Source organism: Seriola dumerili, unplaced genomic scaffold (assembly GCF_002260705.1).
Source record: "Seriola dumerili isolate Sdu_G_001 unplaced genomic scaffold, Sdu_1.0 BDQW01000024.1, whole genome shotgun sequence".
NCBI classification, from domain to species: Eukaryota; Metazoa; Chordata; class Actinopteri; order Carangiformes; family Carangidae; genus Seriola; species Seriola dumerili.
Genome location: NW_019174279.1, coordinates 1,210,369 through 1,281,477, shown reverse-complemented (window position 1 = coordinate 1,281,477; position 71,109 = coordinate 1,210,369). Strand labels below are relative to the sequence as shown.

The 71,109-nt window shown below is 39.8% G+C and overlaps 4 protein-coding genes across 5 annotated transcripts in view; all 4 read left to right on the top strand.

Annotated features, from left to right (window-relative positions):
- The window catches only part of LOC111235042 (collagen alpha-3(IX) chain-like), a 7,438-nt gene extending 630 nt beyond the window's left edge, over positions 1-6,808 (top strand). The window contains exons 5-20 of the mRNA XM_022763345.1: positions 24-77; positions 157-210; positions 627-680; positions 789-833; positions 933-986; positions 1,074-1,127; positions 1,219-1,272; positions 1,415-1,486; positions 1,572-1,607; positions 2,485-2,529; positions 2,624-2,656; positions 3,161-3,307; positions 3,794-3,970; positions 4,758-4,848; positions 6,026-6,103; positions 6,410-6,808. Coding sequence (XP_022619066.1) covers positions 24-77; positions 157-210; positions 627-680; positions 789-833; positions 933-986; positions 1,074-1,127; positions 1,219-1,272; positions 1,415-1,486; positions 1,572-1,607; positions 2,485-2,529; positions 2,624-2,656; positions 3,161-3,307; positions 3,794-3,970; positions 4,758-4,848; positions 6,026-6,103; positions 6,410-6,612 — 1,251 coding nt within the window. The 3' untranslated portion in view covers positions 6,613-6,808. The remainder of the gene's footprint in view (positions 1-23; positions 78-156; positions 211-626; positions 681-788; positions 834-932; positions 987-1,073; positions 1,128-1,218; positions 1,273-1,414; positions 1,487-1,571; positions 1,608-2,484; positions 2,530-2,623; positions 2,657-3,160; positions 3,308-3,793; positions 3,971-4,757; positions 4,849-6,025; positions 6,104-6,409) is intronic.
- Positions 6,809-11,855: 5,047 nt separating this feature from the next.
- Positions 11,856-37,604, top strand: LOC111235035 (collagen alpha-1(XXI) chain-like). Its single transcript, XM_022763332.1, has 29 exons — positions 11,856-12,002; positions 17,480-17,607; positions 17,810-18,370; positions 18,569-18,734; positions 18,834-19,062; positions 19,839-20,009; positions 21,430-21,507; positions 22,746-22,829; positions 24,001-24,063; positions 24,492-24,545; positions 24,634-24,687; positions 24,798-24,851; positions 28,874-28,927; positions 29,032-29,085; positions 29,163-29,216; positions 29,585-29,638; positions 31,268-31,312; positions 31,412-31,465; positions 31,555-31,608; positions 32,799-32,852; positions 33,064-33,135; positions 33,553-33,588; positions 34,313-34,357; positions 35,395-35,427; positions 35,517-35,663; positions 35,803-35,857; positions 35,953-36,144; positions 36,225-36,302; positions 36,470-37,604. Exons 2-29 carry the CDS (start codon positions 17,511-17,513, stop codon positions 36,655-36,657), a joined length of 2,880 nt encoding a protein of 959 aa, XP_022619053.1. The 5' UTR covers positions 11,856-12,002; positions 17,480-17,510; the 3' UTR covers positions 36,658-37,604.
- Positions 37,605-39,357: 1,753 nt separating this feature from the next.
- bmp5 (bone morphogenetic protein 5) lies at positions 39,358-48,233 on the top strand. The gene is made up of 7 exons (XM_022762266.1): positions 39,358-39,874; positions 42,422-42,614; positions 46,050-46,198; positions 46,555-46,752; positions 47,610-47,686; positions 47,830-47,940; positions 48,084-48,233. The coding sequence occupies exons 1-7, from the start codon at positions 39,358-39,360 to the stop codon at positions 48,231-48,233; spliced, it is 1,395 nt and encodes a 464-aa protein (XP_022617987.1).
- An 8,589-nt stretch (positions 48,234-56,822) lies between these two features.
- Positions 56,823-70,611, top strand: hmgcll1 (3-hydroxymethyl-3-methylglutaryl-CoA lyase like 1). 2 transcript variants are annotated; one of them, XM_022762988.1, is made up of 9 exons: positions 56,823-57,081; positions 58,351-58,428; positions 58,955-59,062; positions 59,464-59,559; positions 59,755-59,903; positions 60,801-60,864; positions 61,475-61,663; positions 68,952-69,077; positions 69,463-70,611. In XM_022762988.1, the coding sequence occupies exons 1-9, from the start codon at positions 56,986-56,988 to the stop codon at positions 69,565-69,567; spliced, it is 1,011 nt and encodes a 336-aa protein (XP_022618709.1). In that variant the 5' UTR covers positions 56,823-56,985; the 3' UTR covers positions 69,568-70,611. The 2 variants fall into 2 exon arrangements, with proteins under 2 accessions (XP_022618709.1, XP_022618710.1); XM_022762989.1 differs by lacking the exon at positions 56,823-57,081 and having other exon boundaries at positions 58,365-58,428; positions 58,939-59,062.
- The last annotated feature ends 498 nt before the right edge of the window (positions 70,612-71,109 follow it).

Below are 71,109 nucleotides of genomic sequence, written 5' to 3'. Positions count from 1 at the left end.
CTAACATGTTGGCCTCCTTGAAGGGCGTTAAAGGTGAAAAAGGATATGAAGGGATTCCTGGGTTTCAAGGAGTTAAGGTACTCGTATTTCCTCCTTTGTCTGTCCTTTTTTATCTATTGATATTGTGATTGAACTCCATCATGCTTGTCTTTTTAGGGAGAAAGGGGGACTACTGGTGCAATAGGGCGTTCTGGGCCTAGAGGAAAGCAGGTGGGTTGTTGTGGGATTCCCGTTCAATAATCTGTAATAAGCCTTCCTTAATTCTGTGACTGCTATCTTCAAAACCCCCTCATTTGAGCGCAGAGAGTCAGTAAATCATTTTTAATGTGGTAAAACAGTGGAATACAGCTATGTCTTTGGCTTATGTGCTGTCTCCATAAACAACGTTAGTTCATGTGGCTGGATTTTAGCTGAGATCTGAGGGCCTGAACTATATCAACATAAGCTGGTGAGTCACTGAAAGAAGCGCCTCAACCGCAATGATAACCTACTCATGAGGGATGGATTATACATGAAGGAAGGCTCATTTGTTCAACTTGTTGCCAACTGACTCAAAATGTGTTGCATAAAATGTAAAATCTTAACTTCTCCTAAAATTTCTTCTTCTTCAAATGTTAATTTGGCAGGGTATTGTGGGAGATCCTGGAGAGAGGGGAACTCCTGGAGAGAAGGGGACGCCTGTATGTATGACATAATCACAATGACGGGAAAATGATGTGTCCCTTTTGATTTCACAAAGATTTCAAAATGCATTATTTTGATGGGCACGTCGTTTGTCTTAAAATTAGGGGATCCGAGGACCCGTGGGCAGAGCCGGCACCATCGGGCCAAAGGTAGTTCATTGCCGACACACCCAGCGCCTCACACCTGGGTGCTCACTTACACTCCCAAAATGAATGGTCTGTTTTATAATAATGATACCATCTCCCTAGGGCATTATTGGAGATCCGGGCTTACCTGGCAGAGACGGAGATCCAGGAATAGAGGTATTACTTTCGTGATAATTATGTCTCTATGCTGAATTTTGGAAGCAGTGCACTTGTATTGTTATAACTGTCATCTGTTCCTCGCAGGCTTATCAAGGACCACAAGGTCTTGGTGGAAAAGTAGGACAAATTGGAACAAAGGTAACTCACTCATCTCATGTGGTTTTGCAAATGAATGTAAAAATGAGTTGTTTTTGGCAGATTCATTCATTGCCATTTGTGACTTTTACAGGGGGAGAAAGGCACCCTGGGGCCAGAAGGAGAAATGGGTCCCCAAGGCCGAACTGTAAGTCACTTTTCAGGCATTTCAGTCACTGAAGACAAGCACATAATACATTCTATACTTAAAGTAGTTTGCCATCTTAAAGGAAAACGATAAAGAATAAAGCAGTCCCTTAGGTCGGTTTAATAAATGTTTTATTCTCGAGGGCCCAAGAGGTTACAAGGGTTCTGCTGGGAAGCCAGGAAGACCCGGATTTATCGGCCCACCGGGACCTACTGTAAGTGCTCCAGATGAATTTTCTAAACTCTCCCAAATACTAGTTCATTTTCTTCAAGACATTAAAGCATGTCATCTCTTCACAGGGACACGTGGGTGTGCCTGGAAAACCAGGGATCAAGGTAATACATCCTCATCCATTACCCATTAGAGATATAAAATGAAGGCAAAATTACTATTTAATGGCACAATTACTGTAGCTAGTCAGGAATTATTTACAGGGTCAATGAGCCACTTAAAATTTAGGATTTACAGATGGTTTCTCTTACGAAACCAGGTTTATTCACTAGACTTTTAGAACTTTATTTTTAGGTAACAATTAAAGGTCAAATGAGGTATTAGTACTTAATGATACTGCTAAAGCCTTTCCTTTGATCGCCAAGTCATCCCCCAGCTTCATGTGAGCAAACTCATAATAAAACAGCATGAGGAGTCAGAATAAACACTTCAATAGCTCAGTTCAGAGGCTGCCCGTCAGGGCATGTTGGCTCAGTCTCTCCTGTTCTCCCCATCTGGACTGGAGGTCACATCCCATGCTGAACTCTCCCTCAGGATCTGTTCTTGGTGTTTACAGAACATCCCACGCTGATTAAAGAGGCAGATATTCCTGCAGAAACCGCTTTTCAGCTGTTTATGTTTTTGTGGCATTTTTGTGGCAAATCTGATAAAAAATAAATAAATTTAAAAAAAAAATTTGGAGTAGAAATCTGGCACTGGTCTGTTTAAAAAAAGTAAATGTCAATTCTAAAAATGGATAAAAGTCAAATCATTCAAAAGACATACAAACAGATATAAGAGACAAGTACAAACAGAAGTATTCACATTTGCCTGTTGACACATTATCAGAAAACCTTAAATTCACTTCATTTGATGGATGCTCTGGTTCACCAGTGAATGAAACATGTATCCATTGACAGAGCAGAACACCTGTGCAACCCTGATAGACCAAATATTTGCAAGCTGCTCCACACTGTTTATTTTTTCATTTGCCTTGTGCAGGGTGACACAGGAATCCAGGGAATCCAAGGAGTTAAAGGTTCACAGGTACTGGCTTAAATATTTAATCTCTGCTTGTCATTACATCTTTTTCATGTTTTTTTTTTTTTTTCTTAACATGAACTTGCTCTTTTTCTTAAAGGCAGAAAATGGAGTTAAAGGCCCAAAAGGAAAGGTGAGCTGTGATTGTGTTGGTAGAGCGTGATTTGACGAACATAAAATTTTGGTTTCTTTGTTAGACGATGGGATTACATACTACCACTCAAAAGTGTTTGTGCAAACCTGTTTACTTCACTGGAAGAATACTGTGCGTATGGCTTAAGTGAACTGACAGTTATGTAGCAGGAACAGATTCAAGGGCCCCTAACAGTCAGAACAATCATGATATCTCTCCATCAGACGACTTTTCAAACATGTTTTAGGCATCTGTAGACATGATGGTAACATTCAGATATTATATTTGAAATGCAGGTTTTGTGTATTAACACATTGACTGTCCCTATGGCCCTGTTACTTACTGCATTTTCCTATTACAATTCAAATTCATCTTAAGCTTGTTACTGCTTTCCATGAAGTTTGTGTCCGTGCAAAAGCGATTTCTCACTGTACGCTCGCTCTGATGGATGCACTGGCTGTGTCATGAATTCCGGCCTGCTGATGCTGTTAACGTGTTCTGTAGGTTGGAGGCAGGGGGGAGCAGGGTCCCCAGGGTGGACGGGGGAAGCGTGGCCCGGCAGGCCCACCTGGACGTTCAGGTCCTGTCGGAGTCAAGGGGGTTCGAGGTGAAGGAGGACCAGATGGCTTTCAGGGGCCCCCAGGTCCACCAGTAAGTGAAATACAAGCCTCTGAATCTTTGTTTTTTTTTCTTGGCTGATCCCACAAACATTATAGAGTAGTACTTGATGTAGTCACGATGAGAAGCACTGCTATTCATTCTCTGCTGTAATTGACTATAACTTCATCTATCTGTGAACGATGGCACAGAAACAGCAGAGTAATCATTTGCACTGACTGGCACACACACACACACGCACACACACGCTGTGTTTGGTAACAACTTTAGTGTCAAAAACACGTTTAAACAGTTTCTCATTAGGCTCGTAGTTAGTAGTGACTCACAGCAAGGGTTTCATTTAGTGTGGCTATAAATCCATAATGAGCTTAGGGAAATATTGTTGGCTTTGTTTGTTCTCTGCATTTCTTCAGAGAGGTAGCCACTGCTTCAGCGAGCCCCGTCCTGTAATAATCCGTATTACATGTCCCACAGTTGGGTCACCTCCAGTGATGGATGTGGTAATGATTTGTCACACAGGGCCCGACCCTCCCCGCTCAGCACGTGATCGAGGTTTGTAAGAAAGTGGTGCTGGAGCAGATGTCCACCTTTGCCAACTCAGTGAAGAGGACGTGCGCTGCAGTTTGTCCTCTTTATGGGGACGTGCCCATGGGAGCCCCCGGTCCCCCCGGACAGACGGGACCCCCCGGACCTCCTGTGAGTTTTTTGTGTTCATTGTTTAAGGTTGATCAGCCAGTTGCATCAACACTCTAGGGTGTTTTTTTTTTTTAATTATTATTATTTTTAAAATAAAATCATTATTATGTATCAGCTCACCTCCTGCAGACCTTTAGCTGAGACGCACTGCCGGAGCGCAGTAAATTCTCCATACATTGTTCGTTTTTGCCTCCCTGGCTGAGTAAAATGCAAACACATTGCAATGGTCTGGACTGGACTAAAAGAGCTGAAGTATTTGGCAGAAAACCTTGGAATGAAAACATTACGATTTTCCACGTCTCTATGAGGACAAATAAGGAGTCACAGACTAGACACTTGGTCTGTGTTGAATGGTTTTTGGAGAGTATCAAGGCTGTCCTTGGATTGGAAAGCCTTTTCCACATTATTATACAGTGTAGAACCAATTCATGTTCCACAACTTCTTTAATCAGAATAACTCTCAGGCTGATAAATACTCTTGAAGCTATTACTATATAAAAATATTCCACTATATTAGATTATGGCTGGTAAGCCTCGTGTTGTGGAGTTTGAAGCCAAACCAAGAATAGTGATGTACAATTACCGTACAATGTTTTCTCAGTTTACTCAGTATCGAACGATCACCCAGAAGAATCTTTACAGGTTTCTTTTTACAAAGCAGGTCAGAGGTGAATGGAACCTTAGTTCATGACTTGAACAGAACCTAGGAAGAAAAAAATATTGCAAGGTTTATACAGAAAACACCCAAAAGATTAATGGTGTATTTTCCTATTGATGATGTTGTCAGGGTGACCCTGGTAATGATGGTGTTGATGGAGAAGTGGGCCTACAGGGATTCTACGGAGAAGCCGGAGATCTGGGCCGAAAGGGAGAAACAGGTGCGGAAAACAAACCTGACAGAAGATATTTATGAATATGATTAACAACAAACCTATAATTCAACTGGTTATTGTTTTAGAAAGAGCCAGTGGTGGAAAAAGAATTAAACCTGCCTTGACATTTTTTTCGGCCACTTAGGGGCAGGACAACGAGTTGTAAACACATCACTAACATATTATCAGCTTCTAAAATCGATACGGCGAGCAGTTGCTTTTATACACATCTAGCAGACGTAGAGCAACATTACCATTCATTTGATGTCATCGGGGGGTTATCTGTGTTTGGACTTTACAAATTTTTAACAGACCCTCTGCAATGCAAACTGGAAGCGTGGAATTTGATGAGATAAGATGTGGGCATTTGGCAGGCAATGAGAGTCTAACAAAAGATGCTATCATGCTGAATTATAGGAAGTGTAGTTTCCTGGACTAGTGGAAGGGACTAATAGTGAGGATATGTTGGACTTTGCTGCATCAATTTGGACCATTAAATCTGAAATTAATGTCCCATTCAAAGTTTGATTTTATCCTATTTTTGTATAATGTCATAATTTTTACATGAACCGGCATTTAAATTTTCTTTATATACTGTTTAATCTTCAACATTGCCTCATATTATTTAAACTCTTCATGTTTTGCATGTAAAATCTTGATTACCAAAGAAATGAGTAAAGAGTAATATTCAAATAAATCTTGTGAAGTAAAAGTTCAATATTTCCCTCCAAAATAAAATGAAGTAAAAGTTTGAATATGTGATTAAGATACTTTCCACCGCTGGAAAGAACAAATGTGTCACCTTTAATCTGTATGAAACACGCTGAATCAAATACTGTACGGCAGCGCTGTAAAACCCGTAGGCTAACATGTACATTCTCGGCTCTAATTTATGGTTAGCAGCCTGAGCATGATGTCACACTCATGCTACATTCCCATGCCAAGCCAATGAAATCGAAGAATATTTACAAGGTGTTTTAAACATTTATTTAACAATGATCTCAGTAACACATATGGTCTTTAATCAACACGAACGGCATGTTCTTGAGTGGAGATCACTCCTGAGGGAACAGCATTTCAGCCTGTCTGCTGTCATCCCTGCTAACAGAAACCTGTGTGTGTGTGTGTGTGTGTGTGTGTGTGTGTGTGTGTGTGTGTGTGTGTGTGTGTGTCTGGCTTCCAGGTGACAGAGGAGAGCAAGGTGATAAAGGAGCCAAGGGTTATGGCCTACCTGGCTACACTGGAGATCAAGGACCAAAGGGTAATTTCATCTTCTAGAATTTAATGCTGTTTGATGATATGGCTGAAATGAGACATTAATCGACGTCCACATCTGGGCCTGAGCAACATTTTACAAACTATATTCAGCCGAGTCTGTGTTTCAGAACCCTGGAAAAGGGGGGAGGAGATGTGTTACTGTAAGAAGAGCGTGTAATCTGCCAAAAATGAAATGATTTTTCTCTGTAAATGTTCTGTTCTTGGAACCAGTGACAACTTTGTCTTGACTCAGCTAACTGAGCAGACTGCGAAGTCTGGAGCCTAAATAACACTTCTGCCTTAATCACAGGTCAGCGTGGACGTCCTGGCAGAGCCTTCAATGGCCAGCCAGGGAAGCAGGGTGAGCGGGGACATGTAGGCCAGCCTGGACTCAGGGGCCACCCAGGTCTCAGAGGACCCCCGGGTGTCTGTGTCACCTCTGGGTGTCCTCAGCTCAACGCCACCAGTGGGACACCTCAGCCGGCACCACGGAGGTCGAGGAACCGCCCGTAGAGGAAGAAAGCGTCTATGTGGACAGTGAATTGAATATTGGGCTTAAAGGAGGAAAACATGATCGATTGTTTTTGTTAATACGCGTGTGTTCAAATAAATTTCATGTAAATATGCAACTGAAACCTGAACTGAACTTCTGGGAACAAAGAAACGACCTATGTGATTTGAAAGAGAGTGGTAACAAAATATATTTGTATAAAAAGACCATCTTCATTTGATAGTTTTATTTAAACTGATTTCACAAGTCTGAGTTGTCTTTAAACACCTGCTCTTTATAATAAAAATCCAAAAATCTCTTGTGTGAAAGCCTGCTTTAGGTTCACGATCAGTTTTATCAGGCATGGCATTTGAGAGCCAGTGTCAAGTGCAGCAAAAAAAACATATAATACTAATACAACTTGATGGACATTTGTCGAGTGAAGGAAAACTTGGCAAATTATTCAAAACTGTCAGGCACAGAGCAGCTCAGAGCTGTCTGTTTTTATATTTCTCATATATTATCTTTAAAAAAGTACATAGAAAAAGTAAGTAAGTGTGTTTTAATTAAACATTTCGTCATAACTTGGACGTTACACAGTTCAGATATTGTTGTGTGTAGAAACTAATGTTATTCTTAAAGCCCATAAATGTAGGATTTTAAAACTTACAACTTGGCTGCCTCGCAGAGGCACCATAAAAAAAGACAGTAATGCATCCCGCTTCTGGGCTGTGAGAAAAATTTTATGTAGAAGTCATATTCTGTAATTTTACATGATGCACACTTGGCCAAGAAGACTTTTTTTTTCTCTCCATTTATAGTCGTTACCATTACAATGGCAGTAAAATCTGAATACATTTTACTGCGTGCCACAATGGCCCCAAAGACAAATGATGCTTCATGTTATCAGAATTAAATTCATTTAGTAAAATAAAATTCTTCTAGTAGAGCTGTATTTGTGCTTATTTTCATGCCATTCATGTGTAAAACATAAGATCTACATAATTATACATTCATGTTTCTCCCCTGTTGCAGTACCATAAAGATACAGTCACCCAATAGTGGCCCAGTCTCAGATCCCGACTGGAGACTGAGGGTGCAGTGTTGTGCTATAGTAGAATCGTAGTACTTTTATTACTTAACGGTACATTCTATGAAATAAAGTACTTTTATTTCACAGAAAGAAGAGTTCTCTGCATCTTCTCAAAGTGGAAGGTACGGAAATCTTTTCTATAACAATTTCTGGTAACATGTTTCATAGGACTACAGCGATTATGTATGAGTTTATTTTATGACCTCCAACCTGTGCTTACTTTTTTTTTTTTTCTCTGTTGCAGAAGTTGTTGTAGCGATGAGAACAAACAACGACACAAACATCAATGTTTCCCACATGGTGGCTCTGTAGATGCTGTTGTATCACTGGTGTCTCACAGCAACACAGAGCTGGTTTGATTCCTGGCCTGTGCGGACTTTCCAGCTGAAAAAATCCTTGCTGGTCAAGTGGAATGGAGAATTTAAATTGACTGAGGGTATGAGGTGCCGCGCCTGTCTATCTGCATTAGCCGTGCAATTGGCCGACGCCCAGTCTTGGGCATTTTCCTGCTTTGTGATCAACGTATGCTGGGAAAGGCTCCAGCCGGCCTGCAGCCTAGACGGGACTTAATGAGTTGAAAAAAAAATAATAATTGAGTGTTTTCCACAGCTCAGATTTAATGGAGAAACACTTCTGAAGGGAGAAACACACTGGATGCTCTGCGTGTGGCTCTTCTCAGTGTCTTTCCTGGCTCCTCTGAGAAGCCCATTGACTGTAGGTCGTCATCCTCCACCACTCTGTGACTGCAGCGTCGTGTGCCATGCTGCTCTGTTTTGTTCCATCAAAGGATGCTATGGTCACCTCTGTCATGGAAACTATTACTAATACACGATTATCCCCTGAATTTTCTTTCTGGGCTCAGCCACTTGCCTCAGACGTGCTCACTATTTATCTCTGTGGCAAACCATACAAGTGATCATGGTAAATACGGTTTAATGCATGCGAGCTGATTAAAACAACCCAGTACAGCTGAGCTTCAAAGTGGTGGCATAGAATCAGGGGTTACTAGACACGGAGGTTTTATGTTGTCTTCGGGCAGTTATTTAAAAAGTTTCAGAGCAACTGCCAGCCACTGTAAATGTTAGTTGATTCAAGTAATAATCCAAATGTGTTATTATGTTTTGTAGAAGTGAAAATGAGCAGAGTGCTAATGCTGTTAGGTCCAACTCTAGATTTCATTAACTATACTGACAACTTTTTACCACATTCACACATTTTAACATACTGGCAGAATGAGATACTGCTGGGCGGGCAGATGACATAAAGTTTTTTCTGGTTAATTTGCCTCCTCATTATTTGTACGCACAGTTTTATCATGTGTGCAAAGCGACTGCATATTCGTTTAAAGCATTTGATCCTTTTAGCTTCTTAACAGACTTCAGACTGATTTCACACTGTTGCAAAAAGGACAAGAGACTGGAATTTTTCTCTGGGGCTGAGTTTTGAACAAAAAAAAAAAAAAAAAGTCCTCTGATGATCATGAGGGAAAAAAAGTTAAAGGCCAGTACTGTTAAAAGGTCTTTATTCCTCTTGTCTGAGGCTGTGGGGCCATATCATGGGAGCAGTTGTTAACTTGCAGTTATGAATAGCCAAACAGCAAAGAGACTTTTAACTGATTTTAGAGCATCTTTGATCTGTTCGTTTTCCCACAAGATCGCCTGAAGGCGAATTTGTTATCGAAAAGAAGTGTGTAGTTATCAGTTGAGAATCTCTATAACTGACTTTACTCGTTCATGTGCACATTTTACATCTATTTTAGTGCTTGTTATGCAACCGGAGCGCATGTTTTATACATCATACAGACAGAAAAGCATATGGTGCGCACAAACTAATATGATGTTCTAAGAAAATATAGTTTTCGATCCCGGCTAGAAGTTCGGGAAAAACAAGCGGTTGGGGCCCCACACAATGGGAGCGCAAGATGAACCTTTGGGAGTCGAATAACAATTAGCTGGGTTGAAATAAAGAAAATCGAACAAAAAAAATGAAAAATTCAATCACTTTTAAAATGAAACTGCTCTACAGGGTTGGGGCCATGACTGTATTACAGGGTTCAGGAGCAACCGTAAGATCCAGACCGCCGCATCACTTTGCGATACTGAGTCAGTGTAGTGTCCACTAGCGCTGCTCAGAGGACGGATTATAACCTCTTTTCTCATAAATGTAACAGGACTGAAGCTCACAGCAAGACTGGTAAGTAAACAGCTGTTAATGCTAATGTTGCCCATGTAGCAATAGCTAAATTTACAACTAATGTTTGGATTTGATTGCACAAGATAAATATAGCTGTCTTGTTTTGCTTAAGTACTGCCTTCACTTTCATAACAATGAAAATTCAATTGCGTAATTTATCTAAACAAATGATTTCACATGTTTCCACATTAATATAATGAATCAATCATGGCTAATTAGCAAGTTGAAAACAGACTTTACCAAGGTATGAAACAGTTTAATTTACTTGAAGGTACTGTGGCAATTTACTTTAATGGCATCAGATCAATCTATGGCAGTTAAACCCAACTGGTCTTTTTCTCCTGGCATAGACCTAATCTTGCCAAACAGTATTAATCAATTGTTTATTAACAATTATGTAATCTTGATGAGCTCACTGAGCTAAATGTGAACAGTTCACAGTTACTGGACATTGATCAATGCGTAGGCCTGAGAAGACAACCAAAGTGGTTTCCTGTAGGAAAACACCATGAGCACACAGATCTTCTGCTCCGGGGGGTTTCCTCCATGTGAACATCCTGTTGGGTACAAACCAGAGACCAGTCAGTTGCTACAGAAGATTACTCAGCATTGGAAAGTCTAGTCTCACCAGCAGGTTGGCCACTCCCAGGCTCCAAACACCAAACACCAACTCAGTATTTGCCTGCATGATCCACCAGAGTGTGCTGAGGCTCAGGGTCAACCAGTCCGTCATCTGTGGGAAACCACTGCAGCTCAATCTCAGCATAGGATCACAACTCATGACATCTATAGCAGCACCTGTCACGGGATGTTCATTTTTCATCACAGGGACGTTTGATGATTTCTTGTTTTTGTTGATGATATTGTACCTAAGATCTTAATATATTAACATTAAAAGTACAAAGTAAAAATTATGTCAAAATAATATGTAACTACAGTACTTGAGTAAATTAACTTTCCACTCCTGGAATTAAGCTGCATGAAAATTTCACATTAGGAAAAACACAAATTCAAATTTGTACTGATTGAAACTAAGCAAGTGACTGTAATTTAAGGATTCAAGCTCATGTTTTTTAATGCTTATAATGAATTGGAAGTATCATAATTAATGTAATGAAAATTTAAGTTTTTTGTCATTCATCTGACTCTTTACAAACACCACTATTTTTCAAAGTTAGTTGGACTCTTGTAAATGACTTAAAACAAGAGGACCATCAATCTAATATAATCATCTGAAACGCCGTTAGAAAAACACAGAATTCTTTTTTTACTTTAAACTGAACAAAATAGTGCTGCACAGTACTGTGTTCAGTACACTGTCAGGCTTTTTGGAGCCTTCAAGAGAGCATGAAAACACTGAGGCTCTTGTTCGTTGATGCAAAGCAGGCTGCCACTGAGGACAAACATGATAAAACTTGTTAGAGTGGATCAAACCGAGATCTTCCTGCAGCACAGATAGATAGACAGCAGATTCAGTTCTGCATTTCTAATAACTCCCAGCTGTTTGTGCAGGAAAAGCACTGCAGTAGCGTTTTGCACCTTGTTCATTGCTGAACGATCTCCTGTCCATTTAGGTGATGAAATGGAATGACGGGCGAGCAGCGCAATGCACTGCTGAGCACTTCGGGTCCTGCTTGGATGTACCATAAACATTGTAGTATATGTGTTTCATTATAGTAAAACTTGTGCTTGTCCTGTATCCAGAAAACTCCATGTTCTCTGGTTATGCCCTTAGCAACCCACACACGATCCAGACCCTCAACACTTGGAAGGAGGCTGCGCTGATTACAATAATTTTCCTTTTGGACTGTCAGAGATGGGCTGTCTGCTTCACTATTTCATACTCTCCTTATCTGCTTCTCTTTCCATGGTAATTGAGGATGGCTGTAGGCCAGTAAAAGTCCGGAGTGAGTGAGGGGGTGGGGGTGGGGGGGTGGAGAGGAAGAAGGACAGAAACAGAGGAGACAGAGAGAGCTGCTGGAAAGGGCAGGCTTTCATTCAGCAGAGAAACATGTGCACTTCTCCCCATATTCAGTTTCTGTAAACCTGGGGCTGTGAACAGTATTGATCACTGGCTCTCAATGAGAGGATTAACAGGAATTCACACAAGGGCTTGGACGCTTACCGGTAACTTTTTGCTTACTTTGGGTGATTTTTGCGAGGCAACATGCTGTATTTCTGAAATTTAGAGATGCTGTTTTGCATTTTGCAGGTTTTGTTCATGCATATAGATGCAACAATCATATTTCTTCAACTAGCAGACAGCTAACTCATGTGTAACATTCCAGGAGGCTGTTTTTGATTGTTAAAGTCAACCTGTTGGGGCTGATTTTCGTGGATTTAATTTATTTTTCAGTGTGCCTTGTGTTTTGCTGTGCAGATTAGTAGCAGTTTAGCACTGTGTCAACATTTTCTTCAGTGTCCTACCCTGTGTGCTGCAGCAGTTGCATATTGAAGACATTAAGCTCAGTTATCAGTCCCTTGTTTGTGCTACTGTCATGCAAAGAATGAATGGAATCATCTCAAGAATTTTCCTGGCCATTTCACATGTCGTAAATGGATATTTCTTACATATTTCCTGCACGTTGGATAGCGCACCACAACTTTGCATGCATTGTGCTCATGCAGTTTTTGAAGATGTGAAAATTGCATGCATATGAAGAACAATAATCTTTGTGACTAGAGAAGAAAATATGAGGCATCTGAAAGTGGACATGTTGGCTAAAAAGCAATAATACCCCTGTGATTTAACATTTTACAAGACATTATTTAACTGTGTGGATTAGTTGAACAGATTGCTATGGAAGGGCTTGGCTTTCCCTTGTTGCTTGAAGAATTTGGCAGCAATAAATCCCCCCCTATCTTGGCAACTGCTGTTCACGCTGAACAGCAGTTGTTGTTTCTGGAATGGAACAACTTCCTTTTGCCAAATTCACAACAGATAACTATAGCTTTAGCAGTTCATGTGGAGTTAATGCCTGCTGTTGCATTACATAAACTACAGGTACAAAACAAATAGAAAAGTCTGTTGCATTTTTTTTCCTTCTGGGCTCAATAATTCAAGCACAAAATCTGTGGTCTGACACCGTGATTAAAATCTGTTTGATGACTCAGTGTCGCCCACCCTGAACAAGTGAAATCTTATCTGGTGAAATGTGAGATTTCATTTGTTCAGCAGCTTCTTCAACAGCACATCCAGCTGGAACTAAACTATCACGAAACTCAAAGACTCAAACGTTTAATCTTATTAACTCTGCAGAGTATTGCGACAAACAACAGGCTCAACCCCAGAATTACTGTCATGTTGTAGATATTTCCACAATAAGTTTGCACAGTTAAATATTCTACATACCAACCAAGTGTGCAAGTGTCTGTGCTGGTGCAATAAAATCACAGATCACTGGGGTCTGGTACTAACCTACAACACGAGTGCACCTGTTAATTCTACTACATTATGCATGCATTCCAACTCTGAGCATTATATCACGGCACGTGTAATGTTGCGAGTTTATTCCTGGATGGAGGCTGCTTCCCTTCATCACGACTACATGTGTTTGGTCACTATCCACAGCCGGAATTTCACTGTCTGATGGTGTAAATGAATTCCATGTGGCCCGAGCAGAGGTGTAGAAATACTCAGTTTGGGGAAAGTCAGTTGAGGGGAAAGTCATTCTGGCTGGACGCTGCCAATGAGGGGGTTTTCCAGCAACCTCCTCCAGCTCTCTAGTGGGGAAAAATTCTGGAGGAAAACGGCTTCCAGCTTAACGCCTCCTTCGACTGTGTTACTTCAACGCCGAGTTTACACGGTGGAAAAATGCAGTCATGTTAAAGAGTGTGACCCCCTCTTTGGCTGCATAGAAATAAAAGCATTCGGGAGGCCAAAGGTTACATCCTGGCCAGTGTTTTTTTGACCTTCACATGCTGCAATCAGAAACAGCTATGAATAAGGTGTATGGTCAGTTCCTTCCTATCAAATTCCTTCCACAAGTCTTGTTTCGTATACTGTATGCAGCATATCTGGTCTTCATTTGCAACTGCTTCCTTTTAGGATGTCAGCAGTTTCTTTCTTACATGTGCTGGAAAATACTGTAAAAGATAATTGAAGAGAGCAGCAACAGAAACAACATGCGATCAGATGTCTGCTGACGTGCAACTCTCTAGCTGCAAATGCAAATAAGACTCAATCTTTTCATTGCCTTCCCTGGTTCTTGATGTCCCTCTTCATCTCTGACTCCATGAGCATGACCGCAACCATCATTATACTCCACCGTAATGCTACATGTTGTTTTGCAGAACAAGGAATGATGTTAGTGTTCAGCTGTTACTGAGATAAACTTGCGAAATGCAGTAATTAGCATGTTTTGTAACATGCTATTGTTTTGTACATGACATTAATTGATGTTAAAGGACAAACTCTGCATTTTGTCACATGCATTGATGCGTTCAAATCCGAGTGGGATTTGTTTGCCATTTCTGAGTTAGTGGATATTTTAAAATTTCAAAAACAGACTGGAAAAGAACAGATTTGGTAAATGACCCTCCTGCGTTTGTGTGAACAAGACTTGATAGCGGCTCTGTGGGGCTGCTTTGAGTGAAATGCTAACATGCTGACAATGCTCATTATGAGCTGGTATAATTTTTTTTTTTTCTTTTACCACGATTGCCCCCATAGCTTGGCTTATTAGCATGCTAACATTTGTGTTTAAATCATTCAGTCCTTGGACAAATTTAAATTTTGACCTCATGATGGCGCTAGATGAAAAGTCAGAGTACCACCAAAGTCCACCAAGGCACAACATGGATATCTTCACCAACTTCCGCAGCAAAATATTATAAAACAGTGTTGAGATATATATCAGAGTTGGATAAACAAGGCCTGTGGTGTTGTCAGTGGAGCGAGGAGGTGGCATTTTGTCTCATAGCGACAGCCAATGGTAGTTTCCTTTAACTGCAATCAAGGTGTTTCAGCAGCTACATTTTGAAAAAGCAAATGATTTCTTTTTTTTTTTTTTTACTGATCGAGTGCCAGATCAGGAAAGTACCCACATGCCTTATTTTTAAGTGCCTTGACAAATTACCTGTGTGTCATTTGGGCGTGAGAACTTCAGGATAGATCAGATGTTCTGATATGATATTGCCATATTAGCTCCTGTGTTTGGAAATCTTTGTATTGAATCTCTTCAGTGTAGGTGAGGCATTTCAACAGTCAACCATACAGCACAGATGTTGTTACGCAGGTGTAGAGTGGGGAGCCTCAGGGCTGAGTACAGCGAAATCATTACAGATTGAGTCAATTAGTCAGGTAAAAAAAACAAAAAAAACATAATGGTTCTAGGGTAAAACATGAGCACAAGCATTGCTGTTTCAGCAGAACTGTCTCTGTTGATGAATTGGGTGAAAAATGGCAGCAAACCAAAAGGGATTAATCACATGTACAAACTGTTTAGCAGCTAACATCTTCCCTAAATATCAGTTTCCAATATGTTCAGACAAGCTAGTGTTTTGAAACATTTTGCTAGGGTGTAAAATAATCTTACTCCAAGAATGACACACCTGGTGACATAACAACTGGAAGTACTTCAGCAGCATGTGTCAGTAAACTGGTTAAAATTACTTCATGTGCTGATGAGAAGGAAGGTATTACAATTGGTTTTATCCATGTGGGAGGAAAAGTGTAGGAGTGAAGCTTTTCTGGGCAGGCGTATTGCTTCTGGGCCAAGGGTGGGCAGGGAGTGACAAATGGCAGCAGATTTGAGGAAACAGCTGATAATCCCACAGGAAACAGTGAGCACTGTTTTAAGGGTAGTTGTGGTCAGAGGTTCAGTGACTTGTTTATTTAGTAAAGCTGACAGTGCCATGTGAGGATGTGGTAGATGAGGCTTGAAAGGAAAATGCTTAGGTGTACTGAGGCGGCGGAGGCTGTGTAGCCAGATTGGAAAGATAGAGTGTGCAGCATGGAGGACGGATGCATGAGTTTTGAGTATAATTTAGTGGTTAGAAAGTGAATTAGGGATTTGTGTATGGCAGTGTCTGTGGAAGCAGTTGGAGGTAGGAAGTGAATATAGGGAAAAGCAAACATGGGCTAATGGGATTTGCACTTGAGAGCCGCAGTGACATGTAACCATATTCAGGTTAGGTGGCCACTGAGTAGTACTGTCTCTTTAATGGTCCTCAAATTGAATGGTGCCCTGTATGGTTTCCTCTTGTGGTTTAGTACAATAAGGAAAACAGTATGAATCATGTATTGGTGTATCATGTGATTACACATTAAGGGTGCCTGATGCCTACTTTGGAAAAGTGTCAAAACCAGAGGTCCCCACAAATAAATAGCATTTAACTTAGAATTCAAAGTTGTTTTTATACATAAAGTTAATCAAAGAACTATGTGTAATGTCACGTAATGTCAATGATGATCCAACCCTGGAGGTTGCCTCAGCTCTACAGAGCTTTTTACCGTCTTTCACCTCATAGTTTTGGCTGCAGATAGACAAAGTTAGTGATTACCTGTTGAACATGGTGTGACCTAAGAGCCAAATATTCGTCTCAGGCATGGGTACAGAGCAAAAACAGATCTAAAAAGATAGTGAATATTGGAATAACATTTGTTAAGCGGACAGTAATAGGACTCCAAATGACTAGCTACATGTACTCATTACTGTAAGCTAGTATATTGTACTCCTAATCAGAACACAAGCACTCATTTGGATAACAGTTTAGTCGGCTGGATGTTTAAATAAGCAACTGTTTGCTAACACATTTGCCGTATTAACTTTGCGAGGCGATAATGTGTCAGTGTCGTTGCACTGCCCCCAAGTGGCCAAAAAAACAAACAAAACAAATAATACAGTTTTAAGAAAGTATATGTATATTTTATACCTGTAAGTACTTAAACAATTTTGTTCTTTCTTAGATTTATTGTTTTGTATCTTTCTCCATTATTTTGACATTTAGCCGCCATTTCCCAGGACACCAGGACATGAACTGCTGAGTCAGAAAACCTAAGCCAAAAGTAATTAGTAACACTAAAAATTCATATAGAACATGTACGAGAATGAGTCATAACAATGCTTACTGTGTGGATGTGTGCACGGATTCCTGCTGTCATGCTTGAGTCATGCATATTCTTACAAAGCTTAGTGAAATCACCTTCATCTAACACTCAGTTGGACTTGACCATTGGTGCATCATCCAGAGAGACAACATGAGCTCAATGCACAAAAGCTGCTAATTTGCATGTGTATACAACGCTTGAATCATTTATTGTTTGATTTAATTCATATAATGCAGAGCCTGGCAACATAGCTAATATCTTTGTCATGTAACTCAAGGTATCACAAAACCTTTTTTTTTTTTTTGAATCACTTATGTGTGAAATTGCAGGTAGTGGGGTAGTTTTGTGTGATAGGGTTTTGAGCTTTAAGTCTATGGTGAGGTTAGGAGCCAAAACAAATGGCAATCAAACATCTCAGTAATGGAAAAACACTAGTCTGGGACATTAACTTCTGTCAATGCAAAAATAACTCCGGGACCATGTGTCACAATGCTTGCATTGTCCTTTTTCTTTTTCCCTGCAATACAAAGCATGTTTTTCCCTTTCCCCTTAGGTGCACAATTGGAACTTGGTACTGCTGCATAATGGGTTACAAAGCGACATCCATGCATTGTGTCTTAAGATGCCTGTGCTTCATGCTTCTCCATTTGTTTAGTGCAGCTCAAGATGAAGACATAAGAAGTAAGAGTGCTTCTGTCTTCATTTTCTCACACTTTGTTATGCTTGTTGTCCATACATTAAAAACTGTCAAATGCATACAAATGGCAAAGGTGATTTCATGTACCGTAAATGCATTTTATTTTAATGTATTCCGTCAAACTAGATGTGATTTACTGAAACCATTATTAGACACTGCTAATTGTTTATTTCCTGTCTGCTTCAGGTTGTAGGACCGCACCTTGTGATTTGGTCTTTATTCTAGATGGCTCATGGAGTGTTGAAGACGTCAATTTTGAATTAGTGAAGCGATGGCTTGTCAACATAACGACAAGCTTCAACATTGGACAGAAGTTTACCCAGGTTGGAGTCGTCCAGTACAGCGATGACCCTGTTTTAGAAATACCTCTGGGGAAGTACTCCTCTAACAAAGACCTCATCAAAGCGATGGAGTCCATTGAGTACATGGGGGGAAACACAAGGACAGGCACAGCCATTAAGTTTGCTACAGACAAACTGTTTGGCCTCTCTGAGCGTGGCCCACAAGGCATTTCCAGAATTGCTGTTGTCCTCACAGATGGGAAGTCTCAAGATGAGGTTTTGAAAGCAGCAGAGGCAGCAAGGAAAAAAGGAGTAATTCTGTTTGCAATTGGTGTTGGGTCAGAGACAGAAGAGGCCGAGTTGAGGGACATTGCGAACAGGCCATTTTCAACTTACGTCTTCTCTGTCGAGGACTACAAAGCTATTTCCAAGATCATACAGGTCATACGACAGAAACTGTGCGAAGGTAAGTAACTGATGGTCAGTGTCTGCAGCTGAAAGTGTTTTTCAGCTCGGGTATCAAATATCACTTTCATGACAGTATCAGTGGCATCTATTCAGCTCAGACGACTCCATTTGTCATTCTGCCTCCTATCCTTCTTTCCATTATGTGTGTTATTCCTTTTGTCACTATGTTTGTCTGTTTCCCTGTTTTCTCTTGCAGAGACTGTTTGCCCGGCAAGAATTTCTGTCGATTCCCGTGATGAGAAGGGTTTTGATATTCTGTTACATTTAAACTTGGCCAAAAAAGCAAGGAAGACACAAGGGGCATATTACGGCTCGAGGGCCTACGAAGTGACGTCTCGTGATGACTTGAGTGCAACTACACGGTAACCATCTTGCTTTTATATTTCCTTCATCATCATCGTCAGTGTATGGAAAGTTGACTTCCATTTTTAAATTTAATTTTTTTTTATTTGTTCATTCAGCACCCTGTTCCCCGATGGCCTGCCTCCATCGTACGTTTTCGTGGCCACATTGAGGTATAAAGGCTCTGTAGCGATTGAAGAGTGGGACCTGTGGAGAGTACAGACGCGTGATGGGAAACCGCAGATGGCGGTGACTCTAAATGGGATGGACAACACCGTCATGTTCACCACAACCAGTGAAGCGCCGAGTGGAACGCAAACGGTTACATTCTCACAGCAGACAGCCAGGGTAACACGGCCCCGTGCACTTTCACTTTTAAAATACTTTTAAAGGAGAAGTTTATTTTGCACACGAAGATAGTTTACGCATTGCAGGTGTGACTACACAGACTGTGTGCGAAAACATATGTATAATGTGGCTCTGTCAACAACAAAAATCACCCTGATGATGTCATCAGGATTTTCTCTGCTTGGGCTCGGGAAAGTCTGTGTTACAAAATTGCGAGTCAAATCAAAAGACACTACCAAGATGCATTATGGGAAATGTAGGATCCAAGATTTCTGGAGCTTAACTCCTACTAGAAATTAAAAGTTATAGATATCTTCGCCTTCTACTGCTTGGATTTTGACAATCCTTATTTGAACGTGTCTCTTGTGAGTCAATATTTAATTGCTGGAATACATCTTTAACAGTCTGATCGATTCTCAGCATGAATGCTCGTAACTTATCCAAGTGAAAACACACTCATACTATATGACACAGGTAATTAATGTGAAGTACATTTCTGCAGTCAAGCTCACCCTCATTGGGGTAAAACAGCCTGTTCTGTTAATTATTTTATACAACCCTGGCAGAAACAGTTTAAAATCAGCGCACCTCCAAGGTTTAGGCATTTTCTATCAGCCACACATAACGCTTGTTATGTAACCAGTACACCCTAATCGTACACACCCTTTTCCTTTCAATGTTTTCTGTTTTATTGTTTATTTTTTTCGGAACATTTCCAGGGTGTACCATTGTAATAATGACTACCATTTCCTATTGTTTCCCAATGACTACATAAGCTGTTTGACGAGAAATGGCACCAGCTGCGGCTGCTGGTCACGGAGGAGGATGTTACTCTTTATGTCGATGACCTGGAAATAGAAACCCTATCCTTGGACCCCCCTGTTGGCATTTTCATCAATGGAAAAACCCAAATTGGAAAATATGTGAAAAAGGAAACAACAGTGCCAGTAAGTTTATCAGCATAATCATAAACTGCATGTTGTTTGGTCCCCAGAGAAGTAACCCAGCAGTGCGTCAACTTGACTATAGAAGGAGGTTTAATGAGTAGCTGATATATGATTTAAAAAGCATCACACAGCATTGCACGGTTTATTGCTGCCTCCTCAGAGACATGCTAAACTCCGTGGATAATAAATCCTTGGCAAAAAAAGAGCCCTTTTTTTCCACAAGGGCTTATTAATCTTTGTTTTATTTGTCTCATTTGGCATAATTTGCGCCAAAAATGCTGTATTTGTAATAAATCATTATTGTGCTGTGGTGCAATTTGCTCTGCAGAAGGCTGTATAGTGTGAACTTCAAACATTGAAATAAATACATCCCTGCAAACATAATATAACAGTTATGTGATGGTACAGTTATGTTAAAGTTCTGCACAATACATCCTTTTAACTCTAATTGTCAGCATGATATATTATGAAACAATGAAACAATAGCACAAATTGACCCTTTAAAACACCTCAGACACATGTGCAAGCAATTAGGGAGCTTTGGCATCGTTGCATTTGTGGCATTGATGACGGTGAATGAAATACATGTAAAAATAAATTAAAATCAAAGAATGAAAGCCTTGGTTCATCTAGTGGCGGAGAGGGTCTGTGCAGAAAATCCTTTGTTTGAAAAGAAGGAAATAAAGAATATAATTCATTCATGACTGTTACATCTCCTGTGTCAGCCAGTATGTTGACACACCATTATGGCTGTGAGTATCAACATGAACACAGTTTGGCAGTGAATGTTATTGTGTGTACTGACCTGCAAAGTGAATGTACTTATGTAAGACAAACACATTTGTAACTGGAAACAGATTTTTTTGTAACTGGACCCTTAAAAGTACACTGTGATTAGACCACAAGGCAATATTAAACAACACTACATTAGTGTGAACCATCAGACCAAACCAGACATTGTTATCATGTTTAAAACAAGACACAAACTATATCCTTTTAGAATGACAATCATGCAGTCGCACTAATGTTTTCATGCGGCTGGAAATAATAAAAATCATATGTGATAGTCATCTCTTCTGCTCACGTGGTAACCGAAGTGAAATGCTCGATGTTCTGACACCATTTTACCACCAACATCAAAAAATACCAAGTATTGGATGATTGCGCAGAACACGTCCAACCACTGAGGGAGGTCTGGCAACATGTAGCTGCTCAATGCCCAGTGAGGGCACTTACAATAGCAATTTCAATTCATTAGTGGCGAAACACTGATAAAACTCAACTAAATGTTGCAAAATTACCCCATATTACAATTTGTTTGTTTTGTTAGCTTGTTTCGAGTCTCCACTGGGGGTTGTGTGTTTCACGAGATGTTCTTGTTCTTCTTCTTGTTCTTCTTCTTTTTTTAAATTTTCTTTAGTTTGAAATTCAGAAACTCCGTATCTACTGTGACCCCGAGCAGAATAACCGAGAGACTGCGTGTGAAATACCTGGAGTTGTAAGTACAAATGTCTGCTAGGCTCTTTTTTTTTTTCAGCCAAAAAGAAAAAAAGATNGCAAAATTACCCCATATTACAATTTGTTTGTTTTGTTAGCTTGTTTCGAGTCTCCACTGGGGGTTGTGTGTTTCACGAGATGTTCTTGTTCTTCTTCTTGTTCTTCTTCTTTTTTTAAATTTTCTTTAGTTTGAAATTCAGAAACTCCGTATCTACTGTGACCCCGAGCAGAATAACCGAGAGACTGCGTGTGAAATACCTGGAGTTGTAAGTACAAATGTCTGCTAGGCTCTTTTTTTTTTCAGTCCAAAAGCAACAAAGATGACTTATTCTCACCTACTTCACACCTTATCCAGCTACATCTGTTTCTGCTCTGAAACACGCTGCACTGGTGCAGCCAGTCCTTTCATCATCAGTTCCCTCCACACCTCATACTGCAGGGCATGAAATGAAGCTTTCTTGCTTTATATTTCACTAGTACAGTGTGCTGTATCATTGTGTGATGAAGGTGTAAACTCAGCATATTCGTTTTTAAGCCACATCTGTTTATGCATAAAATAATTTGTTGAGGAGGGAGGACCGCATTGGCTAAGCTTCAAACACACTTCACTCAGTGTTTTTTTCTCTGTCTGCTGGCAATAAATGTGTTTGTGAAGCAGTGGCCCATTGTTGTGTTGGCCTGGAAATTGCTCTAACCACAAATCCGGTGCCAAATTACTGTTTTTAATGTGAAGCTGTTGGATAAAAATATCAAAAGAGACAAGATGAGAAGCCTAAAATGACAAAAGCTCGCCAAGCACCGCTGCTTCTCTCCTCTCTTTGTGTGCTTTTCAATGGTTTATTTGTAATGGAATCTCCAAGTTCAGTTATCAATTTCCGTTTGAATGGAGGCTCCAACTTCTGGCAAAGACTCACAACATTTGAAAAAGATTCATTGCTCATATTCAAATACAAGTGAGTGAAGCAGGTTATATATATGAGTATAAAAATGTCCTGTTTTTCTCATTACAACTCCTAAAAATGTGTGATTTGCTGTTTACTTCTGTTTTTCTATCATTTTAAGTTGGATATCTCTGAGTTTTGAAATACTGGTTTGATAAAATAAGACATTTTGAGGCATGAAATCAGGTTTTAGAAAATTGTAATGGGCTTTTTTAATCGATTAATCAAGAAAATAATTAATCAGTAATGAAAATAATGAAAATTGTACACAATGCCCAGTTATGCTTGTTCATTACAGTGCTCCAACAGTCCTGATTACACTGAACCCACCCAAGAACCATGTGTTTGTCCTCCTGGACCCCCTGGACTTCCAGGAATGAAGGTCGGCTGATCTCTTTCCTCTCCTTATTTGTCTTGTGTCATGTTGTTCTTTCATATATCGAATAAGAAAATATTGCCACACTGAAACCCACATCACACAACACATGGATATTAGACAGTAGATCTTGTTCCTGCTTCAGCACACCCCAGTGTTCAGACAACTGGTTAAATATTTACTTTAGACAGTGGTGGTCTGTCGAGATTGAACAAGAGAAAAATTGCTTAATCTTTAACAGTGTCGGTTCGTGTGTAAACTCGGGAATGACAAAGAGACCAAATGGCTTCTGTTTTGGGAGACAGAGCACACACTCTCTCTTTCTTACAGCTTAGCTATGAGGAAAACTGTGCTGAATTCCCCAGCGATGTCTAAATCCTGCTCCCTGTGTCAGATAATTATGTGATGAGCACATGAGGTTGCACTTTACCGATAGGTCAAATCCAACTGTCATTACAGCCTGTAAACGCAGACTTCCTTCATGCCAGAAACAGCGCTGTGTGGGAGGTTTCAGAACTTTCATCTCTTAAATAAACAATTACCTGATGAAAATGTACAGTTTTACCAATTGTGCATGCACCAAATAGCCTCTTTTCTCCACTTAGGCAAATTGAGGCTTTCCATTGCGAGTGACTCACAATTAGTCTTGTAAGATCTTGTTGTACTGTACTGCTCACTGGAAACAAACCAGACCACTGCTCAAGATAAACACCGGCTAGAATGGAAAATTACCAAACTAAGGAATAAACCCTGCATCTCCGTCTTTATTGATCACAGGGCATCAACCAAATAATAGCAGCCCCGGTCATAAAAGCCTTTACACAAGGACCTCAGAGAGATATAACCTTAGCAACAAAACTCTTTGTTAATAAGTAAATAAAACCTACGTGGTTTCAGGCGTGTTTGTGTTTATAAGGTCAATGCTATGCTTTTACTACATTTACTAATAGATCCAAAATGCTGGGGCCATTGCTGGCTCGCAGATGTTCCTTATAACCCCACAGAGTGCCCGAGAGCATCTTACATGAGATGGTTTATAGATAAAATAAATCAACACTCTACGCTTGAGAAAACACGCTGTTACCAGAGATGCATTAAATTGATTAATTCATGCTGCTTTGAGTGAAAAGTTGTTTTAGTTACATGTGATTAAGTTACCTCATTGCTCTTTCTATAGGGAGAACAAGGAAACACGGGCAACCCCGGTCAGCCTGGACCTACTGGTGCTGATGGTAAGCCTGTGAGTACTACATAGTTCAATATACAAACATACAGTACATAACTGCCAACAGCACTGTCGCAGCAGCATCCACAGCGACCCATTTGAGTTAATGTAGCCATTAGGTCATGACAATTTCTGCTTGTTAATTCTATGTGGTCAGGACTGCATCAGAATGCTCAAACACAGCGGTGAATATGCCTATTTGCTTATTTTTCCAACGGGTAAATAAAAAAAACATGTCTGATTATAGCAATAGTGGCAGCACAGTGGTGATTTTGTGTGATGAAAACCAACCAAAAGTGAACCACATGTTCTATAGCTTGATCAAAAACGAAGAGAAAGAATCTGCCCCGAAGCCCAGACTCACTCAGAGAACATGCACACAGCTGGATTCAAATGTTTAACCAAGTGTTTGTTTCTCCCATCCTGTTTTGGTCCAATTTAAGGGTATCCCTGGCATTAGAGGGAGTCCAGGGTTGCCGGGTCCACCAGGAGTAGAGGTGAAGAAAATGTCACTTATTCAGTATTATTAAATTCAGCATCCAGAATAGAAAATTTAAAGCTGGTTTCTTTTGTTTCCTCTGCCAGGGGCTGCGTGGGCCAGACGGGTACAAAGGGGAGCAAGGGAGGCCCGGTGTTTCGGTAGGAACGTGAAAAACACATTCGTGGCACAATGTGTTTCATCGTCATTCTGTAGTTCTAATTTGTGACAACTTAAAACCAATTTTGTGATACAATACCTGTACTTTCAGGGGGAGAGGGGAATGCCTGGATTACCAGGACCGCATGGACAACCAGGAGAGAAGGTGGTGATATTCATTACTCAAATGTGCCTCTTCACCATTGTTACGATGATCCTGCTTTAGATGCTTTTTTTTTTCCAGAATATCCTCTAGGGGATGTTGTTTAAGTCAGGCAATAGATTGTATTGACTGATCAAAGCTGAAAGAATGCGGCCGTTAAAAAGTACAAAACACACACTGAATTGTCAGGGTATATCTTCTTTTTTATGAGATCAAATGTAGGATTAACAGGAAATCCCTGCTAGACACATCAACTTGAACCATTTGAACATTGTTGCATCAATCAGAAAGAAACCATATGTTATGAGTATAAAGCCAGATCCGTTGGGAGAGTCAAAAATACAACCTCTATACTGTGGGACGAGAGCGCTGTGCAGAGAGAGCATGAGGGCCGTCAGAGACTTCTTAAACGTGTTCATATTTCCTGACTTTTGTTCTGCCCTTTTCCTCAGTAAGCTCAAACACTCTGACTTTCTTTGCTACTTTTATAGGGAACCACAGGTGTCTCTCTTTTCCCTTGTTGCCTTGTGTTTTTCCCCTCACTTGCATCTAGTCTTTGCTCCTTCGCCTCCCAATTGCAGTACGATCTGAAGCGGAGATGCCAGGAAGAGATGAATCAATGTTAGTGTCATGTGAATCGATAATGTAAATCAAGGCAACATAAGATCCTGGAGAGTCTAACAAAACAGATCCCACAGAGAGGACTGTATGTCCTGAACTGCAGGCCAATCAGTTAGAAATAAAACACTGTAATCCAGTGAGACCGACCTGGCTGCAGTGCACATCACCTGCTCCAATATTCCCTTATATTGTTTGGGAGAAGATATACTGTATGCATCAACAGATCCAAGTAAAATGTATTTTAGTCTTCTTTTACCAGATGAAAACCTGAGAGCTCAGGTCTAGATGACAGCCAAACAAAGCCAAAGTATCAAGATGGTAAGAAATCAATGCACTGAATCTGAAGTAGCCCACAGTAAGTGGTGCCTCAGCTGCATAACTGTCCAGTCACACAGCGGTGGAAACACACAAGCAGTTGGTGCTGTGTGTTACCAGCAGCTGTCATGATATGTATACTAACACGAGCCACAGGGACGAACTGCCTGTGAGCTGAAATGCATCAGAACCAATCCAAACAAAAGAGGATTGAGTCTCTCTAGAACTTTTCTGTTGCTCTGATCGCACTGACGTTCATCTGAGCAACATTACACACAATAATGCCTCATTATTTCAAGGTACAGTGAAGTAATGCATCCTCCCCAGATTGCATCACCCCTGTCATATCATCCTACCTTGTAATCAGTGCGACCACAGGACGACCCCCTGCCAGTTGGCTGCAGTGCAGAGCAATTCAAGCAGTTAATGTCATTTTGAAAATAGTCTCAGCTGGCTGCAGACACGTGTCCGCACCTGGAGCGAATCCTTCTGTACCATCTGTCCCATTATTAGAGTTTCACTCTCAGGTCCAGGATGTATCAATTTAGGTTTTTATTAGTGTTTGGACTGTCCTCATAACTGTCTTTGATTCAGTCATATTCTTTGGGTTTTGGCTATACAAAAACACAAAGAGAGAGAGACCACAATGGGGGACTGCATTTCTAAAGATCAGGTGGATTTACTGTATTTTTTTTCCCCATTTCCACTTACAATTAACACATAAAAGGACCATGGATTTTACTGGTCTATCAAAGAGCTCTTTTAAAATCCCATAATTAGACATCTAATTAGTGTAATGGTCTGAGGCATGAATGATGAGATGAGCGTCTAGATGGGGCAATGAAAGTGATTTTCCATCACTTACATGGCAAAAAAGGACGGCTGCCAAAATCGGCTACAGGGCAAGTTTGGAAAAGCCCTGGTTGAATTTGCTTCAGTGAATAGGTAAAATATTCACAGTACTGTAGATAAAAAGGTAGCTATTTTCTGACACCACTAGTCAAATGTAGTCAATTTGAATTCAAAGTAAAAAAAAATCACTGTAATCTCATTGAATCCACGTAAACAAGCAAGAAAAAAAGCCTCAAAAATAACTTAAAACTAAACACACGTGTCACTGACATTAAACCAACACATCTGATCCAAAAACAACTTGACTAAGAGCAGGAAACGCATCAATAAAACGGCGCTTTATGTGTCTGACAATATATGGAATATATATGAAACAGTACAGAAACTTCTGCTTTAAGTTTTTCTTCGCCAAGGAGTCTAGGAAACTGAATTTGTCTGGGTCAAAAGGTTTTTGCACTCCCGGAAAGATAAAGAGCCTCAATGCAACAAAAAAACAATCTCAGAAGACCAAGATGTATTTGATGAGCAGGAAGCCACTTCTTTTAAAGTTAGAGGGAATCCTCATCTAGTTGAGTGTAAGATTTTCTTTGGATACAAACTTACAAACTACAACATCCCAAATTGGTCCCATATTGTAAAGACCACCAAAGGGTGTAGCCTCATTTTCCTGGCACAGGCTCTAGAGAATGGAAACATGAGATCTTTACTAAATTAAGTCAGAAGTACATAATTCAAGATCACAAGAGGAAGAAGGACTGTTAAGGCACTTCGCCAAAAGAACTAGCTATGTTTGTGTATTCACAGTCTGTGATACTTGCTCATGACCACAGTCATTCATCACCTTTGAAGGAACATCTTACAGCTAATTATGTGGGCATCCAGTCCGTGCAATTGATCTTTGTAGTTTACTACCTCTGCCAAGGAGGTTACGTTTTCACCCGTGTCTGTTTATTTGTCAGCAAGATGACGCAGAAATCACTGAACCGATTGCAACTGAACTTGGTGGAGGGATGGGGCGTGGGCCAGGGAAGAACCCATAAAACTTTGGGGAAGATCCGCATCATTTACTACGAATTTGAATTTTTCTCTCTGAAGTCTGGTGTATGTTGTCATATGTTGATATTGACTATGGCAGACGTCTGCTCACACTCAGTGCCCTTCTAGTTAACACTGTAGATACATTGTCGGTATTCATTTTGACAGAAATCAATGTTTCCAATTGGAAACCTCAGAGCTCAGCTTGGGGAGGGAACATGCCTGAGAAAGGTTCTTATCCCATCTTTCCTGCACACCTGGGATGTAAGAACACACCAGTCACTGCGTACACTACTTATGCTAGCACCCTATCCACGTTTTATGATCCATGTTGTTACACAAACTGGAGTACCTTAGCATTTGCAGCACAGTCCAGCAAAACAGTGAAACTCACTGCAGCGTGAAGACAAATGAAGCACAAAGCCCTACCATTTGCCTTCCATGTTTGTGTCTTTACTGCCCCGGCTGCAGCGCTGCCACTCAGTCGCACCCTGAGCCTCTGAGTCCCCTCACCACGGTTAGTTTGTTTTGGCAATCAGATCTGCCGTGACGGCCACAGATGGACTGATTTTTTAATATGTTTTGATACCGATGACTACAATGTCTTTTTATATACAGACTATTTTTGCAAATGAGGCCACAATAAAAATGATGTGAGATTCTGCAGCCAGCAATAAACACGTCATTTGGTTGTATGCTGAACAATGATTTATCCCCCCGTCAGCTGATTAGCATACATTTGAATGCTGGAATGTAAAATTGGAAAAAAACAAATGATTTAATGTCCAACCTTGTTCCAAAACTCAGGATTTTTTTTTATTCGGAAGATACTGAAAATACAGTGATGCATCATTCCCTTAAGTTTTGGCAATGTCCAACAAACACTTAACATTTAGTTCTAGGTCAACCAGTGCAGTTTTTTAAATGCCAGAATGACGCAGTGAAACACGTCACTCGCTTAAGCTTCAGTCCAAAAAGTTGTTTAATTCATTGTCTCTCCCAGAAAAACCGCTACTGACTAATGTCAAACACTGACTGCATATGTGTGACCATGTGGGCTTTACAACGGGTCTATGATGTGCTGTCGTCCCACACTGTGCAACTTGAACCTCCTGACCTGACCTGGAATTTTTTCGCTTACTACATCTATTAGAAACATGAGTGGCACGTCATCATCATTTGAATCTTGTTGCTTTTCTCAGGGCTCTACAGGATCCCCAGGAACTACAGGGTTACCAGGGAAAACTGGCCAAGTGGTAAGGGTGCAGACAATCCTAAAGGCTAAAACAACAGTCACTGTCTCTGAACAATAACACAAGAAAAAAGAACAACTTTAACATGGATGGCATGATGTTTTCAGGGGGAAAAAGGAAGTTTGGGACCTCCTGGGCCTCCTGGTTATCAAGGAAAATCTGTATGTATAAAATAATTCATAATCACATCCAGAGCTTTTGTGCTGATTCTGTGTAACATCCTTTTCTCTGATTTCAGGGCCCACCTGGCAGAGATGGAAAGGATGGATTTCCGGGGGGACCTGGTCAAAAGGTCTGGTGTTTTGACAGCAATGTGTAGTTACATCACAAAGCTCATTCAGGGATTAGGAAAATAATAGAAGCACGGGATTGGCTGAATGTGCACAGTCTTAAAAGACTTAACTGTTCCCAAAAATTGTGCTGTTGATGTTTGGCAACCATGGAAATTGAGTCATTCAGTGCTGGTGTCCCCTTTGTCTTTTTTTACAAGCTCTATTTGACAATTTTAGCAAACATCAAGGGTGTTCATCGATGTCTTTTTTAATAAATCCAACATGACATGTAAAATGATGTTAATGTGTCAAATCAAGGGCTCACAACTAGAAATCTGAATGAAAATTGAATGTATTAATAATATATTTGTTTCTCTACCATATTAAGGGAGAAGCGGGGGCCAGCGGCATTCCTGGCACCGATGGAAGGGAAGGCCATCCTGTGAGTCGTAAACACAGATATTACTCAGTGTACTTGTTCAGTGTTTTCTAGGTTGCTAGTGCCCTTAGTGTTGTCTTACATTTTACCACTTGGACTCCTAGCAATTAAGGATTTGATGCAAAATGTGATGCAAATTGTGCATGAATACAATTTGAAATAGACTGTCATATTGCGTTAAGGTTTATACTTTTCACTGAGGCGTTTTAAAACAAGAAAAGTGGAACTTTATGTGTGTGGTCCTTTATATCATGGTTCACAGAATTTGTCATAGACAAATGCAATAAATTGTAGCTGACATGTAATAATCTAACAAAATTGTGAAATAGATGCATAATGTTTTTTACCATAGCAAGACTGTGTGTTAACATATTGTCAGCAGTACAGAGAGCACCCCTCACAGGCAGTAAATTAGGGGTATTTCCCCTGTAGTTCATCCCAGGATAACCCTGTTATGTAACAAGCAGGCTCGGCCTATAATCTAAGGCAGTGAAAGTAACTCATCGAGGGAATGCTGTGGCGCTCTGGCAAATCTGTTTTAGGAAGAAAGTGTTTCAACTGGGCAGCCACCCCACTGATCATGATTATAAGTGTCGTCCAAAAGTTTGAGATGGGTCTACAAAAGATGAGTCAGTTGCTCCACAAGGCTGTAGGCCATTTTTCCCCACCAGAACAATAGAGTTAGCGATGTATCCAGGGAGACAGGATTAGTACTGTACTTCCTCAAGTTAAAACAAGATGAAGTTAGCACTCGAGTGTGGGCCCCAATACGGGGGATTTCTTCACCTATAGGTTGAGTGTGAGCGTCTGGGTGGCTCTATCTATATTTCTGTCTCTCTGCCTGCCTGTCTAATCCATTCACTATGCACATGTGTTTCTCAAACTTTTGTGTGAGGCAACCACTAAGCATCTGCAAGCGTTTATCTCAGAAGAAAATAACTAAAACAAAAAACTAAAGAGGCTTTCCAAGGCACTTTTGCTGCGTATGTTGAACCGAATAAACTTTCAATGTATTAAATTTATTTATAAATTAGTATCTGCTGTTTTACTTTTTCCCCAAGTGCAATTTAAACAGCAAACTATGTTTTGTCTTATTGCATCTATCAGCAAACAAAACACGTGCACAGCCCACTTGCAACACATATGGTTCATCCAAGGATCCTACAGTTTACACGTCGATTAAACTTTAGACAGTGCTCCACTCGTGCAGAGAGCGCTGCAGTTTAGTCTGGGAAATGAATTGAAATATTCTTTTTTTTATTGGAGTGATTATATTTACAAAATATAACTGGGGAGTGTACGATTTTGGCAGACATTTCCTGGTGCAACGGGACCAGCTCAAATGGTTGCTTTTATTGAGCAACTGGCTACAGTCGTTATTGACACAATGAAGTAATTATTTCAGAACTGTGAAAGGAAGTAAACTGGAACGTGTGTTTAGTACCAGTTTAGAAACATTACTCAAGAAAAATTAGGAACATTACTAAGAACTGAATAGACAAAAAGTGACATTACAAACAATTCCATGTAATGTTGCCGTTTTTTTTTTTTTTTTTTTTTTTTTTTTTTTTTCTTTGGTATTCTTAAATATACTGATGTGCATTAGATTATAATGTGTTTCCATGCTGTCAGGGTTTACCTGGATTACCGGGAACTGCGGGCCTGGATGGACAAAAGGTAAACAAGTTGCCAAACAGATGTGCAAAAGACACTGATCAGTGATTTATTTTACTCGTTGTTTGTGGTAACATTCAGCTGACATGATTCTCATTTAAGGGGGAAGTTGGTGCGCCTGGACCAAGGGGCTTCACAGGATCGACTGGATCGCCTGTAAGTTAACAGCTGACTGTTTATGCACAAGTTCAGTGCACATCGATGTGTTAATATTGAATGTGAGGAGTTTCTTCACTCTCCTGCAGGGTGAGATGGGTTTACCTGGTGCACCTGGTTCAAAAGGACAAATTGGACCCAAGGTAATAATTTTTGCCTGTTAGAAAATTCCCTTTGAGCCTCTTCAGACTGCTGTATTGTTAGTGATGCAAAGCTACAATGAAGAGAGCAAAAATAATGACAGACTTTCATCTTACCAGCAGACATCAAAAAGATTTAATACAGTCTTTAAAAAGGATAAACTGTTCACTAAATACAATGTGAATTTATCCCTACATCCCCGGGGCTGTGAGCGCACTGGCTCAAACTGTGACCTAGAAAATTCNCCTCTTCAGACTGCTGTATTGTTAGTGATGCAAAGCTACAATGAAGAGAGCAAAAATAATGACAGACTTTCATCTTACCAGCAGACATCAAAAAGATTTAATACAGTCTTTAAAAAGGATAAACTGTTCACTAAATACAATGTGAATTTATCCCTACATCCCCGGGGCTGTGAGCGCACTGGCTCAAACTGTGACCTAGAAAATTCAACACTGCAGATCAACAAACTGCAGGCCAAGCCATGTTATGATTTAAGTTGACTCTAAGCAGAGTGTAGTACAGTCAACCTGCCAAGCCTTATGTCGTCCAGCCTATACGCTGCAGTGCATAATGTCATTAGTTTGGGTAAGATTAAATCTTTGCAGCCTTCTTGAAATACATAGAAAGCTGCTTGGGTCAGCAGCATTACATGTTTTGTTTGGTCACTGTTTTTCTAAAATACACTTTAGAACAAGTAACGACCTCTTGGCCACACCGGCAGTGCTAAATTAAGCGATGATCCGATCGTACTGCTTTCGTCAGTGGAATTTTAGTGGAAATGTAAGCAGTCTGGGCTTGTCTGGTCTGGACGTTCTGTCTCCTAATCACTTTTCATTAGCTGATCTGCCTTTAACAAGCCAATGTGTATTGGTAAATGGCACACAAGTGAAAACCTAGTTTATGGACAGGCAGGCAAAACTTTGATTTTATGGCTGAGCTTCAGACTGCAATTACTGAGGCCTGTTCAACTGGAAAAGAAAGCATTCGACTAGACACAATTAAACATCAAACTGCCATATCCCAAAACCTCATGAAGGTATGCTTAAGTTACTGCACCCATCAAGGAAAATGAATTATGATAAGAAAGTGAAAATACCAACTGCACTGCGGTCAGTGATTTGATGTCGTTTGGATGTTATTTCACTGTATGTTTTCTGTAACATGAGACATGTTTTATTTCTCAATCAAGGGGAATAAGGGTGAAAGTGGAAGTCCAGGTACACGAGGAACACCAGGGCCTGCGGTATGTTTCCGTTTAAAGAATCTAATATGAACCAGGTGGATTTATCTCTGACTTCAAATACTGTGTTGAATCAATAAAAGTGTGAGTGAATAAACATGTATTTATCTACAATGTAACAAAAAATATTTTTGGTTTTTATGTCATGTAACAGTATAAACATAAAGATTGTTCTTGTTTTTAATGATTGGTGTTTACATTAATGCTTTTAAAGGGGAGTGCAGGGGAACCAGGGAGCGCAGGTCAGCCGGGGCACCCGGGCATGCCAGGCATGAAGGGCACCAAGGTATTTATACTGTGATATTTTATACTGTGATATGTGATTTATAATACTAATTGTTTGCCTGTCAGGGTTAACCCAGTCTGGTCAAACAGGAAACTTGCAGTATTTCCACTGATATTTAATCATAAATGTTCGTTTGCCTGAAATGCCAGTTGTCAGCTCTCAAATCAGCAACCAGCTAACATCACAATATTTTTTTAGGCAATAACTCTTGTAGTTTTTCTAAGCAATTTCATAGCCACATGTTATTTTCGCACATTAACAAAGTATGTTTAAATAAGCCAGAAGTCTTTACTGTGATATAAAGTAGAAGGATGTATTCTGGCACTATAGTTTTCTATAAATCATGTGGAACTTGTGGCGGTTTTCCTGCTGCAAAACATCTATAAAAGTATAAGCCATGTCTTTATTTCTTACCAGGGACAAAGGGGAAATCCAGGTGAAAGCGGAGAGATGGTAAGTTATTACCCTGCCATCAACCCTTAATTGGTCACACAAGCAGATGGTGGAATGATCCTATTGACCTCTGTGCCGCTAATCTAAAATAATAACTAATATTTAGAGGTTGAGAGAACACATCCTCAGCTTTAAATAAATATGAGTGTCACTTGGATTAAAATAGACTTGGTTCCTAAAGAAATCGTCACCACTGGAGCTTCAAATCGAATCATTTTTTTGTGAGCTTGTAGTCAATGCCGTCTGTAATGGTGAACCCCTATTAGTGGAGGAATATATTGTCTTTAATTCATTTAGTATAGAAATCATTTTATTCCAGTGGAAATAAAGCCTGAATTATCATGTACTGGGTTCGGAAAACTGTCATGTGTCAGCTATATTTTGTCTTTTTGGAAGTACAGCTGGTTATTTGCTGTGACTTCCATCATGGTTTTTCTCCATTACACCACACTGGATCAATTTCATGTCATGAAAAGAAAATCAACTCTGGAATGCAACAAGGAAGTGCAATCATATTTATGTAATCAAATCTAATGGGTGTTAATGTGCTACATTTAAACCACATTAACACCCATAAATACTTCTATAAAAATACATCTACAGTCATGAACGGATATTTGAATCTTCAGTACAGCACTATATGCTGCACAAGCAGTATAGACTGATGTGTGAAACACTGATTTCATGTGCTTTTGTGACTGTACTCGAATTATTTTCTCACCAGGGATTGAGAGGAGAAAAAGGAGAGCCTGGTCGGCCAGGGAATCATGTGAGTTTGTTTTGATGTTGTATGATGACGTCGTATGACGCACGCACAAAACCAATTTGGATGCAAAAAGAAAAAATGACTAACATATTTATTTTTGTTCAAATATTTTTGCTTTATTTATAATGATGTGCAAGTTTCTAGTTTATGAAAATTGGTGTGTCATGGTCCAAAGTACTGAGTGCATTAATGAGATTCAACTGAACTTGGGCAATGTATTCATTATACAATATATTCATTGCCTTCACCAGGGATGTTATCTGTCTATTTGTCTGATGAATAGCAGAATACCTAAAAACTGGTCAACAGATTTAAATGGAATTTATTGGAAAAGTAAGTCATGGGCCAAGGAAGAAATAATTTCTAAAGGTCTTGAGAGACGATAGTGCCACCATGTGGCAATTTATAAAGCACTTTAAAAAAAAAATTTTCACTTGAAACTCCCAAGCTATGAAATTTTGCAAAATTCTTGTTTTCCTGGATCCCTCAGTCCAGTACATATCTGCTTTACCCATAAAAGCCACACACTCTTTCTGTGACCTATATTATTATTTTCCATTCTAAATGCAAACATTTTTTGATAAGTTCTATGAATTTTGTGCAGTCTTCACTAAAATTAGTGTTAGATCATTTGTGTTTGATGCTCCATCCATTCCTACAATGTGCTGCCAAGTTCTTAGAGGCCTATCTGTCATAAATTCCCATCATTCTTGAACACGGTGTGTAACGCGGTCCCGTTTCAAAGTGATCCTGCAGAGATCTGATGCTGTTTAGTCCATAGGTGGTGCTACAGCAGCATGATGACTTTAGCTGGTCATAACTCAGCAGTCATAATTCTGACTTATTACACATTTTACAATATTTGTGCCTAATATTTCCATTATTTCAACATTATCCTACAGTCACCATGAATACCTGTCATTGTGCATTCAGATAAAGATATAAATGCAGATTTTTCATTTAAAATAACATATTTTAGGATTGTTTCTCTGTGCTTTCTGTTGTGGTTTTTAATGACTTCTTGTGACTTTGATTGACAGGGTTCCACTGGTTCAACAGGACTAAAAGGAGAGGTATGTTAAGCTGAATACATTAATTACTGCACATCCATTTAACCTGAATTATCATACTATTGCTAACACTGGGCTTGTATTTTTGCCAGAAAGGGACAGCAGGGGATCCGGGGCAAAGAGGTCAAGAGGGTCAAGCGGGACGGCCTGGACAGCCTGGTCAGTCAGGCCCACCTGGCCCCCGAGGGCTGCAGGGGGACTCTGGTCTACCTGGTCCACCTGGACCTGAAGGAAGATCTGTACGTGTGATACACATTGTGTTAACAGTGTTACTGTCGATAATATTTTGTTTTTATCATGATGTCACGTCTGAGATTGACTGAAATAATTGCATAGACATTGACTGGAGAACCATGTGATCTGATCCTTTATTTACAGGCAAGTGAAATGTCAGACAATCACATTCGGCAAATTTGCAGAGACATTCTTCAGAGTGAGTATCATCACAGACTGACTGATATGTTGAATGATATGTTTCTCTGTGTTTTCACAACATATCTGAAATCTTGTCATTGTCAATCATCCTAGCTGAGCTGCCTTTATTGTTGCTGAGCAACCAGCAGAGTAGCTGCACCAGGTGCCACAGCCGGACTGGATCTCCCGGCCCTCCGGGTCCAGCTGGGTCCCAGGGACTAAGGGGTCTTCCTGGACTTAGTGGCTCCAGGGGACAGCCAGGCCACCCTGGTCGACCAGGGCACCCTGGTGTGAACGGGCTCAAAGGTAAAGCCAGCGTCAAGTCAACAGTGTGTTATTAAAAGTATTTTGTTGGATTGCTCTAACAAGGACATTTGTGTTTGCAGGAGAACCAGGTTTCCAGGGTGAGAAGGGGAGTCCTGGTCGAACCATGACTGGAGACCAAGGGCCACCTGGGCCTCCAGGTAAATAAAGTGGCTAATTATTAATTATTATGATATTATACTAATTTATCATTCAGTTTATTTAGTGAAAACCATGTGGAAGCTAGTTTGATGAGGTTCTGATATTTAATGTCACCTTTTATGTACCATTCCTTTGAACTGATGGCTTAGTACTTTTATCTCCTCAGGTCCAATGGGTCCCCAGGGGTACAGTAAACCAGGTCCTCCAGGTAAGCCTGGCCAGCCTGGTGTAAACGGAGCAGAGGGTAAAAGTGGTAATCCTGGCATCCCTGGCCAGCCTGGGGTGTGTGATCCATCCATGTGCTATGGTAGCATGATGAGGAGGGATCCTTACAGCAAAGGGCCAAACTATTGATGTAATGCAGCGCCACTGCAGGCACCAGTCTAGAGCTGATGTGGAACAAACAGCCATTCTCAGGAAGATCTCATCTTTACAGTTGTCTCTGTCGTGGAAACAAAACGGACCTCTTCTAACACCTTGTATGTGATCTCAGACAGTCAACAGAACTAGATCCTTTCACATTTTCTCCATTGGTATTCTGTATTATTATTCAGATGTCTTTGAACATGCTTTGAGGTTTTAATGGCGTTAAGAGAATTAGAAATTGGCTCCGTTTAATACCTCTAGTCCGATCACCTTGAGCTCATGTACTACATCTATGTCTGGGTCTCCCTCTGGACAGTACAGCTGGTACATTTTCCCGTATTGCCGTTTGGTGTTGCTTTGTTGCATGTTGCTGTCTAAATTTTCACAGCACATTGAGTGGGTGCTAAATCTAACATAAAAAAAAACACAACTTCTATAATCCATACATTCCATCTTCAGTGATTTCACCATAAATTATGTCAGGAATTGGCATGTTTCAGCACAAAACTGTGAGTTTGATTTCCTGTAGCTGATTATGAGCTGCTGTAAGCCTGTGTTCCTAAAACATCCAGTTTGACTGTTAAGCACTTAACTCTTTATGAAAACCTTTTACAACAGTGTATCATCCAAGATAAATTAATACCCCCCACTCCCCATTACATACAATACCAGTTCATTCACGTGTCATTTTATTCCAATTTAGAAGAAAAATGTTTAAAGTTTCGCCATCTAAGAACATGCTGACATTTTAGTTTGAAATTTTGTCATCTATGTTCCAGACGCTTACCTTTCATTACTGTAGCAGGTATTTTATTGTTATTTATGAAAGAGTCATAGCTGTGTATTTCAGCAGTGACATGTCTTAAGCATCATTTGTAATTTTATTTTGTGTTTAGGTGACTTTTGTATGAAACTTTCAATCTTTTTTTCTTTCTTTTTTTGGGTTTTTTTTTTTTTTTTTACTAGAATTAAAACATCTTAATGATTTGTGAACTCAGTTTGTCCTCTGCTTTGGGTTTTAAGTTTCAAGTTTATTTCAGGACATCATCACATCATCAATATCATCTCTCTCTCTCTCTCTCCTGGAAATTTTGGGGTGTGGTGTGTGGTGTGAGATGTTTTCCATTTTGACTGCAGCATCAAAAAAGGATGAAGTGTGATGGCTGTGGAACAAAAAGAAAAGAGAGAGAGGGAGAGAGATCATCACCTGGGTCTTCAACTAAGGACACCGCATTAGGAAACTTGGATACAAGTGCAGAAAGTTTCTGTGGGCGGCGTGTGTGTGTGTGTGTGTGTGAGAGAGAGAGAGAGAGAGAGCAAGAGAGAGAGAGAGACTTCGGTAATGGGTTTGTACACTAGATGGCGCTATGTGGTAATACTCAGGATGTCTAGGAGTTACTTTACCTAAGTACGAGCTTCATTTTTTTTTTTTTTTTTTTCACTTTGGACAGCAGCCACCCATCACATGGAAACCTCTGATTATTTATGTTTTTAATTATCCCAGTACACTTCAACACACTGTTTACTTCATGCTCCTCTGAGAATGGAGCTTTCTGCATAAAGGCTATTTGCCTTGAATGAACTTTTATATACTCAAAGTAAGTTTTTGCTCTGTGGGGAGTTTATGTAGCCTAATTATAAATATGGAAATCATTGGAGGATGTAGAGACATGCAACGGGAATGTGGTTCCTCATACTGATTTTACATTATCCTTATCAATCTTTGTGGTGTTTTTATCTCCACCCTTCTCCGTTGGGATTGTACTGTACAGCACATTGCAAGCAGGCCCACATGTTTGTTATTGTATTTAATAAAATATATTTTACAGCACCCCAGTGGATCGTGTTCGAGCCTTGTGCAGCATTACAAACACAGGATCCTTGTTGTTGTCGCTGAACGCAGCTGAGCCCTCTCCAATAAGCACGCGGACTTCAATAAGTTGAGGTGATTAAAAGGCTCTGTCATTAGTCTTTCACTCGTTAAGACGGGGCTCTCGGATTTCAAGTGTCTCCTTTTACACTCCAAAGCCGCCACATTCATCATGGGACACGGGCTGAAATTTTATTGCGGCCGCTAGAGGTGGATGCAATAACAAAAGTTGAGTGTGGGATGGACTCAGAGGGCAACTAGTCCCCAGTAGGCTCCACTCTCTCAGGGTTCAAAAAAAAAGAAAAAAAAAAAAAGAAAGAAAAAAAAAAGAAAAATGCGAGCCGGGGCATAAGTCGAGAGCTGGTCTCTGTCTCTCATTTTTGACACAGTTCAACACATTTCATCCACTTGGAAACTCCGGGTTATCCCTCGACGATTATGGGCGTACCTACGTGTTTTTTCATCACAGAGGAGTAAGGTGAGGGAAGGGGTCATAACTCCATAAATACTTGGTGTGGCACAGACTCTGGATGGACCCTGGAGGAGTAAATACCGCTGGAGGAGCCTCGCGCACAGGAGAGTAGCGGCGACTTTTTTTTTTCTTCTGCAAGCTGATACCTCATCTGTAGAGAGAGAGAGAGAGAAAGAGAGAGAGAGAGAATAAAAACTCCTCTCAGTTACCACCGTGAAAGTTGTGGTGCCTCTGGCTAATATGGAGAGTCTATGATTCCGTATTGGCAGAGATATAAATTGCTTTATTTTTCTCACAGAGTGCGATGTAGTTCAACCTCACCTCCCAGAGTGAGCTATTTGTCAAGATGACAGCGCTTACACCTTTGAACCGAGCCGTACTTGGACTTGCGTGGAGCTGTTTGAGTTTTCTGTCCTGCGCTCATTGCGGCTTAAGTGACAACCATGTGCACTCCAGTTTTATTTACAGGAGGTTGCGCAATCACGAACGCAGGGAGATCCAGAGAGAGATCCTCTCCATCCTGGGCTTGCCTCACCGTCCGAGGCCCTTCTCTCCCGGGAAGCAGGCGTCCTCCGCGCCGCTCTTCATGCTCGACCTGTACAACGCGATGGCCGTGGAGGAGGAGGTGGGGGAGGTGGAGGGGGTGGGGGTGGGGGTGCAGCAGGGCGCAGGGAAGAGCTTCAGTGCCAAGGTTCAAGGGCACTCCAGGAAAGGTTACTACAGCCCCCAGCATGCCGGGTACTCCCGTGTGGCACAGCCTTACCGAGCGGCCCCTCTGTTAGGCCACAGCCCCGCACTCACCACAGCGCACGACACCAACTTTCTGAATGACGCCGACATGGTGATGAGTTTTGTCAATTTAGGTAAGTGGCAGTAAAGTAGACTCGTTTTGTCTGCTGCTTTTATTAAATCACAATTAATGACAGTAGCCTAAATGCAGGCGATTCCTGATTTCATTCAAATTTAGAGGTGAAGCAGTTTCGTTGGAAAACCAACACATTCAACAGAGAAAGTCCCTCCCCAGCGTGTTCTGTTATTACTTTAACTTTACTTGGTGAAAAGCCAGAAACATTTTGTATGTTGGATGCAATTTTCTCTTAAATGCTCTGCAGACCTGCTTTCAAGAGTTAGGCTAAATGAATGAATACATTTATTGGCCTGCCTGTTGTTTTGTACAGGGATATATCAGCACGTGGAGTTCACTAATTCTGTCAAAATAATTTTATATTTTAATTAAATAATCATAGCTATGTTGCCCTTAAAAAAATTTTAATAACTCCATATAATTATGCTGAGCATCTAAATGAAGTTTTACAGGTGTTGGCTTCCTCTCATTCATTCATTCATTCATTCATCCATTCATTCATTATTTCGAATTTCGAATTTCTACATTTTTATTTCTTCGTTAAAATGTCATAAGTACATTTTCAGACATCAGTCATCATGTGGCCTCGGAAGTGTTCGGTTGCTTTTAGCCTTGTGTGAAATATTCTGTATTCAAACTGAATGAAGCCCTAAAGTTTTGACCAAATCAGGTTGTGCTGCTTTCTATTAAAAAGCAGCTGATGTGTATAATGATTGTGTTTGTTCAGTAGCCATGACCTTTGACCCCGCAGTTCAGAGCAACTTATCAGATGACTGTCTGACCTTGAGAAAATTGGTCTAAATTATTTCCTGTTGTTAAAAGGGGAGTGATATTGACTGATGCCTGTATTTCTTGTGGCTCTGTCACTAAGATAGAGCAGTAGCCCTCTTCCTCATATTTGTGTTCTTTGTAGCATTTATTGTTCTTTAATGAGAATGAAAATATTAAACACACTATATAGAAACTTACTCAAAAGTGTAATATGATGCTGCATGGCAAAATCCTAAATAAATGATAAAAGAAACAAACTTTACACAAAGCCCCTACTGTGGTGCTAAGGATTTTATTTTCTTAAATAAATAGCAAAACATGTAAAAGTGAATTTGTGTAGAGTTTCTTGGGAGTATAATCCCTCACCTTGGCCTGAGCCCATCTGTTTCCACTTACCACTATACCAGGGCATGTACACTGTCAGCCTTGAAAGCTCTGCTCTCGTTCTGGGGACTGTCAGTGAAGTGTTCAATGGGGCTCTGTCTTTATTACAGTACACTCAAATATAGCTACTGACCTCAGCTCTTTTAGAGACGTCTATGTGGGATCTCATGCAGTTTAATGTGCCTACTGTATGAATAGAAGTCAGCCGTCTGTATGCAAGAGGAGTAAAGATGTGACAATGCGGCACAACAGTCCATTTATTAATCCTATTGACATAATATGGATACCGTCCTGGTAGAAGCTGAATCTAATTAATATGCAACACATCCAGAATGCACATGCCTCACCTTTTACCGGAGAGTGAGGTCATTATTATTTCATCTTTAGCTATTCGAAAGTAAAATGCTCAACGCTCTCAGTGGCACTTCTGCTTCAGATTACTGCCTGTGGCTAAAATAATGGAACACGCTCAGTGGGTAAAAGTCAGACCTGACCTCTGACCTCTTTGTGCTAAGTAACCGCAGGCGTTCTCTCGATAAAATATCAGGGAAATGCGCTGCATATAGATATCACTACGGATGTCAGAAAATTCACTGAGCTCAGCCACATGCCTCTGCGCTGCTAAGAGGCAGGGGTGTGAGACAGTTGGCGGTCAGTGTTTGGTAGCATCGAACTATCTTTAGTCAGTAGGTGATAATGTAGATGCTCTGAGGCCTCTTGATGGGGTTACTTAAGTCATTTTTTACTGTGGGGCTTTATTTTGAAAATATCAAGCACATATCTTTTATTTATTCACCTGTAACGGACGATGAGTTTGTAAACATCTTCCACAAGTAGAGGCCTAAAAAGGTATCCCACTTCATTCATTATATTAGAAATATTTAGTTTTAAAGGTCAGGGGTTATTGAAGACTCTTAACGCATTGTATGAAACCTACAGGAGGTCAGTAAAAGGTCAGAAATGAGGTCAGAGTAGACGCTCCCATGATGTTGAAGAATCCTGTCTGGTCTTTTCTCTCACTTGAGGATCAGACCAAAGTGTTTTTAATTGAAATCAGCCTGTTTTTCTTAACTGACAGCCCATTCATCATGGCCAGAGAATGCAGTTAAGGCACACAGTAGAGGGCCTGTCTGGGAACTGCTACCTGTATTCAGTTGACTGATTTAATGAACTGGAAAGTGCTTTTGTTGGTAGTCAAAATGTTTGGATTGGACCCGAAACGTAAAAGAAGATGTAATAAATTACTCTTTTTCTGTGCGTTAATGCTGGCATATTTTCTCTTTTGAGCAACTCACGCAGCGGCTCAGGAGGTGAAGCCATATATTTTGATCACTGTAAGCTTTGCTGCCTCTAAAATATGAAATTCATCATAAAATATTTTCTTTCCCAGTGGAGAAAGACAAAGATTTTTCCCACCAACGAAGACACTACAAGGAGTTCCGTTTTGATCTGACTCAGATCCCAGATGGAGAGGCGGTGACTGCTGCAGAGTTTCGGATCTATAAGGACCGCAGTCATGCCCGCTACGACAACATCACTCTGAAGGTTTCCATTTATCAAGTCATCAAGGAATATCAAAACAAGTAAGTACCAAAACAACCAAAACCAAACACTAAGTACTGAACTGAAGTGCATTTCTGAGGTACATGTACTTGAGTATTTACATTTTGTCTACGTTATACTTCGACACCAAAAAACATATGTGCAAATATTGTCTTTTTTTTTTTATTAAACTACATTTATGTGACCGCTATAGTTACTCTTTACTTTTCAGATTGGGATTTTACACTAAAAACATTCAAACAATTTAAAAAGCATGTTATGCTTTTTTAGATTGAACTAATAAAAATATAGAAAGTAATTAAAAAATGCTTTTCCTCAAGCAACTAATACATTCATATGCTGCTTTCTCAGCAGTACATCAGTAATTATAGTCTAGAAATAGGACAGGGGCCATAATTCATGAGTACTTTCTAAGTCAAGTACATTTAGCTTTACTTTTGTACATTTATGACTACAAGACTTGTGCTTGTAGTTGCTATGTTTATTCAATTAAAACATCTCAACATTCTTGCACCAGTGATAAAAGGATATTTTATACATTTTATATTGGGGATAAACACATGTCGATCATTGATATTTGACAGAAAATTAATCTGACCTCATATAATCAGTCAGTCCCGGAGGAATAATAACACAAGCCAGCGAGGACTTGCATCAAGCCTGTGCTCAGTTATCTGAAATGCTGTGAAACACAAAGGGCACAGCAAACATCATCCTGTTTGCAACTGCAAATTGTTGGAAAGAAAACAGAAATAGCTGTTACTTCAGCTGTGCTTTGATCCCCTGCAGTAATCTTATTTCACAGTTACCAAAAAAAAAAAAAAATAGTCCAGCAGCTATTGTCTTGCACGGCTGAAACTTTCCACTCGCACAGAACGTCCTTCTATCTCCAACCCTGTTCTCCTTCATTCGCACCATGTCTGCCTTACAAATATAGTTCTCGGATAAAGAGAGCTCCATTAGCAAGTTGGCCACTTATGACGCTCAGAAGGTCCATCAGTTATCACTCGTCTTGTGTTGCCTGCCAAGCTGGACGCGTCCCAGATGAAACCCTGAGGGCCCATATTGGGGGAGGGGGGCGGGGGGGGGTGGGGGTGGGGGGCTCCCTCGGGTGCTCCCATGATCACTGTTATGCCCACCACCTGCCTGTCTTAACAATATTCCGGAAGTTTAAACCATGACATAGCTGAATACACAAGGGTGTACTTAAAAGTGGGCCCACATTTGCTTGCCAAAAATGTGTGTGGGTGATTGAAGGGGAGATATGGCCCTCCTGGGCTTTGAAAAGGTCCAAGTCAATGGACTCTGCCATCTTAAAGGGGAAGACGGCTCAGTTTAAGTTTTCACACACGTTTTCATGAGGAATCGTATGCTTCAATCAGTATTCACAAAGAAGAGCAGCGCTTTCCCAGTGCTAGAAATCTTAGAAGCAATCTCGGAAAATGTGATTTTAGAACAGTTTTCTCAAGGTTTTTCTCAACTTAAAAAAAGCCTAATGAGTTCATATTCATAGCACTGTCAGCTTGTAAAGCCATGCACATTCTTTTATGTTTACTTACCAAATCAGACAAAATGTGTTAATCCTCAAACTAGTCACAGCCAAGAGCTTTCACTCAGTTATTTCTACAGCATCTACTTGTGCACTAAACTATATAGTTAAGTCATGGTTTCATTAGTGAGTTAAAGCGGTGACCATGTGCACTAGCAGCAGCATCCTCAGTTCCTGTCAATATTTTTCAAAAAATCCCTTTGTTAGAGTTAAGTAAAGGTTGTAGCCAGTGTTGAATAAGTGCAGCAATCCTCACTGATTAGTATGAGTATGGGATTGAACTGGAGATGTTGGTGTTAAAGGCACCCTGTAGGGTTTTTGTAAACAAACAAAGTTGTGTTTACATTCACTGTTTCTCACCAATGTGCAGTGTGTTTATCGTTGAGCTCCAACAAACATGTTGAATGCATTTCCTCTCCTCTAAAATATGTGCAAAGCCAATTCTTGGCGGAATTTGAAACCTACAGTTTAGGGCACATTTTAAAGTGACTGCGCACCAACCTTCTTTCACTCCACTATATCAACATCCTGTACTGGATTTTGCCACTGAACATACACTGCTAATGGAGAATAGCGGCATATGAACAGAATTTGCAGGAAACAGACTCAAAAGAGACTAAAACGTCTAAAAGGTCTTAGTTACCTCTATCCCTGGTTTCCACTCAGTTAAACTTGCCCTCTGTGGAACAGTACATCCACTAATCACAGATTAAGGGGCGGGAAAAACATTTTTCCTCTTGGATCTGGCTGCGAGAGAAACAAATTCTTACCTACAGAAACTAAATTATCACAGGATGTCAGCTTAATGCTGTACATTTCAAAGAGGAAGTTCAGCAGGAAGTCACTCATAAGGATTAACCTTGTGTGGTTGAGTTTTATTACACCTGTAATAAACACATGAATAGTTCCTGAACTCTCGAGGCCACATGGAAAATCTTGGTTCTTTCCGACCAGCACCATGTAACCACAAAAACTGAACAGGCCTTATCCGATCTGCTGCTTGAAAGGAATCCAATGCAAATTGCGAAGCGGGGCTTTTTCAACTCAGGGTTGATTGATGCCTTATGTCAGACTCATGTTAAAAATACACAAGGCCTGATACACAAGATTCATAACTCCTGAAAAAAAGTTTGTACCCATCAAAAAGCTGAAATCTTGGCACACGGTTGGCCACACAACTCTGCAGTTTATTACAAGTCACAGCTTCTTCAGCAATAGCGGCGCTCTTTCTTTTTTATCTCCGCTACAAAGCTGGCACATGAAAATCACCAAATTACTTTTACACACCAAATGACCAGTTTTCAATACGCAGGCTTTTTGAAGAAGAATGTTTGGTTTCAAAAGGATAAAGAGATGAAGAAACTAATAAAAGCCACTCTGATTCTGGCTCCTGCTGCGGAGCTTGAGCAAAGGCATCCATTTGTGATCAGTCAGTGATACCTCCTTTATCTGTTCTTGTCTAAGTGGTTAAGACCTCTTGGATTCAATCTAAATACCCCAAAGAGGCATATGGTTTCTCTTTTGTGTCCCATTAAAGCAATGCGGCAATAAGGTGCACAGCCCATTTTTATTTAACAAACTGTAGCCACCACAGAGGTTTTGTAATTTGTTCATAATGCAGCAGCAGTAAAGTGACCACATTCATTGCACCATCTGTTTGGTCTGAAACGCAGGAGTAATAATCTCGAAAACCAACATACCCACAGAGATAAATATTAAAGTCATTTGCACTGGCTAGTGATATATTTTAAATAGTCAGAAGACATGCTTTATGTTTTTGTTGTGTAATAGCAGCTGCAGCTTGCATGGCCGTTTGAGTGTGCATCATTTTTAACTGCGATTTATTTAATACAGATGTGTTTTTTTTTTTCGTTTTTTTTTTTTCATTGTGTTCTCTTAACTTCAGAGATGCAGAGACGTTCTTGCTTGACTCCAAGAAGGTCCAGGCGTCGGATGGGGGCTGGCTGGTGTTTGACATCACGGCAACCAGTAACCACTGGGTGATGAACCCACAGCAGAACTTGGGCCTGCAGCTCTGTGTGGAGACAGTAGATGGCAAGTGAAGTTCTGTTTTTCTTTCTATCAATATGACATTTGCTCCTTGTGTACCTCCACAGATTTATTTTAGACTCTTCAGGAAGTTCATCTTTTCAGACGATGCGCAATGTCTGTATTGTGATTCAAAACTAGTATTTTCATTGACTTCAGAGCAAATTTACATTTGATATTGGTGATTATTAATCAACAATAAACAGCCGCAAATCCACTAAAAAGGTTAATGGGTTGATCCGGTTTTTGTATTTAAGATTCTGGACTTCAGCATTACCTTGAAAGCATTCATAGTATAATAAAATAGCCATCTTTTGTTCAGTTTTGTTTTGAAAGCTTTATTTACCTGCTGATTTTTAAAGGACGAAGTATCAACATAAAATCTGCTGGAATCATTGGGAGGAACGGGCCTCAGTCCAAGCAGCCCTTCCTGGTTGCTTTCTTCAAGGCCAGCGGGGTGTTACTTCGCTCTGTCAGAGCTGCTGGTGGGAAGAAAAAGAACCACAATCGCAATAAATCCACCAATCAGCAAGAATCATCTAGGGCGCCAAAAACTGGAGGTATGTGCTCTTTTACGATGTGATAGATTTTTTCTATAATTTCTTTTACATCAAATCTCTACTCTGGATATATTTTAACCACATGCATCAGACAGGTCCATCCGTTTGTCAGATTTAACCAGCGTAACCGTCTGCAGCCAGATATCTCCACAATTACTGACCAGATTGCCTTGAAATTGGAAATTATATTTTGATCATCTGTTCACAGTGGTGGGCTGACTGCCATGAGTTTGCGGTGGAATGAACTTTTAATCTTGTCAATAACTTCCACCCACAAAACGTTCTTTTGTTTGCTCCCTCAAAACGTTTTCTTTTAAAATGTTACTCTGGAGAAAAACAACAAATTTTCTATTTGGAGACAAAGGAGATTTCATTCAGGATTCACTTCTGATCTGCAGGTCAGCAACAACGCTGTGAATACATTAGTACTCAGAGTGCCTGAGAGGTATTATGGTTAGTGGCTTCGTCTGTAGTGCACTCTGCTGTACATTTCATTAATCGTTTATCATCAATAGTTTCAAAGAATAATTAATAATCCAACACATTGATGGATGAATTACTGTCATCCCTGTTTTATAAATTAATGCTAATTCACAGCAGCTCTACAATTACAGCTTCTCAACATCTGCGATCCGCAGGCAATAAATTTTGCACAACATTTACTGTTTGTTAATAGTTTAAGATTTATTGGAAACATTTCCAAGCATCATATTAATGTAGGGATCCACAGTGCATATTTGAACAGTACTGTATATGCTTGTAGTGCATTTGCTCATGAGTTTTACAGACTTCTATGTTGTGTTTATCTTCCCACGTTAAGCGAACAAGAACTAAAGAGGTGTTGTCTTGACTTTCAGATTACAACACCAGTGAACAGAAGCAAGCCTGTAAGAAGCATGAACTTTATGTCAGCTTTCGAGATTTGGGCTGGCAGGTAAGACAAACTGATTTCACGTCTTTTGCACAAAGCAATGAATGATACACTTCTTTAATTCAGTTTACGTGGTCACACTGAGGAAACGGATATATGTGTCATAAATGAAGAAAAACAAATTGTCCTCTTTTTTATTTGTCAAGGATTGGATCATTGCACCTGAGGGCTATGCAGCTTTCTACTGTGATGGTGAATGCTCGTTTCCACTCAACGCACACATGAACGCAACAAATCATGCAATTGTGCAAACCCTGGTAAGTATCCTTTAGAGTGTATCACACGTGTCCTGAAATAAAGTCATGTTTTAAGCTTCCATAATGTTCTTAGCGGTTATGACTCATTTGAAACTCGCTGCAGTCGCACCTCTTTTAAACCTACTTCATGCTCTCATTTATAGGTCCATTTAATGTTTCCTGACAATGTGCCAAAGCCATGCTGTGCCCCAACCAAGCTCAACGCAATATCAGTACTTTACTTTGATGACAGCTCAAACGTTATCCTCAAGAAATACAGAAATATGGTCGTTAGGTCTTGCGGTTGCCATTAGTGGCTGGGCTAACTTTAATTTATGTTATCTGGTATGGGAATCGCTGGAAAACACATCTGCTGCAGGTGTGCTGTGATGTACAGTATTATGTATATAAAGTTTTATTACCTAATTTATTTTCTTTTTTTAAAAAAAATAGCACTGAATATTGTGATATTTAAATGATTAGGACAAAAATGATTTTACTTTAACGCCAGTTATCTCATAACTTTTGTGTCCGTTGGCATATACTCCCTCTTAGTTACGTCTGTATAACTTTTATGATTAAATTATTCACTGGAGTCATCATGATACATAAGGTCGCCTCCCCTCCTGCTTGTTGTCCCCCTTTTCCAATATGAAATGTGTGTGTTTTTTCTGCAAGGCTAATTTTGTGATGTGTTTGTTTCCAACAATTAGAAATGATTGATTTAGACAGAATAATGTCACGAAATTCTGCTTCAAAAATACATTTGATAAGCAAGACAGACCTCGAGATGATGCTATGAGCGCAAACATCACAGCCTGAACAGGCTGTAATCAGATTGGATCACTGGAAAACGAAAAACAGTGAGTGTTCTCTAATATAAACCAAACTGCCCAAAGCTATTTTCAAGCTGTCACCGTCTTTCAGCACTGATACTGCCTCACCTTTTCCATGTCAGCTTTTTTTTTTCTTTTTGTTTTGTTTTCTTTTATAAGTGAGCGTGCTCTCAGAGGGGGAATTGTGTCAGTCTGGAATGAAACTCTTATTATGTTGAGTGTTCACTTATGAATGCTTTACAGTTTAGCTCTTTCTCTCTTTTTTTTTTTTTTTTTTTTTTACACACAATGTTAATGTAAATCCCTTCCATAAACACTGTTCCTCTGTGTCATAGCTGCTCCATGCTAATTCTAGTTCTTGTTTGGGGAAAGTATATCTCAATGTAGAGTGTTGTGTATTTTAATAAATGTACCACTTGAAAACCACTATCTTTTGCTTTTGCCTTTACTTGACCTCACAGCTTTTCTTGCTCCATTCATCACCCTCAACTACATGCAGAACTGCATTTCATCTTGGATCCCCCCCCCCCTCCAGCTGCAAAGTCTCCAGCTTTTTTAAATTGAAGTTGTCCCTTCGTATTTCTGTTTGGAGCTCTGCGGATGTTTTACATTCTGTTGCTGGACTACCGTCTCGGCTTTATAAATGTTTGACAAGTATGATATAAACTCTGGGGTCCACCCACGGAGCCTGTTGACATGCTCTCGGGGAGTGGTAATGCTAGTGGTACAGTGCTAGCAGCAAAGCAGTGCTGTGACCTCCAGACCAAAAAGGGTGATTATCATGAGGCTGCCAGCAGAGAAAGGTATATCATTTTGTAACCAATCCCTTCCAGATTATGGGGGGGAACTATACTATCCATCACATGATTTATGTGATATGTATGGCACACCTCTGCTTGCTTGCATTCTGTACGCTCACATCCTCAGAGCTAAGATTCAACCCTGGAAACAAAGTTTAGACCATAAACTAAACTAAAAGGAGCGAGTTGTTTTGTTCCCCTCCTCGCTCGGGATAAGCAGAACTTCCAGAGAAGTGTGAGAGGGAACGTGCTATTTCCAGAGAAGCACTCTGGTTACGCACAGATTTTCAATGGTCTTGGAAATGTAGGGATTAGGTTAAGGATTAATATTTATTTACACAACTGTGTTGACCTTCGCTGAACACAGGATATGTACTGTTGCACTTTTTCTCCCCCCACCTTCCCACTTTTATAACATTTTTTTCTCTGACATGGCAGAACATTGAGTGACTGTATTTCACTTAATTAAAAGCAGTGGCCGGCCTGCCCAGATGTTATGTGGGCTGCATCTAAAAGGAGTGTTGACATTCAGTGAATAGAAGAGGCCACCTGCTAACTTAACTCTTGGCTTGAGGGGTGATTTGCATTCCTGTGGCCTGTTGCCTGGCATGATTACTCCTAGCACTTCACAATCCCATCTACTGTTTAATATCATGGATTCTTTCCAATTCAACTACATTTCTTCCTTTTTCTGTAACGCAGGAGCTGCAATGAATGAGCTCCTATTTAAGTTCCCCGAGACTACACAGGCCTCTCGACAGCAACCTCCTCACCACATGAAAGGAAAGGGTAACAATTGCCATACTCAGGGCAGATTAATATATTGGCCCCTTCTCCTCTGAGACCCCCGCGGTCAAAAACAGCCTGCAGTGAGTCAGAGGTGACTTGACATTCATCAGATCAGCACTTCCAGTGGCCACTTAAAGCTGGAAAAAGGTCAGAACCCACGACAGTTTACTTTTCACGGTAAAAGGGTTTTATGTGCATTATTCATGCGTCACGCTCTCAGGTTTATCGTATATATATATATGTCACAACACACTTTACATAAACACACTTACATAATATCAGGATGTGTTTCCAGGTGCTGATATTAAGTTGTTTTTTTTCTTTTTTTTTTTTTTTCTTTTTCTACCACAAACATGTTTATTCTCTTAACCTGATTGAAAAAACAGACGCGTCCACGAGAGCGGCTGTGAGGAACATGTTCTTATGTTCAGAAAATGTGATATATTTAGTTAGGAGAGATCATCTTGAAGCTCTTAGCGGGCGGGACCGGCTGCCTGCAAATGCTTGATGATTCAGGTCATTTCTTAATCTAATCTAAACCATCAGCAGCAGGAAATACATTGACAAATACTGCAAAACAAAAGCAAAAGGCTGCTGTTAGGAGCCACTGATCTTGTCAGACCACCGGCAGAGGTGGACGTACGTGCTTGGAGGCCGCTCAGAGACGACCTCTAACAATGTGAGTATCACAGAAGCTGCAATACTTTGTACTCTGTGTTCTTTTTCAATAATGATCAAAGCCCACTTTTCATGCAGTTATGTCTCAGTTATCCATGTTCTACTCAGATTCTACTCAGGCTGACTCCAGAGAATTAGCAACAGTTTATAATGTGAAAGCATGCAACAGAAACATTGAAAGGGAAGTAGTATCTTTTCCGTGTTTTGTATGGGAAAACTACTGCAAGGTTCCACTGACTTTAATTTCCCCTCGATGATTTATTTATAGTGTATTTAAAGTATTTTGAGTAGTTATTCATTTTGTAAACAAGTGTTCTGAATGAGAACATTTGTGTTTAAAATGAAAATCAAATGTGGTCAGATGTCCGTGAAAGAAAAGTTGGATTTTACACAAACTATGGGACTAAACATTTGTTCACAGTCTTAGAGGGGTTTATTAGGCCAGCTACTGTAAAGACAGGCCTCTGGTTAAATGTTGACTTCTCATTAACGCGCTGAGTTTCTGGTACAGTCGACTCTACCGTTGGCGGGTTAGATGGTGATGCTTTGATCATGTTTTTGGTCAATTTATTACAACTACAAAAACATAATAGTTATTGTTCGTTTGGTTTAAGGGTTCCCGTGTTTCATGGATTTACCCTGTGTTAACCAGAGATCTTTTTCTTTCTGTCGCTCAAAGTTTATTTTCAAAGTCTCACCTTGCAGTCCATCCACAAGGCAAGTGAAATTGTATCTAATAAAAATGTTGTGCAGTTTACCTTATTCATCTCCCCACATGTGGTTCTCCTTATTTGTATTCTGTGGGTGGGCTATGACTTCCATACAGCTCAATCAGTCCCTCTTGAAAAGGCAGACCATATGGGTCACATTTTTACATGTTGTTTGGTATGACAAGGCTGCAGCAGGACCAGTGAGGAATGTGTCCTCTCAGAGGGCAACGCAGAAACTCCGCTATGTTTGCTTGTTATTCACATATTCACGTTCGCTTCCCAAGCCGGAGAACAGAGGGGTTTTGGGTTCTTGAGTGTTACAACAGACTGTTTGTGAACTCAACTGTCACTTCCCATTACCATTAGAGGTGGCACCTGTGCATTTAAATCATTTTTCTATGTTTTGGGATCTCGTGCTTTTAGTTTGCATTTGACATTTAATAAATTTAAACCCTCTGTTTGCTTTGTATAATGCTATAAAATGGATTTACACACAATTGATCTTAAAGCAAATCCTGGTTGGGCTTTCCATTTTCTTCTTTCTCTATTGCATGAAGCATTTATGAAAGATATTTTCCACGAGAATCCGGAAAAACATCCAGAAAAAACAGACATGAGCCTTTTAGGATTCTTTTGTGGGTTTGTCTCAGTAGAAATAAAAGCTTATGTCATGATATGCTAACAATGTCTGTGCTCTTCTTCTTGTGCAGGTTAGTTATGTCCTCCTGCCGCCCATCTATTGTACAATTTATGTCAAAGAAGCCATAAAATAAAGAAGAAAAAGAAGAAACCAAAGCAGATGCGCAGGATATTAACCTGTTTCTGAGGCCAAGGACGTCTCTATCCTGTATTAATCATGATGATTTACTGTATCACTGAGCTTCAAACCAATGTTTAATATGCTACCGAAACAGGGCACATCAGAAGAACGTGGGCATATCTGGGCACAATTATGAACTAATGAAGAAAGATCAAAAGCAAGACAGAAAAAAAACACAATTCATTCTATAAAGCTAAACGCTTTCTATTAAAAGCTGCTGCTCTGTTGTCTCTAAGATGAAAACACCTGGAAAAAGTCAATTTTTGTCCAAGTCTTTGAATTTAATGCACCGACTCTGAGTTAATCCCAATCACTGTAGTAGCCAAAGGTAATTAAAGGTAATCTAGTTGTGTTTGTAATGCAGCTTGAAGGTATTACTTTGCTCAGCTGAACTGCAGCTACCACCGTGTCTGAGTAACCTCTCTGCAGCTGATTAAAGAAAGACAATAGCACATCTTTTACAGCCTCTTGATTCAATAGCTTTTGGAAGGTATTTAAAGGCTCTCTTATGTTTGTCCAAGGGTTTGATAATAATAATGGAAACTAATGTGGATTCATAAATTTGGTAGATGTCACACAACAGCAGAGTTGTCCGTGATTAAGAATGAATATGTAAGATAATATTTAAGGCTATCAGAAGGTTAACACGCTGAGTTTTAGAGGAAAGGTGGGAGGCTGGGAGGATGACACATCCACAGTCCCATTTAATGTGTTTGCCGCTGTGGGTGTCTGAGTTTGTAGAAAAAGGCATTTATACTGCTAAAAGTAAGTTATCAGAAAAGTGCTGGTAAACTCAGTTATCATACTTTCATGAGCAAACTGTATTTGACTTCATTGGGCTGATGTTTACTGCATCTGTCCCGTCTCACGCCACCATAAAATCATGAACAAAACAGGCTGTTATTCCAATTTTGAGAGCAAATAGAGATGTCAACACCCTCCACTTAACCCAGTTCATGTGAATACTGGCTGTTGTAAATTTTGCTGTGAAATTTAATTTCTCCCACCAAGGATACGGCTATGCCGAAGGAAACCTCTGCGCTTTATGATCCAGTCGGAGCAGTAATCCAGCCGTGAAGTCCTCTACGGTACAATATAAAAATCTACACAATAAATTTCTGGCTGCTTAGAAACAGTCTTTCTTGTGAACGCACAGTATATCTGTGACAAAGTGCTGTTGACTTTGTGAGGAAAAAGCTGAAGTCTGTAGCATGCGGGGGTGAAAGATTATTGATTAATTACTGGCGAGGATTGGGAGGTGTGTTTTTGATCACAATCTTTATTAAATGTAATGTTCATCATTCTAAAGAGGTGGGTAATCAAGCAGGAGAAGTTGTATTTCATAAATCAGTGCTCAACAGTCCTGTATTTGATCATGTGTGGACACAAACCCAACACACAGGTCAGTGGCTTTTGTGACTAAAAGCCACGGGACGCTCTGCGGTGTGATTACTGCGAGGATAATCTTTAACACACATGGTGTCTCTGAGGGGAGCTGTGGAAAGTTGGCTCAGAGCGACCAGCCTTCCTGAAGAAACTGTAAGGTAGGCTGTTATTTTTATAAAGGCTTTACATTTTATTTAAAAAAAAAAAAGTGTTGGTGGCCATTTTTTCTCTTGAATATGATGGAAATGAGATGAGGTATTGATGCCTTTCCTTACACAAGAGCAATTTTTTAAATATATATATATATATATATATATATATATATATAAATGTATGTATCCACTCTTTTCTGTTTTTCAGGCATGATTCAGCTTCAATTACAAACCATCAAGCAGTCAAAGCCTTCCATCTTCCCTGGGTATGAAAGACTGTCATGATTATTGCTTTCAGGGGTGATGATAATGTGCTATTCGCTCAGCACCAGGACTCTTTTGTTGTTACAGTTCAGTTCAATCCATGATGTCGAAATTGAAGACGGATGGAGGATGAAAATTGATTTAATCTGGTTCCTGTTTTCTTTCTCCCACTTTGTTTTCAGTATATATCTGAGAGCTTTAAACCTCTTTCATGCCATGCCGAAACCTGTACTCTATAAAGTGCTGTTTTTCACATCTGTTTCTTTCTTAGTACAAAAAAAGGAGAATAGTCCCTTTCTTTTATACGCAACGTTTTCCAGTGGAGAAACATGTTGTGGCTGTTTGATTTTATTTAATATTTTGAAGCATTCATCATCTGCTTGGTCTCCAAAATCCTCATGTGTAAAATATATTGTTCTCAGGAGACGGCTCACAAACTAGAGCAGAGACATCCTTTTTCCTGTCAAGGCATATCTGTTTGCCTAATCTACACAAACCTGAAGAGTATTGTCCATTTACAGACTTTAATCTCATAACAAACAGCTTCATGTTTGTGTAGTCGTCACTATTTGTTAGTAACCTCATGATATAGACTGAATTTCCAGTTTGTGTCTCTTCATTAGTCTGCTTGATTTAAACCACTGTACAAAATGAACATTTCTGCAGTGATCTCTGAGGTCTGGAACCATGCAAATCCGTTAATGCTGTTGTGATGCAAAAAATACACCATTTGGTGTGTCAAATGCCAAACTGTGCCGCAGAGAGTTTTAGAGTGGACACTCTAACATCAACATTGCTACGTCTTACAGATGATTGAATGATGAGGAAGTAAGACCGCGCTACATTAAAAGTAATCTGACAGTTTGTGTTATTCTTATATCATGTAAATGTGCGCACTACAGAAAAATGTTATTACAGGTGCTTCATCTATCAGTGTTCGCTATAAACCGCAACCGCAGTTTTTAATATCTCTCTGATATCTTTAATAAAAAAAAATGCAATTTTTCGTTTTCTCACAGATGTCAGATGAAGTGTTTCCAAGTACTGTTTTCTAGTGAACTGTCAAATTTTCCTCTTCTTACATCCCCCGTCTTAAACTTGAAAGTTTTTTACTCACCTGTATTACATTATTGATTCCTAAGAGCAGGAAAGCCCCTGAAGGCCAGATCTTTAAAGTGACCCTCTGCAGCTGGTATTTGTCAAGATAAACTGTAGCTGCCGAGTTTCCTTGAAAGTAGAAATGTTAAAAGGCCAGTTAAGGTTAAGTGATTGATCCAGTTATCATTGATTGAAACCTTGCTTTGTGATATAATAAGGAATAGTTTCCATAACATTTTTATTTAAAAGGTTCTACATACAGTACACACAGCTCTGATGCGTTCAGTGCACAGACGTCTGAAAAGAATTGAAATCCCAACAAACCACTAAAACCATGAAATTATATCAAATGAATCAATAATTATTTTCAGGCGAACATATCTACAACAGAAAATTGCCTTTATTCATTTTTGGCAGAAACAATAATCAGCACTTATTTGGTTTAATGTAAAAAGGTAAATAAAAGATTAAAATTCAGGTTTAAAAGTTCTAGGCTTCAGAATTCAATCATTAATGCTGCTGCGCTGCTTTTCTGTAGAGGAACATGAATAAGTGATTAGAGCTAATACACCAAAAGGCATTTAAAATTTTAGGGGGTGGCAACTGATAGACATCAACCTTGAAGTCTGCTACAAAAAAGGCTTTTCAGGGCTGATCATATGAGTCGCCCTCCTCCCCTGAGAGAGAGGTAGAGGTCTCTCATCACAGAGCAGTTTAGCGCGGTGAGATGGTTGAATGCTAGGACTTCATTAAGCCCCTCTATTGTTAACATCTGGGTTCAGAAGAATGGCTCTTTCTCTGGTAAATGTTGCCCTAGCTTAACAAGGGATTTTATTACACCATGCAGTTGACATTGGCAGCAGTGGCACGTCTGGCAATGGAAAGCCCTCAACTGTTTAGGTCACAGGAAATCAATCAAAGCAGCATGTTTCCCCGAAGCCTTCAGTTCTCAGTGGAACAGGGAGGTGAATCTAGCCTTGTTGTTGAATCAAGATTACTATAAAACTTTTTTAGTGAGTACTCTTTTAAATGCTTCCCCAGTGAAGAAAGCACTCAGTACTCAGCCTGTTAATAAATCATTTGTGCAAACTCTTCCTTCCTTATAGTTCCCCTTTTCCTGCCCTGCACCTGCATCCCATTTTTTGGATGCACATGTTACATCTTTCCTCAAAATGTTTCCACAAGAATTCCCAGTCCAGAGTGCAGCACTAATCTCCCATATCGCTCCATTTGCCACTTTGCTTCACACCATTTCCTCCCTCTCACTCTCCATCCACCCCTCCACCCCCCATCCCTCTCTGTTTTGATCCCCTCCCTGCTAGGGATGTGGCTGCCATGGCAACTGCTGAATCATCCTCCACCGTCTGCAGCCGTCCTCTAATTCCATCTCCTCGTGCAGCAAGGCCCTCCGTCGTCCAGGCCTCCATTAGCATATTGATCCGAGGCTTCAATTTGCTATATTAGCTGCAGCAGTCTGTGCGGGTTGGTCTCAGAGGATACGGAGGTGCAGCAGGCTGAACAGCAGCCATTCGGATGGGTAACGTACCCACAACAGTGAAGCACTGCTTGAGCTATGAGCAACTTATCCAGGACTACCCATGGCTGAGACGCTGGCTGCAGGAGGAGAAGGTGGGCGTCGTTTTTCTTGTTCCTAATCTGCTGCACATGCTCTGCCACATGACTCTCTCATGACAGAGAGGCTGTGCAGCAGTCAGCCACTGATGACAGCGCCGATGCTGTGTGCTGCTTATGTAATAGTCCTCTACTTATATATTGTATTTTTAAAGATGCATGGAATTCTCTCTAAATAAGAATGATGAATTGTTTAGATGTTTCTGAATTGACCGTATGTGACTAAAGCTGTAGATTAGATGCTTCTATTTCTTTTAACTCCATTAGGCAGGATAATCTATATCTGATAATAATTTAACAACAACAATATTTGTTTCTTGCAAGTGTACTAACAGACTGCCTGTTATGGTTCGTCATAATCAGATACTACACTCACGAATCACATGCTAAGTTTAAATTAATTCATAGACAATAGATAGTTACATTTAATCAACTAGAGACTAATGATTGATTGATTCATTGAAAAAATTATGGTCAGATCACTGAAAATAATCATTAGTAGCAACCTTAAATTGTAAATTTCTACTTTAGCGTTACATCCAGTTGGGTATATGAGTCTATGGCGATGCATCACATATTGTAAATAAACGTTGTCTATTTAGATAAACGATTCCAAACGAATGGTAATGTCACTCCCTGTCTGCCATAGGCTATTAAAGAAGGTGCCATTTGCTACCCTATTAGCCATTAGCCATAACATTTTAATAAGCCGCTGAATCTGTTAGCTTGTTTGGTTTCTCCGCTCCCTATAGTGGACAAAAATCAGATCATTAGAAAGATTAGTGGTTTTTGTTCAGCTAGGTGTTTTTTTTAAATGTCAACGTCAGTTAGCTAATGTTAGCTAATGTTAGCTAGAAGTTAGCTAATGTTATATAAATTATGTAATATTTAATCTCCGATAAGGTTTCGTTTTTAAGTTCAACCAGAGCTTTTTTCCCGAGAATTTTAAGGGACCAGAAAACCAGAAAAATAACCTGATCCAGAATATCCCTTGCGGTTTTTGTTGAGTTACCCTTACCACCTCTCCCAGCCTTTTCTCTGTGACACATCTCCTGAGTTTTCATCATAATGGCCTGACAAGCTTAGCTATGTTTTAGTTCTCAGATTTCAATTGGCTTTGAGGTCGAGAGTTTTTCATGTTAGAAATGACATGTCCTGGAGCATCCCACGCCAAAAGAATGACTAAGTGCTTGTGTTCAGTGTCCTGTTGAGTGCCTTTTCCTCTCTCCTTATTCTCTTTTCTGTTTCTCTTTGATATTTTGTCAGACCATTACAGGACATGAGTATCCAGAGTTTGTTAAAATCGTTGAGGTTGGGCCCAGAGATGGACTTCAAAATGAAAAGGTATACACTGTCATTTCAGTCAGGAATCTCATTTATATTTATATGCGGCCTCATTTTGTATTACTATACACGATCATCCCTGGAAAGCCCCATATTTTCCTGTGTCTGTCATACATAAAACAATCCATAACATATGGCTTGTGTGCCATAATTGCCAGGAGCATATGTTTCACATTTACTTTGAAATTGAATAGGAAAGATGACACGACTTCTGGCTTAGTTTACTCTTCTTAGCATGTCACAGCTTTATAATTTCCTTATTGCACACCAGTGGTTTTACAGATTGCACTGGATGCAGAAATAATTTCATTTACCACATGTTACTATGAGAAATAGTGTATAATTTGAAAGATCTGAAAAATATTCAACAAGTGCAAGATTCAGCATGGGAATATAGATGTCAATGTGATTGGCAAGCAGTGTAGCAAAAAACAAAAAAAAATCTGCAAGATATCTGTGTTGTGCCTCTCTTATATTGAGTGGAATCAAATCCAGAAAGAGCTGTTTCAGTTTCATTGTTTCCCAGGAAATTGTTCCGACGGAGGTGAAAATCCAGCTGATAGACATGCTCTCACGAACGGGCCTGTCTGTGATCGAGGCCACCAGCTTTGTCTCTTCAAAGTGGGTACCGCAGGTAATAACTCCTCTTTGTGCACAGCGAAAGAGTGCTGAGTGATTTATTAGGCTCCCCTTCTTGTCTGCATAACTACTGAGGAAAAGTCTGCTCCTCTAACATCCAAGCAAAGAATATTTGGAATGAATATCTTAAGACGTTTGTCATATAGTTGCCTTCTCATTCCCTGTCATAAATAGTTCCACGATTGACTCCCTGAAAAACAGCAAACATGAATATGTTTTGATAATACGTAAGAAATGTGACATAAAAAAAAAGTAATTCTGTCAGTTAAGGATTGTCTGCTGACCACAAGCATGAGAAAACATTTGTGCAGGATGAATCATGTATTCTCGGGAACATGTTTAAATGATGTTAAAGGTTTATTTTTCTACATCATATGTTTTACCTCTGTCATTTAGATGGCAGACCACAGTGACGTGCTCAGAGGGATCCAGAGAGCGCCTCGTGTTCAGTACCCTGTTTTGACACCTAACATGCAAGGCTTCCAGGATGCTGTAAGCATTAATTTTCAATACAGCCTCATGATCTCTGCTACAAAACATAACTGTTTACCCATGCTTGTCAATTTGAGTTAATTGTTGGCACTACATTGGGTTTTTTTGCCACATATATCCTGCGTTTACATAAGTGTTATTCCAACGCAGTGCTCAAAACAGTTTTACGAGTTCATTTTTCTCTCCTGTTTGAAGGTTGCAGCTGGTGCTACTGAGGTGGCCGTGTTTGGGTCAGCGTCTGAAACCTTCAGTAAAAAAAATATTAACTGCTCTATTGATGAAAGCATGCTGAGGTTTGAGGAAGTCATTAACACTGCCAAAGAGCGACAAATTCCAGTCCGTGGGTTAGTATTCTCTGGGTATTATTTGTCACTTGCAATGAGTGAAAACACCTTTTACTCACTTTGTTATTTTACTCTGATTACCACATTTGTTCTTTTGCTCCAAATGAAAACAAAACGATTGAAAATACTGTTTCTATAAGTAGGAGAAAACACACACTTCAGTAATGATACCTTTACAGCAAAGTTCCAGATGTTCACCATGTTATATCTATGCATTAGAAAACCACAAGTCCAGATGGACATGAAAGCAAAGCAAACAGGGTGAGTTACTGAATATAGCTTTGCCTTTTGTCATACAGGGAAAAGTAAGACGCTGCAACTGTAATGCGCGTTTTCTCGAATTACATGAGCTTCCGCGTCCAAAAAAGATAAACACGTCACAACTACAGTGGATCAGTGTAAACACTGTCACTTTCTAAGAGCCAAATACTGTTGAGTCATTTACAAATGGCATAGAAGTAAGGTCTGGATTATCACCAAACTCTAATCACCGATCTGTGAACCAAATCTCATGTAAATCTTTTTGGATTCCGTTGTGATTTTCCCACTGACAAACAGATGAATAGCCAAAAACACCGAGGCCAAAACACATCCGAATCAACAGCAATGCTCCAGAAGCTTCTTATCCTTATTTAAACTGAGCGAGGTAATCTAACAACAACAGGCAGAAGTGAAATATTTGGCTTTTCAAAGTGGTGATTTATTTTTTTAATTGAATGTGCTTCCAAATCTGTTATCAGGAATGTAAAAACCAAAATAATGAAATAATCAGCAGCCTGACGTTACAGAGAATTGTTGCTCCATCCACAGCACTTGTTTAGTTTCTATAGTTAGTCAGTAGCATCACATGCTATCAAAAAGATATTCATGCTAATCAAAAATGTTGTCTTCTTTCAGATATGTTTCTTGTGCCCTCGGATGCCCCCACGAGGGACACATCGAACCTTCCAAAGTTGCTGAGGTGAGATTAACTTTGTACATCCCAGATTATACTTCAGTGTTTTCTGAAACCTTCAGTAGAGCAAATATGAATGAATCGTCACAGCACGACATTAAGTAAACTCAGGTTTTGTGGATCTATACTATAGACCGGAAGCTAACATTGGTGATGGTTAAGTAACTATCACTGCCAGTTTTTTAATCGTGCCTCTTCATGCATTTTTTTTTCTCTCATTTTACATGCACAATGAATTTATGAGATGAAGCTTGATTCTACAGGAGAGCAGGCTCTTATCTCAGCAGCATGTATAATTGAATGGGAACGCGGCTGAGCTCTTATGTTTTTTCTAACGTCAATGAGCTCGTATTAGGATGCAAAAACTAATGTTTAACTGTAAATCTTCACTCTTCTTCAAAGCACAGTCATTGTTCCTTGGTTTCAGGCATTGGCCTGAAACTCCTTAATGATGAAAATGATTTTATCTTTGAAAATTTAAAAGTTTGCTCTCTGCCATTTCAATGCAAAACCAAACTTGGATCAATACTATGTTTCAGATATGCATGAACTATTTTTCTACTGTATGATTTCCTGTTAATGAGAACACTTTTGCCGTATCTTTACTACTCTTTAGGTGGCAAAGAAGTTATATGAGATGGGCTGTTGTGAGATTTCCTTGGGGGATACCATCGGTGTTGGTACTCCAGGGTCCATGTTTAAGATGCTGCAGAGTGTGATGGAGGAGGTGCCCACCAACGCTCTGGCAGTTCACTGCCATGACACCTATGGACAAGCACTGCCCAACATCCTAACTGCGCTCAAGGTAAGACCTCATAATATACAATATATCCAGTCATCCCAAAACTACTGCTGCTACTATCACTGCTGTACGTTGGCCCTGAGAGCTCAACACACTGCAACTTAAGGAAACACGTGCAAATACACAATGGGGGTGGGGTACCATGAAGGTGTAATCCTAACTACTTTCAACTTCAGAAGTCACAATTGGGCATGGAACAACAAGTCCCAGCCAGGTTCATCACTTTTTAGTGTCCCCTGGAAACACCTCTGTTCTGTGGTAAAGGACGTTTCATGTAAATGTTTTCTAATTTGCAGCAGGTCCGAGCCCAAGTTGCTGTGCGTTGAGCTCTTAGGGTCATCATACTACTGACCATAATGATTGATTATGTTGTGATCATTAGTATTACATGATTTTTTATAACAATTAACAGAAGAAAAAGTAGAGATAGTAGTAGATGTAGTGGGAAAAAGACTCTTAATGATTTTGTTAAGACTTTCTACAAAGTAAGACTACTCTTTATTGTTTGAGAACAAAAATGAGACATTAGCCAAACTGTTGTAGTTAACTGTATTTTGCCTAACTGCATCCACTTGTTCCACTTTAACCCTCTGTACCTTCATAGTTTTAACAGTTCTATGATGTAAAGGATGATTGTAAAAACTCAGATGAACACACCCAAAAACACAGTCAATATAAATTAATTTCAAACTTCATGGATACATCCCATTTGATGATCATTTACAAGAGCATTTACTTCATTTACGAGAGTGTCAATAAACAAAAATACCAACAGAGAGAGCAAAAGAGAAAAACGAAGGAAAAAAAGGAAATACAAACAAACAAGTACTCCCTGAACCCCAAACCCAAAGTTTATGGTTAATATGTAAGCTATCCATTTTTCCAAGAGAAGTTGTGGTAAAGGTTTACAAGTGCTGCTCTCTGGCAGGACTGTGCTGCTGCTCTCAAAGCACCTGGCATTTCTGGAAGTCTTTAAATGAGGGGGAACAGCTCCAAAAGTTGGGTGGAGGGACCTGTGAATTCTGGGAAAACATCGAGGAAAGAGCTTGAAAAATTCTGTCCCTGAAAATCTGGTAAAAGGAAGCAAACATGAGGGCGCTCTGAAAAGGGAGAAAAGGTTGAAAAAGCATAAGGCCCCTCTGAAGAAAAGAAAGACGTGGGCGCTGATAATTCCGGAAGGACAGGTGTGAGTCACAGCGCTCATTCACAACCTCTTTGATGTGATGAAAAGTATGAAAAAGCATCCTTATCTTTGTGTGAGAGATGTGAGAAGTGGCAGCACTTTATCTTACAGAGGTCTGTAGAGGGCTTACAAATACTGGCGTGATTAGAAGAGAGGAGGCAGCTTCTCCACTGTACTAGCACAAGACAGCAGTGCATCATCCTCCTGATCCTCACATCCTCTCATGTTGAATTGTCCGACAGCTTTTTCATTGTGCTTTCCCTGTGGCTTGGCCGGGATTCTTCGGGCACCTTCTCCTTTACATGCACATCCTTCTCCTTCTGATGAATATAAATATTCTTGTGGAGAGCCGCAGGCCAATTATGGATAAATGCCCAGCCTGTGCATACATCAAGTGTTGTTACTCATGATGACATGACGAGGAGCAACCAGATGTGGAAGCAAAGTCGAGGTGGTGATTCTTGTTCCAGGATATCTTTCAACTTGCTCGAGTAACTGCCAACATTGTAGAGATCACAAGTCTTTTCTGAGGCTTTAAATCATTCTTCCTGCTGGGGATAATCATATGTTAAGCTGCTCCCAATCCATCTTTTTAGGCAATTTTACAGTACATTTAAAGACAGCATTTTTTTTTCTTCATTTTTATGAGAGCTATGGAAAGTAGTGTTTATTATTTGACTGGAAACAGGCAAAAAGAAGTTAAATTCTCATCAATTAAACCATTTATTTTGGCCATTGGAGGTTGGTTGAAATGAACTTGAAGTATTTTAGAGCTTCTAAGGTCTACATTGAATAAGAATAATATAATGGCAAAAACAGGCGAAAAGAAGTTAAATTCTCATCAATTAAACCATTTATTTTGGCCATTTAAGGTTGTTTGAAATGAAATTGAAGTATTTAAGAGCTTCTAAGGTCTACATCGAATAAGAATAATATAATATAAGTTACAAAAATACTGCTGACATTCTTCTCTCAAACAAATATTGTCATATGGAGCTGAAGAGTAGGATGAGATGTTTATGAAACTCACTGTAAACCTGATTTGGCCCTCAGCTTTAATGGCAATGTGTCAGTTTACGACATTATGAATGTATCCTCTGTTCGGCGAGTATTGAGAGGGCCCAAAACAAATGTGTAGGTTACAATGGGACACACAGAAAACCAGGAACCATCAGTCAACAAGGAAGAGGGGCATTAAGAAACATGATCTATAGCCTCCCCACAAAGTAAGATGATTCACAAACTGCCCACTGAAAAAAAAAAAAAAAAAAATCCCAGAATCTTAATGAACATAAGATATTTCCAAAGGGCCCTCCATTCACAGTACACATGTATTCAAGTGAAGAACTTCATGGACTATTACGGTTATATACTGTAACATAGGCGACTCACAAAGATGTAATTAGCTTGTAAACTCCTGTAGAAGATCTCTCGTCGGGGTGATTTTCACCACTTTGCCCGTAGCGAGTGTAAAACTGACATAAATGCAGACATAAAACAGAGGTAACGCAGATATGGCTGTATCAGTTCTCTGGAGCACATTGTCATTGCAGAGGAGGAAGCTCATTGGGGGCTGGGTGGGTCAACAGATGTGAGGGGGTCAGCACAAAGGCTCACCTATTCAGTGTCTGTTGGACAAAGCAACTGAAAGCTAGGTGGATAGAAGGGCCCTGGGGGGCTCCTAACTCATCTGTCGCTTGGCTGTTGAACTCTGACAATGCTGTGCTTAAAGGCCAGTGGAAAATGATCCTTTCATTTGCTCGCTGCCGAGCACGTGATGAACGGCGCCGCAGCTGCGGGCCCAACTCAAGAAAACTTCAGGAGCACTTTGTTTCATAGGACTAAATGTCTGGTGTGCAGAAGATAATTATGCTTTGTGACTTTTAGTTTGTGTGAAGTGAAGTGAAGTTTACTAGTTACACACCCACCAAAGACAAAGCACCTCTATGTTAATACTGGAAAATACAGTAACTAATTATGTTTTGTACCTGGAAGATTTTAACATATTACACACATTTATTTCCTGATATTTAATTTTTTCAAAGTGACAAAAGTAGTACAGTTATTACTTCTTACTGCATTCCTGTGTACTACACAAGATTTTACTGCATTCGTAAGGAGCATTTATAAATCAAAATGAATGCACTTAATGAATTAGATTCACATTGCTGATCAGAACTATGAAGATTGAGGACATGTCAGTTCATAGTATTCTAAAATTTTTCAGTGTAATCCTAAAAAAAAAACAAAAAAAAAAACATGATTTATAGTCAACTCTGTCAGGATACAAATACAAAGTAGGGCTTTCATTTGGAGGAAATTATGGTTTGATTTGCTCTAATATTGATTCTCTTTGGTACTGGGGATCTGTAACACTGCATCTCTGTGCTAAAGGGAAGCTCAACGCTGTCCATGTGTGAAGTAGCAAATATTTTTAAAGTTAGCTTTGATTTTGGATGGCGGAGTGAGAAAGTGCAGAGGGACGGTGAAATTCCTGTGTGGATCATACTTAGAATGATTCATCACAGCTGCCCCGTGGCCACAGAAAGTAATAGCAGCCGCGGATATTTAGCCTACCATTTGCTCACCCATAAACAAGATGGAAATGAAAGATTTTATCATAGTTTTTCATTACTGTGTGCCAGAAGTCCACACCACCAACTGGGAGAGAAATGAATTCCCCCAGCGCTGTCAGCCCTGAGTCACCTCTTTTGTTCCTGATAAAGACATTCCTCAGTCTTTGTACCTTTTCTTTTTTTTTTTTTTTTTTTTTTCATGAGGTCTGGGGGGGCTTTGTTACTAACCTACTCCTGGCAGGTCACACAATGACAATGTATGTACTTAGATTTCACAGGCTTGGCAAGGAAAATTATTTATTCTTACCCGCAATTTTGGTGTATTGTGTACTGCTGCAGCTGGGGAATACAGTATAACCTGTTTGTGCTCACACTTGAGCTCTCCGCTAACAATAACATTCATCTGCAGTATTTTTCTTTTTTCTTTTTGTCCGCGAGGCATTATCCAGCTATGATGGGCTGTGCAGGGTCACTAACATTCAGAGTTGTACTGTAAGTGTGCTGATAACTTCAGTACAACTCTATGTTGGCCTTAGTGGCACATGTTGATATGACAATGTTATAATTGACATTTACAACATGACTATATGACAGTAATAAATGATTACACACTCTGAAGTTAAATAATCAATAGAATCAAATTTTATGGAATCACAAAGTGATATTTACAATAAAAGATACAATTTATAGATCCTGAAAGATTGTTTACAAAACAAACTAGGTAGGTAAAACGGTTTTATAAAGATGAGCGCATTCATACATATACATGTATGTTACAATCATATTATGTCCTGCTCTACATTTTATCATTATGCTTTGTGATTTATTTATCAGAGACAAATGAATTAACATGACTTTGATTTAAATCTGTCAGAATTGGTTAAGAATTTAATTTTCACTTGCAGCTTCTGGGAAACAAACAGGCCTCAAAAACAACAGACGGAACAGCATCAAAGCACATATAAGTGGAAACAGCATAAATGGAAGAATAAATATTTCAAAGCATTGCACATACAGTATCACATTCAAAACCTTACAATCACCAACAAGAGCAAAAATCACAAAGACGTATAAAACAGAACAGAAGTATAATCTTTCAAGTAAATGCTTATGAAGCACAGCTTTCTGGTCATTTTAATTGTGATAAAATAAGTCAACAGTTAAATATTAAAATCAAGTATTATTAAAGATAATTAAAGATATTTTTACTATGACTAAGACTTGGTCAATAAACATACGAACAGGTGCATTTAGCACAGTCTGTGTCTACGGCAACTAGTTGTTTCTGTAATATTTTTTTATGGATGCAGATTTATTTTTGTGTACTCCTGGCAGCTCCAACCAAATACTTTTCTTTCTTTTTCCTTTTTTTTGGGGAGGGGGGGAAATAAAGTTAAATCTGTTTTGATTTCCCTCCTACTGGCCACACAGCTTCCACCTGAACATAAAGACATGAAATTGAATAGTTTTAAAGCACCAGGATTTTAAATTACGATCAGAATATTTGCTATATGAAGACTGATGGTCGAAACTCAGTAATCCATGAAGGGTAAAGGTGAATGCCTTGATTATATAGTTCAGAATTTTTATGCTCAAATAAATCATGAAGGAAAAATGTAATTTATTTATTCTTCATGTTTGTTTTGTCTATCTCCTAGCTGCCCTCCAGTATCTGGGCTTTGCGTTCCAAGTTGCTGGGAAGAGGTTATATATGTGTCAGCAGTGGATCTGTGACAGTTTTCTTTCAGCCTCTCAGTTCATGTAGTTGTGGGTAAAGCATCACTGCTGCATATTCCTCTGTGAATACACGCTCTCTCTTTCTCTCGCTGACGCAGTTATAAAACCAAAATGGGAGCATGTCCGTCCTCAGCCTCGTCCACTCAGTGTGTAGAATGTCAACAAGCTTATCCCAAATCACGCAAAGTTTGAAAATGCACTGTGTCGTTACTCAGGAATGTATTGTTTTTATATAGCCACAGCTCAGTGGATATAGCTTTTTTTTCACACTGAGTGCACATCTGGTTTCTGGGCAGTGTGAACCTAACTGAGCATTGGCAAGTTCGAGCTGCTGACCACCAATCCCTGCGCGATTACTGTCCAGAGGAACGCGGCACGCTGCTGAAGGCTCTGTTTTGTTCCTCTCGGAAACAGTATGCTGAAGACCCCTGGCCTTACACGGTTAGCAGCTGAAAGCGAGAGGATTGGCATGGTAGATTACAACTCTGTGTTTATACTACAAAAATTCTGCCTAGTACAATATCCTGCTCTGGCTTGAACCAAGGTCTGGAAATCTTGTGCACTGCACACACACCGGAGTAGATCTCCTCCTCCTTCTACCCCACCTCCTCCTCTTCCTTTGCCAACACAAACAGCAATTACGGCTGGCTCAGACAGCCCCTGGAAGAAGTACGTTCTTGTCTGGAGGAAAAGCAACCAATTAGCAGCATTGTTCAAAAAAAAAAAAAAAAAAAAAAAAAAAAAAAAGGAAAAGGCAGAGATTCTTTTAATTTAGCTTGCTTGGTCATGCTCCATGGGGTGAAAGTCCTTCATGACCCAATGCCACTGAGAGGATCAGCGTGTTAATTTTGTCTCACTGTGGGATCCTCTGACATCTGGCTCTGCCACGGAAGCTGGAAAATATCTTTAATATTCTCATGACGATCCCAGGGACATGTGGAAAACATCCTGAGACCTTAGTCTGTAATGACTCTGAAAAACTGAAGGTCTGGCTTCATCATTTTTTTGGTGTGAAAACAAAGTTTATACACTTACACAGCAAGCACTACTGTTTTATCTCTGTATGTCATATCTGCATTCAGAGAGATTTTAAAGTACATCTCAATCAATGAACTCATCCTGGGACAGTTATATTTCCTTAGCAGCATTTTTAGATGTTTGGTAAGCTGTCCAACAACAAAAAAAAACCCCAACTGAAAACGCATCATAAATTTTCATATGGAGGACAGACACTTGATACTGTAGTCAGTAAAAGAAAAGGACATTTTCCCTCAAAATATCAATTATAATCAGCCAATGAACCAAATCCCTGAAATAAGAACACATTTGAGTAGTAATGTTACAATTCCTGTATTGTTGGCACAGTGTAAGAGGACACTATCCAGCCAAGGAAAAAATGTCTTCTCAGTGTGGCAAGAAAGTGAATCCCCATGGTTAAGGGCAGAGTAGTGCTGTAAAAACATGAGTAACCAGGAGAATCAGAAACATATGAAATGTTCTGTGCAGCATTTATAATGTTCCTCTCATATGAACAAGGCCGTAATTATGTGGTGCTGGTGGTTTGAGCTGACAAAGAGGATGACTAAGCTATACTGTGGGACATTCTGTGCCCACTCATCTTCAAGACATAAGCCCACAGTTCTCCTAAACAGCTGTAAAACACGACCGCAGAGCGCGCGGTCCTGCAGCCAGCGGCTCGAACAATTCAACAGAACAAGGATCTTTGTTCCCAGGATTTTACCTGAGGTGAAGTCTGTGTGGAGGTGCTGAATGTCTCTGTTGTGTGTCCTTGTAGATGGGGGTCTGTGTGGTGGATTCAGCAGTAGCTGGCCTGGGAGGCTGCCCGTACGCTCAGGGTTCATCTGGCAATGTTTCAACAGAGGATGTTCTCTACATGCTCCATGGCATGGGTATTGAAACTGTAAGTATGTCTTCACCGTGCACTCAGCAAGACCTGCTGTATTTTATGATCCCCAGCACATCCACTAAACTCATACAATCATTCCAAGCTCATTTACATAAACAGATCACTGTGCAAACATGCTGCTCTGTAAATGTTTATTTTATAATATCAGTGGTTTTACAGAACTTGCACAAGCCCAGTGTTGCATGGCCCTCCTCAGGAACAATTTATTTAACAATTCCTACCCCTGCTGGTGGAATATTTTCACTGCACTTTAGTTTTCTGTCACCTGTTGCACGCACCATTTACATCCTTTACACTGACAATATTTGTTCATCTCACTTACATTATATCACCTTATAGGCATTGCATTTTAATGGATATTACAACATTTTTTCTGCAGGGTGTGAATCTCGCCAAAGTTATAGAGGCCGGTGACTTCATCTGCAACGCTTTATGCCGCAAGACAAACTCCAAGGTTGCCCAGGCCACAGGCAAAACATTGTGATGTGTTTCTGATGAGGAATATGTTTTAATATTTCACCCTGTTCCCTTTAAAGTGCTTCCCCTGTTGTTGCTGCCTTTCAATTTGTCGTCTATGCTGCTGTATTTGAAGTGCATTGTTCCCTGTTTTAAACCGTCTGAGGTATATGAAACAAATACTATCAATACTTGTGTTCCAAAACCAGCTCTTTCAATTTCACTTTCCTTTGTTCAGTGTTTCAGTTCATTTCCACATTTTGGAGTTTATTCAGACCTGAAGGACCATCATGATCTGCCTAATTATCTTTTTTTTTGTGTGATATTTTGGTTGTCTTGAAACAAGGATGTTGAAAATAACTAAAGGAAGACAATTGGCTCTAAGAAAACCTTTTTTTCTGTGATAGAAGTCTGGATTGATGAGTTATGAATACATGTGGCCTTTTTACAGGCTGAATTATCCACTTCTGTTTTTAAATTTTAACACAGTTATTTGGCTCTTACAAATAAACCCAGTAAATATCAGTCACTTTTGTTATTTGCATAGCTCAGTGGCCTTATACAACAGAAGTAACAAAACAAGAATTTAATAGCTACAGTATTCTCTGCTTTGGCTGTGTACTGAGGTTAGTATAGGTTATTATCACCACAGGTGTTTCATTTGAATAAGACAAACTATAAAAAAAAAAAAAAAAAGCTCCTTGCTGCTTTATAAATATGAATATTTCCATATGTAGAATACTTCTGAAGATCTGTTCAGCTTTTCCTCCCCAGTTTGAAGTCCGTGTGATCATCCAGAAAAAAGACTCATCTCAAACTACCAGAAAAATAGCCATTTTAAAGCAATGTACAAAGTGTTTTTGCCCTCAGGTTTGCCAAAGAAGTGCCCCTTGACTGCTTGCCATTAAAAAACTTGAACCATGACATAAGCTATCGTCCATGTGAAAGTCAAATGTGGCTGCATTTCACCTGTGTCTCTCCTGTCTGTTTACATCCTGCTATCTGTAAAACGTAACAATAGAAACATTAAAAAATGAATGTGACACTGAATTTTAATGAACTTTTATCTAAAGCAAGATGTGACAAAGAAAAAAGTACCATATATATTGTACTCATGAAAAATGAATATCTTTTTATGTTCACATATGTTGGTTTCAGATAATGTAAATAAAGACCAAAGTTTTGTGTCGTTGTGGATGTCTCTGTCCTGGTCCTCAGGACTCAGGATACCTAGCCAATTCATTGTTGTTAATTGTATTCATCTCATATCCCAGTAGTTTATCAGTATAATGAGATGCAGGAGTGAAAGCCGGCTGGACTCTGGGACTGAATAAAAAATCAACTCTTAATGAACAGATGCAGCAGATAACTGGCAAATTTGCATAAGTGTATTAAAATGTGATAATTGCCTTCTCACAAAGGCCCATTTTCATCACATATGCAAAAAACTATTTATCAAAAAATTATGCATTTGGGTGCAGTTACACATGCTAGATTTTTTTTAGTGGGGCATCTATTGTGTCTGGTAATACACATTTTCTCTTATACAATGCAAATCAGATGACTGCAA

Excerpts from the sequence above, each read along its gene's own strand:
- LOC111235035 (XM_022763332.1), top strand. The coding sequence starts at position 17,511 with ATGGGTTACAAAGCGACATCCATGCATTGTGTCTTAAGATGCCTGTGC. Across the intron at positions 32,853-33,063 it reads GAGGAACACCAGGGCCTGCG|GGGAGTGCAGGGGAACCAGG; the intron begins GTATGTTTCCGT and ends ATGCTTTTAAAG. Across the intron at positions 35,858-35,952 it reads TTGCAGAGACATTCTTCAGA|CTGAGCTGCCTTTATTGTTG; the intron begins GTGAGTATCATC and ends CAATCATCCTAG.
- bmp5 (XM_022762266.1), top strand. The coding sequence starts at position 39,358 with ATGACAGCGCTTACACCTTTGAACCGAGCCGTACTTGGACTTGCGTGG. Across the intron at positions 46,199-46,554 it reads CTGTGTGGAGACAGTAGATG|GACGAAGTATCAACATAAAA; the intron begins GCAAGTGAAGTT and ends TGATTTTTAAAG. Across the intron at positions 46,753-47,609 it reads TAGGGCGCCAAAAACTGGAG|ATTACAACACCAGTGAACAG; the intron begins GTATGTGCTCTT and ends CTTGACTTTCAG.
- hmgcll1 (XM_022762988.1), top strand. The coding sequence starts at position 56,986 with ATGGGTAACGTACCCACAACAGTGAAGCACTGCTTGAGCTATGAGCAA. Across the intron at positions 59,904-60,800 it reads CGACAAATTCCAGTCCGTGG|ATATGTTTCTTGTGCCCTCG; the intron begins GTTAGTATTCTC and ends GTCTTCTTTCAG. Across the intron at positions 69,078-69,462 it reads ATGGCATGGGTATTGAAACT|GGTGTGAATCTCGCCAAAGT; the intron begins GTAAGTATGTCT and ends TTTTTTCTGCAG.